The 55,682-nt window shown below is 29.7% G+C and overlaps 2 protein-coding genes and 2 pseudogenes across 2 annotated transcripts; 2 read left to right on the top strand and 2 right to left on the bottom strand.

Moving 5' to 3' along the window:
* Positions 1–207: 207 nt before the first annotated feature.
* LOC126553683 (uncharacterized) lies at positions 208–1,284 on the bottom strand (annotated as a pseudogene).
* Positions 1,285–19,579: 18,295 nt separating this feature from the next.
* LOC126553682 (THAP domain-containing protein 8-like) lies at positions 19,580–20,226 on the bottom strand. Its single transcript, XM_050208820.1, has 3 exons — positions 20,107–20,226; positions 19,830–20,032; positions 19,580–19,746 (listed from the first exon to the last, which is right to left on the bottom strand). The coding sequence occupies exons 1-3, from the start codon at positions 20,175–20,177 to the stop codon at positions 19,580–19,582; spliced, it is 441 nt and encodes a 146-aa protein (XP_050064777.1). The 5' UTR covers positions 20,178–20,226.
* A 9,429-nt stretch (positions 20,227–29,655) lies between these two features.
* LOC126553681 (uncharacterized) lies at positions 29,656–30,178 on the top strand. The gene has a single exon (XM_050208819.1). The coding sequence runs from the start codon at positions 29,662–29,664 to the stop codon at positions 30,169–30,171; it is 510 nt and encodes a 169-aa protein (XP_050064776.1). The 5' UTR covers positions 29,656–29,661; the 3' UTR covers positions 30,172–30,178.
* A 13,601-nt stretch (positions 30,179–43,779) lies between these two features.
* Positions 43,780–44,774, top strand: LOC126553687 (THAP domain-containing protein 2-like; annotated as a pseudogene).
* Positions 44,775–55,682: the final 10,908 nt, after the last annotated feature.

Genomic DNA, 55,682 nt, shown 5'->3' with positions numbered 1-55,682 from the left:
TGTTTCCACATTTTTCATCTGATTTTTTTAGTAGTGCTTCAAAATCTGCATAAATAACTATCGGATGTCGTTGAGTTTTTTTCCATGCGCCGAATTCTAACGTCGATCCAGGAGCAGGCATTCGAGGTAAAATTGGTTTATGTGTTCCGCATATTAACTTGTGTTCTTCAAATCGTATGCGCTCATTTAATTCGTATTTATTAATATTTAGAGGTTCGAACGATGTAAAGCATCGTTTACAAAATACAGCACGTCATTATTGTGGGTTTTCTGTGATCGCACAAGTCGGGAAAAATTAGAGATGTAGGTAAAATGAGAATTTTCATCATCGGTTATTAGTAACAAGTCGAAATGATCTGTTTTTTCTTCATCTACCACCTTCAGTGGAAACACTTCATATTTTGGAAATTTTTGCGGTGGTTGGAAATGTTTTTCGAGTCCGTAAACATTGACAGTTACATTAGGATTATTTTTTTCGAAAATGTTAACCTGATGTAATTTTGTCGGGAACGTGATACCAAAAGTTATATTTTTCTTCGTGCGTTGTATAATTTTCTATACGTTGTTTATTTGAACCTGTAACGTGTTTTGCTAATATAGCCCACTTGAAGCACTGTTGGTCTGAGTTTTGCGGGTTGATTACAGCTTTTTTTCTTTCAATGAAATCAGGTAACGGAATATAAGACGATGCGCTCATAGGCGTATATTGATAAACACCTAATAATATTCCGTCAATACACTGTAGCGTATAACCACTTCCCTTGCTAGAATATTCGTCTTGTTCAGCCATTAATTTTATAATGCCTTCTTCAACAATTTCCCGTACACCAGTTTCGGCAAAAATCGGTCTAGTTGAGGTCTTAAATGAACGGTTCTCTGATGAATTATCAACATTCGGAATATTGTATGTAGCTTCCAGCTTTAAATTAAACTTGATCGGATGTTTAGACGCTTGTGATTTTAGTAACTCGACTAATTCAGATTTAATCGAATTAAAAAATTCAATATAGTTTTGAATATTTTCGATATTTTTTGCGTAATACCATACGACTTTTCTATTTGCAGAAGACGAAATTTCGATAAAGCCGGGAGACTGTACAAGAAGTAAACGTGCTTTTTTAGCTTTGATAGCAGACGTAGTGTTTGCGGAAGAAGCACGTTTCCCGTTATCGGTTGTAGTGTAAGAATCTTTAAAAAAATAATAAACCTAATTAATATCTAAAATGTGTCGTCGAAAATATCGCGAGTGATAAAATATAAATACCTGTATTAGCGTCTAGCATTTCATATGCGTCCATTGCAAGCATACAAATATCGTCATCAGATAACATGTTTGAACCACCAGTCGGTATATCTGGAACAGTTATTTGTGGTGTTATCTGTATATCTTCACGTGCGGCGGGCTGACGATGGGCTGGCACGTTAATGATACCTTGAAAAAAATTATTTTAAATTAATATCATGAATGATGAAAAATAATATTATATAAATACATACCATGAAGATTTTTTTGGTGTCTATTAAGATCTGACTTGTATTTAAATGTCGTTGGGCAAATAGTGCATGGAAATCGAATTCCGAGATGAGTTTTTTTATGAGTCAACAAATTACAAAAAAACCGATGGACACTTATCGCATTTAAACATGTTTAAATAAAGTGTTTAAACACTTGGAAAAATTGTTAATACTGTTGTGTGAAAACGCGGAGATAATACGTACGAAATGGTTATCTAGAACAGACTGAACGTACATCGACGGGTAACGGAGCAAGTGTCTTAGCATTTGCGCTGGTGAAGATAAATTAAGCCAGGGTTAGGTAAAATATTATTTGGGAATTAGGTATATCACTATAGATTTTTAACTATTTTGGGTATCATTGTATTGAACAGAGCATCGATAAAATTCCTGAAACTGACCTGCATGTGTCGAGAATAGACCGGTTGGGACAGGACATTTTCGATAACAATAGAATACACTAGTGTTTTTCGATCAAATAGTCTCGTAAAACCCAACGACGTATTATTTAATTTGTAACACATTTTATATATGATTTATATAACTTAGCTAATATAAAAAAACTATTAGGTACTTACGTACCATGAGATCCATATTTAAAAGAAAAAAATGTACAGAAAATGTATGTAGAAATGTGATGTTGTTTGTTGATCGATAAAAATACAACTAATTTCGAAAACTCTGGTTTTCGAAATCTTAGGATACATTTGACTTAAAGGACCCAGAGTATATTATATGAATTAAATAGAGTCTAGACAGACAGATACTTACCTGTACTATTGTTTGTTAGGGATTTCTTTTTTTTTTTAGTGAGCTGTGTATTTAGACATGAACATTTTAATTTAAATGTGGGAGAATACGCGGTGACGATCTATGGTGGTCATCGAGGGATGAGGTAGATGAAATATACATTTTGTTTTGATTATACAGATATATTTATTGAAAGGAAATAACTGTTGAATATATATTAATATGTGTACGGTAATATAGTACGGTAATATGTGATAACAACAGGGATAGATAGCGTATGATAATTCGTCTGACTATTGTTCACAGAATTTATATTTATTTTGGAATTTATACTTTTTATTTTCACTTACAAATATTTTGCTTACACAGGGTGCTTTGCATAAAAAATATAATATTCTGGGATAGAATCGAACCGGGATATGTACAAACGTAACCAAACATATATTCCCCCGCTACTATTCTACTCCATTGACATGTATCATCAAAACTGATACATTTAAAGAAAAATTAGACGGCCATATGAAAAACTTACTAGCCAAGCATTTACATGATGTGAGTATAATAATATGATAAAATAGTTCTGTGTATGATAACTGTTGAATATACATTAATATGTGTACGGTAATATAGTATGGTAATATAGTATGGTAATATAGTACGTGTACAATAATATGATAATCATGGTAGCGGCGGGGACGGGGACGACGGCGGTGGCGTGGACGGCGGCGGGGGCGGCTCAGCTACGGCGGCGGCTCAGCTACGGCGGCAGCTCAGCTACGGCGGCGGCTGGTTAGACGGCTCAGCAAGGCTCAGCGGCTCAGAAGCTCAGGTTCCAGAACTCTCATTTTACACCTACTTTTTCTATTTTCTTATTTTTATTATTTCGTATAACTAAAAAAAAATATAACGGAAATCTACTATAGTTAGTTACCTATATATTATATTATATTAAATATCTCTTAGATCGTATATGATCTAAGACATATTTATCGCTATGATATGTGGCTGTATGTCTACATGTTATCTACCATAAAATTATATTATGTACAAGGAATAATCAATATTACCACGATTATTATATAAAAGAACAAACATTATATAGATCTAGATTCTAGATAAATACATGTATCTAGTTCCCTATTAAAATTGATTAAAATGAATAATAAATTATATAATTATCTCGATAATTATAAATGAAATTTTTATAGAATTATTTGTATTTTGACACTAAAAATGTGTTCGGACTTTTTTTCCATAGACTTTTTGACCGATTACCAATTAAAAAGAAGGTACTCGTATATTCTGATTTTGATGTTGAACAATAATAAATAGGTACCTATAATAGTTTAATATAAATAAAGCTCTTTAGTTTTAGATTCTGAACGTTTTTTGTTTCCATAAAATATTTAGCATTTGTTTATTGAATACTATTGTAATAATTATTTATATTAAACATTTAGATCGGTCAATTTTGCTGGGTACCTAATTGAATGGATAATATTATTGTCATATATATGTGTTTAAATTTGTATATCAATAGGTTAGTGTAATCTTGGTTAAGTCACAAATCTGAATAGAGGGATTGATAGTTGTCTAACAACTTATATTATATCATAATATGTATTTTTTTTTATAAAAATAATTAAATTAAAAATATTTATATATCGTTTAATGAAGTGATAAAATAGATTTGACAGTAATGAACTTATATTAATTAAGTGAATTTATAACAATTACTCATAATACTAAAATATGATACTAGTTTTTATTAAAAACATAAGAACATGTGTAGAATACAAAACAGTTTAGTTTTTTTGTCTTACTAAGTCATGTTTGAAAAAAATATTAACACATTTTTTATCATAATCAAATAACAATAAATTACAAAATTACATTATTGAATTTATCATTCATTAACTAAAATAACTAAATCAATATTCTAATTACTTTTCTTTTTAGTAAAATAACATCAATTTGTTTAATAACGATTTATTCATAAGAAATGTAAACAAAACATAATTAATTTAAAGTTTATTTGTCCATGTTCTTTTTACATATTTTACTTATTAGATACTACGAGTAGGAAAATTTATTTTATTTTAATTAATTTTACCTAATTTTTAAAATATTAGATATATTTATTATTTATTAAATACAACTACTTTGTTTAATAAAGGAGAATGAATAAATTAGGAATTTGGTATAAATTTGTATACCAACATGTAGTCAAAGTTTCAAGGTTGTGGCCTTACACTACTATAAGTGGTGCTACTAACATTCAAATGTTTTTATTACCTATATATTTCTTTTTGGTAACATTCATAATTTTGTTTTAGATCATTATCGATTCTGTTTTTATTATATGGATTCTGTGATTGCGACTTGTGTTAAGGTAATTTTCAAATTAATTCTTTTATAATATTATATACTCATATTATCAGTTAATTTTGTATTTTTTTTTGGTTGACAGAGGTAGCAGTTGTTGTTGTTGCTGTTTTTTTTTTTTAAACTTTTAGTATTAAGGTTTTTTTTTAGCTGTAAGTTTATTTTTAATTATTATTTTTGTCTTATATATAAATATTTTTTTTTTTCATAAAATGGGACGTCCGAGTAAACGTACACAAAATAAAAAAGAAGCAATACAAATATCACGCGAAAACATTGTTCTTCATTTGCAAGAACTTGAAAAGGGTAAATTGAGAAAACAATTAAGCCGTGCGTCTGATGATATTGTTGCTACAAATCAAAGAAAATTGTTAAATTTAAAAAGTACAATAAAACGATTGAGAGACCCAGTTTTAAAGAAAGTTAATCAGATCGCCAGTCGTAAGAGCATGTTGAAACGATTGCAAGATCCGAATGTAAAAAAAGCCAACCAGATCGCCAGTCGTAAGAACAGGTCGAAGCGACTGCAAAATCCGTATATTAAAAAAGCCAACCAGATCGCCAGTCGTAAGAGCATGTTGAAACGACTGCAAGATCCGGATATTAAAAAAGCCAACCAGATCGCCAGTGTGAAGAACAGATTGAAAGGAATGGAAAATACAGTTTTCAAAAAAACATATCAAATTCAAAATGTTCGAAACATTAGAAAGCGAAGATTACCATCAGATAGTAGCCTATGTCAAAATGTATCTACTAAAAATAAAACACAAAATTCAATCTTATAAAAAACGAGAACGGCAAAAATTAAACGAAACCAGGCAGAAGAAAGATGTTTTGATATCTGAATATATTTTTAAAAGGTCTCAAGATTTATCAGAAAAATGTTATTCCTATTATATATTACGTTTCCCATCCAGTGTCAATAACTCTGATATCTTCAATCGATTGGGGATGTCAATTTCAAGTGATGCCAAGAGTACTGTGACGATATGTACAAGTTGTCATCCGCATATAAAAAATCCAAAGTTCCTCCGTTGTACATAGGAAATGGTATGAGTTAAACAGTGTTCCGTCTTAAGTTACGCAATTAAATCAAATAAAAAAGCAAATGGTTTCCCTTAGATTACCGTTTATGAAAATATTCAAATGTCTTCGCAGTGAAGGACAGCTAAAAATCAAAGGTAACGTTATCAATATTCCAATAGATCTGACTAAGACTACATCTATTTTGCCAAGGTGTGCCGAAAATTTAGCTGCAGTTAATGATGAAGGTAAAATTAAAAAGAAATTATTAATTAAACAACATTATCTTCATCAAATATCATCAGACCATCATTAGTAGTATCAGCATTGAATGATTTGATTAAAAAACCTATATAAAAGATGCTGAAATAGACAAAGATTGGCTGGCGCATGTGTCAAAAAAAACAAAAAGTTTGGAAAACAGCTCAGATCACGAAAGTGAAGAAACAGACGATGAAGACACAAATATTGAACCAATCAATCCGGGATCAATGGCCGATGATTGAAAACTGTGATTTTGTTTCTTTTGTACCAGGTGAAGGCATGAAACCGTTATCTATTCTTATTGATGACCATGCAGAGGAAAAAGCTTTTCCTGATTTATTTGGTTGGCATCCACGTACAAATAAATCACCTTTAAAAAATTACTCAAAAGTAGTAAGGTCTGAACTGCTAAACGTAGATCGAAGGTTTGCATCAGACTCATCTAACTTGTTTTTTAAATGCAAAGTATTAGTTCAAAAACTAATTGCAAGCAATGTGCAAATTGTTTTACGAAAAAACAAAAAAGGAAACACAACTGCGAATGACATAGCAAATCCAGCTGTTCTAAACAAAATTATAGATACGATCAAGGATACCGAATGTTACACAACGTACAAAATTCGCCTTCATATCTTGCAGCGATGAGAAAGAATGTTTTTGCCATGGTGCGTCAAGAAGTCAACCGACATTATTCTTAACATTTAGCCCTAGTGAATCAACTTGGACTGATCTGTTAAAGATTTTGTATAAACTGCGTTACTCCAAAACGTTGTCTGATGATACTGTCCTAACTTATGCACAAAAATCAGATTTAATTCGACGAGACCCAGTTGTTTGTGCTACTTATTTTGATCATAGGTTTAGAGAACTTTTTAAATTGATCAAGTCCAAAAATGTTATTTTCAAAGAACACAGTGTGAAACATTTCTTTTATCGTGTCGAATATCAGCATAGGGGCAGTCCACGTGTACACATGTTATTGTAGTTAGACAATGCACCTGTTTTCGATCCAGCCAAACCAGAAACTTTTGGTGCATGTGTAACACTTATCAACAAATACATTACGTGTATGGTAGCCTGTGAGTATTTGCATAAAAATACTCATAGCCATACACACACTTGTTACAGAACTGACAAAGACAAACAAATGAAAAAGTGTCGCTTCAACATACCATATCCGCCAATAAATGAAACCTGTATATTGACTCCGCTAACAGAAGACATAAGTAATCCGATCACAAGAAAAATTCGTACACTATAATATGAAAAACTTCTGCAATACCTCAGGGACTTCAAGGACAGTGATTCATCTTCAGATCCATCATTAGAAGACATTTTACAAAAATTGTCAATTAAAGATGTTAATGAATATAAATCCATTATTCGAACTGTTATCAGACGGCAACAGTTTTTCTAAAACGTACAATAAAAAAAATGGTTTCTGGATTCAATGAAGAATTATTTCCGTTATGGCAATCTAACATGGATATACAGTTCATATTGGACGTTTATTCTTGTGTTAGATATGTAATCGAGTATATTGGAAAAAGCCAACGTGGAATAATCAAAACTAATGAGAGACATTGTCGAAAATTTTAAGTCTTCTACTGATTTATCGGTTAAAGAACAACTGAAAAAGATAGCGTCAACTTTTTCAGGGAGTCAGGAAATTTTTGCACAGGAAGCAGTGTACACTTGCTTAGGTATGAAGCAATGCAATACTTCAACTGGGTATATATTTATAAACACTAGCCATCCTGATAAAAGAACTCGAATGTTGAAACCAATGGCAGTTAGAGGAGAAATGGATCCGAAATCTGATGACATTTTTTTTTATGGTCTCAATGAATACTATTCATGTAGACCACACAGTCTTGAAGATGTAACTTTAGCAGAATTTGGCTCCAATTACGAAGTTCGTGGTAAAAAAAAAACCGGCTAAAAACAGTTCTGATTCTGACACTGATAATGAACCTGATACCACTTATCCGATTGACTCCACTCTAATCGGAAAACCAAACAAGTATTTAGTATATACATAAATGTAAAATCAGAAAAATCATACGGTATGTTAGGTTTAATGTGGATAAAAATGAACAAGACTTTTACAGAGAAAATATTATGTTATTTTTACCATGGCGCAATGAAAAAACCGATTTGTTCGATATTAACTGTAAACAAGTGTATGAAACAAACATTGATCAAATAAAAAAGTTGTACCAACAGTTTAATAAAGTAGAAGAAACCCAATTAGACGATAATGAAATCCAAATAGAAGGAGAACAAGGCCGTAACAACAATCAGCTTGTAGACGATGTAGATTGGGTACCAGACGATGTACTAATAAACGATGTTGGAAATTATGATGAAAATACCAATACATCAGATGTAGATGATCACCTAAAGATGGTGGTAAGATAATAGTGCACCTGATAGACAATGAACAGTTTAAAGACTTAATCGGATGTCTAAACGACGGTCAACGGCAACTCTTATACCATACAACTAATGTTATAAGAAGTCAATTGTGGGGAAAAGGTCATCCTGCGATGAAGGTATTTGTCACTGGACCAGCGGGAGCTGGAAAGTCAATGCTTATACGAGCATTAGCACAATCTGTAATTCGAATAGCAAATCTTAGACCAGATATAGATGATCTGTCACTTCCTCCCGTATTGCTGACAGCACCAACAGGTAAAGCTGCATATGGAATAAAAGGATTAATACTTCATTCTGCGTTCAAACTACCATTGAATCAATTTGCCGGATTGTTACCAAAGTTAAGTTCAGATATTTCAAATACACTACGTTGTCAGTTTGCCAATGTAAAACTTTTGATAATTGATGAAATTTCCATGGTTGGCATAAAACACGGGATACATTGATCAACGATTGAGGTCTATATTAAGAATAAATAAACCATTTGGTGACATGAATGTAATAGTGTTTGGCGGTTTCTTTCAATTAACACCGGTATTAGCAACATCATTGTACGATAGTTTTGAAGAAATATTGTCTAAATTTCCAAGTGCTGTAGAAATTTTATCGATTAAATCTATTTGGGAAACATTCAAGTTTTATGAGTTGACTGAAATAATGCGCCAAAAAGATGACAAACAATTTGCAATAATGTTAACAAAGTTGGCCAGAGGACAGTTGAAGGAAGCTGATGTAAAATATTTCCAAAATCTTATAACCCACCTAGACATTACTTTTCAACCACAAGTAATAGATCTTTGGGCTACTAATTACGAAGTCGACGAAATGAACAGGAGAGTGCTTAACTCTATGAATCAAGTTAGTTTCATATCCGAAGCTATTGATACGTCTGCGAAACGATCGGATATTGAATCTGCCAAGAAACTGCCACGACAAAAGACTATGGGTTTAGCTTTAAGGTTAGTTTTAAAAGAAACAGTTAAATACATGGTGATAGCAAACATTTCAACCGTAGACGGCATAGTGAACGGTGCAATAGGAGAACTCATGCAAATAAACAAAGGACAGACTGCAGGAGGTAAAGAAGTTGCAAAAAGAGTTTGGATCAAGTTTGATGAGCCAGATGTGGGGTCACTAACTAGACAGAAGATAAAAAATAAACTAAAACCTGAAGGCGAACACACAGATGATATGTGCAAGTGGACACCAATTGAAATTATAAAATTAGAATTTCAACTCGGTAATGCAGAGCACCATAAAGTAACTAGAATGCAATTGCCCTTAGTGGAAGCTTTGGCATTGACGGTACACAAAAGTCAAGTTGCCACATATCAATCTGTAGAATTTCATATACCTCAAAAACTCTTGAAGTGCAATATGTTATATGTAGGATGTAGTCGAGCAACTTCGGCTCAAGGTTTACGTATAGACTACTTTCCTGCAAAGCCACCAAAACCTTCTGCAAAAGTTGAACATGGAATGTGCAGACTCAGGACACCAAGTAGTGTTCTTATTCCGCGTTTTTCTAGAATTATGACACACAACATGCCACTATCCTGCATGTCACACAATATAAGGTCTTTAAAAAAATATGAAGCTCATATTAATGCGGATATCGTTCTTTTACAATCTAAAATAATGTTCTTCCAAGAAACTGGTTCAAAATCAACTGACACATACACCATTAAGAACCATACTGAATGCTGTAGAATAGACAGTATACATGCAAATGGTAAAATTGGTTCAATTTGTTTTGTTGGAGAATCCATTAATCATAAAGAAATAACCTGCAGCACAACATTGCTTCAAGATCAAAAGAAAAACACACACTTACAAGCAATTGAAGTTATCATTGAAAATATTACCCATATTGGGATTTATTCATCGCCAAATTTTCCTTTACAGAAGCTTTATGATTTCATTGAAACGGTAGCTTCCGCCAAAAACAATGTTATCTTTATTGGTGATTTCAATATAAACTTCAACAAACCGCCAAAACAACTAGTTCAAATATTAAAACATTTCAATTACAAAATATTGGTTGACGGTATTACTACAGATCACGGAAAAACCATTGACAATGTCATTACAAATGTTGACATTGCGGCTTTGGTGTACGAGTCCCTCATAAGTGATCACAGACCTATTTTGGTTATGGACATAGATACTTTCAAGGAAATAGAAAAATATTCTGAGACTGTTGATGACCAAATTGTACAAGAAGAAGTCAAAAACAATTTTATTAAACCAAACGTTCCTGCAATCGATGGATTTCCTGTGGAAAAATCTAAAAAATCGATTAAATCAACTAAGGTCCTGAATAATAATAATAACTTGGACGATATTGAGTTCATACAGGTTGATAGTGACACTATTTTGGTTCCAGAAACTAAAACTAAATCAACCAAAATAGTTGATTATAATATCATAATTAATGATATTCAATTTATTCAGGTCAATAGTAATACTCTCAAAGTTCTAGAAAATTGCAACATAAGGTCAGATTCATTATTAGAAACAATAAGTGATAATGCAACTGTGTCAAAAAATCCAAAAACAATAAAAATATCAAGTATTAAGAATAAAGTTGACATAACATCAAGTAGTATATTTTGTGGCTTTACTTACATTGGTGGTGTATCATGTTATGCTAATTCTGTCATACAGGTTCTTTTTAATTGTCAATCTCTTGTAAATGAAATTCGCAATAATCAACTCGGACCAACACTTCAACATAGCCTACACGAATATACAAGTAACAGTGGATCATGTGATACTCGAACAATCAGAGAATTTTTGGACAACGAGACAATATTATATACTCTGCAACAGCAACAAGATTATATAGAATTTTTAGAAGCACTTATGGACCGTAGTAGACCTACATTTGAATCTTTATTTGGATTTCAAGAATTGTATACCATTCGTTGCAATACTTGTAAACACACAACGGCTAACAATGCACCTACAAGTTTGATTCTACATTTTGAGATTCCACAGCACAGATCACAAACTTTGCAAACATTATTTTCAACAAATCAAACTGTTTGGAATACATTATATGACTACAAGTGCAATAATTGTAATAACATCGGAAGTTCTGAAGATAAACATCAGATAATAGTGGCAAATGAGTATATAGTAATTCAACTAAAACTATTTTTTCCAACATTTGTAAATGGTCAATTTGTTCCCAACAAGATAACAGATCTAAAACTTAGTGGTGTACCCACCTCTATTTTGGAAATTGCTGGAGCACAATACAAAACTCAAGCTGCAATATTACATATGGGAGGAAAACACAAGTTCTGGCCATTACATTGCATACCTGAGACAAGGAACTTCCAATTGGGTTTGCGCCAATGACACAATAGTTGCAGAAAAAAGAGGGCCAAACAACAGCAAAGATGTATATGTTATCATTCTAAAAAGAATGTAAAAATATTTTCCAATTGGAAAAAAAAAACAAAACATAACACAGCTAAAAATAAATTGTAAACTTAACCTGTAAGTATACAATCTGACTGTTATTGGATTCAAAAAGGAACGTATAAACCGCCAACTATTCACTTACATAATATTATGTATGAGTTGCCAGTCCCAAGCCTGGATAAAAAGTGTGAGGGCGCTAACCTTATAATAATTGTTATTTTTTAACAAAAGCAGAAACCTAGATTTTATTTTTATTTAAATAATATCGAACTATATATTATTATCCACACTTCTGACCTTAATACCTTATACTATGTATGTTTGTAATCAATCCTCCAAATACAAACTACAATTTTAATTGTGCGGTCTTAAAATTATCAACATTCATTATATGTATTCGCCTAGGATCATAACATATTTTAATAACTTATATAATATCAGTTATACAGCAAAGCCTATCTTCCAGTGTTAAGTATTTAGATGACTAGCCTGTATAATAGATGTTATTTTCCATACATAATTTAAATTTTTTTAGGACATTTTATTTTGTAATTTTGTGCCAAGTATATAATAATAATATACAGTGACTAAAAATAAATAATCAGAGTTTATTTAAATTTATTTATTCATAATACTTCATATTTTAAATTGTACATTTAACTATGATACAACTCGAATACTAACAATTTATTGAATATATTATAATACATATAATACATTAAAGGTAAAAAGTAAATACTTAAAAAGCCACTTATTATATATGTTTATACTAATTTATTACATTAAATTTGTTATTTTTTACAGATTCAAAATATTTAATCAATTTAAGGGTTGAAAGTATATGAATCTTTCAATGGCCTTCATTGGGTTTAACAGTTGTTGTATTAGGATTTAACGAACTTCAATAATTATTAAGCAATAATAAAACAAAACATTTAAATATGTTAAGATAACAATAAATTGTGAAATATGGTGTTGATAAACTTTTATATTTTAGCTAGCATAAGTAATCTAGTACCTAATCAAAACATAGTAGTAAGAAATGTAAATGAAAATTGTTATTAATCGGGTTAAAATAGTAATTATGTAAGCTAAGGTGTATGAATTGTAAATTTAGTATATAAGAGATATGGTTAAGGCAGCAAAGGGGTCAGTGGTGGTGATCGTGTGACTCGATCACCACCGGACGTCGTGTTCAAATAAAGTACTTTGCGTTATTTTGTGTTTAACTTTATTTTGGTATACGTCCGAGTAATCGGCGTATACGACACAGTGCAAACATTTTTATTAGTTGATATCGTTGATGTACTGTGAACTATGTATCTTATAAACAATTTGTCATTACTCAATGTGCTGTGTGATACAAAATTCTTACAAAATTCTGTATCTATTGAACTTAGAATTTAAGAAATGTATTAATCCACTGTTATTTTTATAAAATATAAAAATAAAATCCTTTATTTAATGGTTTAATTTGAATTATTAGTATTGTAAATAGTCCATAGTAATCTGGTCAAATTTATTTGGAATACCTCTGTACTAAAGTCTACCAGTTGAGAAACTAATAACTATTTGTATTATAGTACACTGAGTATAACATCAGCTGAGCTTGGTTACACTATAATATGCATATTTGATGATAAAATTCAGCCATTAGTAATATCTAAACAATAAACAAAATACATAATTATAAGTAAATATTAAGTAATTAATGTGATAGGTACTTATTAAACTTACATAATGAAATCTTTAAGAAATGGCTCGTCTTGATGTTAATATGTAATTGTTACACAAGGAATCATACGACGTAGAATCATATTAATTTAAAATGATTACAATTAATACATGGTTAATTCATATAGAAATAAAATTTTAAAACCGTAATCAACCAACAACGTCAACATACGGAATGTAAACAAAACATAAAATATCACAGATATAGATAAAGTGTATTATCTATATCAGCAGCTGCAGCATTGCTGTGCAAGGTTTATAGATTATAATCTAAGAACCTTGGCTGTGTACAATATTATATGTGATTATATGGTATACCAGGTATATCTATGATAATATAAGGTATTATGAATTATCATAGATATTATCTATGTGAATTATAATACTACATGCAATGTTTTTGGAAAAATTGATTAACCATGCCAAATGCAAATGCGTCCTGATTGAAAAATAAAATATTTGTTTCAAAATAGAATATATGACAATATTTAATTATAATATATTCTAGACTGACAAATCATCTCCGTTCAGAATCGTTTTTCGTATACAATGATACCTATCATTGCATTCAAATTTAATCTACCCTAGTCCGAGGCCCACCCCACCCCCTAATGTACAGCATAGCGGTACCCACTTGCCGACTTTTTTTGTCTGAATCCGGTAGAGTTTTTTTTACAGATATTTGAAGAAAAACTTATGGAGAACCTTGTACCAAATTTTCAAAACTTAGTTATAAAAGAAAAAAATTTTACGATTTTCCAACCACAAAATTACTTGCAAATTTTCGCAATTTTGACATATTTCGTATAAATTCAAACTTTAAGAACTTATAAAAAAAAATTGTGACTAACGATTTCGGATTTTTTTTTATCACTTTAAGAATAACTTATAAGAAACCTTGTATTCAATTTTCAAGGTTTTCTGGTCAGCCAAAAAATTTTTATCGTTATTTAAAAAAAAAATACTTAGAAAATTGAAAATTTCAATTGTCTACAAATAGTTCAAAAAAAACTCAAAATTTATTTGAAAATTTAACTGTGTACGGAGAGCGCTAATATAAACATTTGGTGAAAATTTAAAGTATTTTCATCGATTAGTTTTTGAGTTATAGCAAAATAAAAAATTAGATTTTGACGTAAACAGGTTTTGCGTAAAAAATCCCGTTTTTCCCTAATTTTTTTGGGGTTTTTCTCGACTCATTTCAAAAATATTGAAAATGTTTAACTTTTGACCCCCCAAAGTACCAACTAGATTCAATTTCCTTTTTAAAGAGGGGCTGAAGTCAAAAATCGAAGCATTTTTACTGCTCCAAATGTTGTCGACAGACACAAACACACATCATTGTAAAATCAATACATTCATCACTCCGTTCAGAATCTAAAAATTATAATATCAGAAAAATTTAGCTGTGGTATTTTCACATAAATTAGTTTAATAAGATAACGCAACGACAGATTGTTAAAACGGTTATGTTTTAAAAAAACGTGTTATGTACTCATTTTAGTTGATGTCAATAAATCCAAGTTAAAGGTTAATACTGTAATTGGCAAAGACAATCATGAAGAAATGACAGTTCAGAATATTGAACTTCAAGTTCTCAGAGAAAATTGCAAACGAACATTCAGCGATTCAATTTCAATTTTATCAATTAAAACTATACGAAAAGAATTATAACAATTTAGGTACTAGTAAAAATATTATAGGTACATAATACCGGATATTTTTTCTATTTGAAAAGTTAAGGCGGAAAAGCTTTCCTACGTATTTAAAATCTATGAATGAATCCATCGATTCAATTTGGGACCAAATCAATAATATTATTTTATTATATTTAATAAAATTATCCAATGTACCTAATATTGATACTTTTTCAGTTAAATCCTCTTTTATTACCATAATAAACATAAACCAAAATATTAATCAATATTAAAATTGTATAACTTACTATTTTGGTCTAGTATAATTTCATTTCTAAATTTCATTATTTCAGTTTCTATAACATCATTAATAGCTTTAGGTTTTCTTCCTCTATTTTCTTCCGCCATTTTTTATAAAATCTATTATTTTGACACAAAACACATTTTACAACATAAAAATATGATTATAAGTTAATAAAATAAATAAATACATTACAATTTAAATAATGCTTACCTTATTATATCCAATATAAATTATTAAATTAAACAACACAGTTATCACTCTCCGTTTGAATCAATTGATTCGACTGTCAAAAATAATATTCGTTTAATCATTTTTATGTTTGTAACAAACTTAATGACCATCTATAAACATCTGTTAAAATAACATGGTTTACATTCGTCGTGTACACGCTTTTTGGGGTTTTTCTATTTTTTTTTTTTTTTTTTTTTTTATGTTGATATATACATTTAGTTACTATTAATCTAAGACCGTGCTATAGACTATGGATCGGTATAGTGCGGGGAAGAGTTATTTTAATCACCAATAGCTATAAACTTGGTTTACTGATATCATTCGGTTATTATTAACTTTTGTCTCTTTATTTTGGTTATACAATACAGGAGTATAGAATATTGAGAAAAGACACATAATAAACTGTGATGACCTTGCATAAACGCAAAGTCCGCATTACATTTTGCATGGTGTAATAAAGTGCTTTTGATGGTCCAGTAGGAGGTGGTCTGAGACAAACACATGGGCATTACATTGCATATTGCTTAAGAATTAAGATCTTACTAATATTAACATTATTTCTGTTAGGGTTGCGACCACAGATATATACTAATACTAGATAGCCGTCTTCGTATACACCGCCGCAAAATAATTGAAACCGACGCCATTTGCAAAGAATACAACTCGGTAAACAAACGTTATCAATATTAGACTTTTATCAGTATAATACATATTATTATATTATAGACATTTATTTATATCATTGTATTACTTAGTACTTACCTATATTTTATTATTTCTCACTTTTTCAGTTCTCTGTTTTATAGTATTAGACAAAACTGTTAATTAACCTATGCAGTATGTATTTATACTAATCTACATAAATTTGGGATATAACTAAATTATAATGTTTTATGAATTATGAATATGAAATAAGGAAACATTGTCAAAAATACTAGGATATAAATTACAGGTACTACCTTATTATAATTACTTATATTATTAACAAAAATAACAATTAGTAAACAGTAGGTAATACAAATATAAGTAGGTAGGCACATACAACATTATTATAAATATATTATTAAACAAACTTAGTTGTGTATTAAAAAAAGGTAGTTACATGACATTATTATTATTTAAAAAAACAACGAATTTATACACTTAGCAAAAAAACGTAGAGTTAGTGAACATATAATTATTGATTATAAAAAAGAATAGTTTTTGTTAATTTTTGGCGTTTGCTCACAGGGTTTAATAAGTCTGATGAAAACTGTTTGCCATAAGAATGTAAACGAACACTTAAAAATTTTTTTACAAGCAATGTTATTAAAACTAGTTTATGTGGTCTTTCTAAAATTTCAACATTTTCACAATTTAAATTTTTAAGTATAGAATGGTCTAAAACAAATTTATTAACAACATGACTAATAATTTTTTTGTCCAAATTTTTAATATTAATATTTGACAGATGGTTTGTATGATACAAGAAACTAATTTCAGATTCTTTAATTATTCTATAAACACAATTAGATGTTATGACTAAACCACCTTGATTTTTTTGGAGAACAAACTGTTTGTGTCGGAATGGTAAACTATAATCATGTTCATTTATATTTTCTGTCAGTGATGTTATGCAGGAATTGCAGTCTATGATTTTACAAACCTTTTTAACAATATACCCTGTAATATAATATAAAATATTTTCTTTTGCCTCGATCATTGTTTTATTTGAGCTATTTAACAATGTCATTCTATTGATAATGTCTTCATCAATTTTATTATCAATTTCATCTAAATCATTTAAATTTTCCTTTTTTCTGTTCCATTTAAACTCCAACAAATCTCCAAACACATCATTATCAAAAGTATTACAATTCCCATTTGTTTTGCAAGTAATAGCATTTTTCATTAATATTTGTTTTAGTGCCGTTTTGAACTGTAATATATTGGGATTATTGTTCGAACCAAATTTCTGTCTGAATCTTGAGAAGAGTATTTCAATGTGATCCTGAGAAAATTTATAGGACAAAACATATTTAAAATGAGGTGTTTCATGAAATAAAGCCTTGGCAATTGACAAAATGGATTTAGTAGCAATTGCAAAACCAATAACAAAAGATTTTTTATTTGTTGTATGTACAAATTGCAAATTCTTGGATTGGTTTTGAATTTTTAAACTAAATAAATATTGTACAATAGGAACTACAACTGATTCCAAAAATCAACATTCGAGGGAAATATTGGAGATTTAAATCCTTTTCCAAATGGATTTCTGGTGTTTAAAAAAATCGAATAACCGGTCAATGTTTCTACAGAAAGTAACTGTGGCATCTACATTATGAAAATTGTCCATTTGCATATTTTTCAAAAAAGTTAACGCATCAGCTGTTGATGCACTTAACGTTTGTGCTGCAAGCTTCACCTTCATTTTGTTATTTTGCCACTTAACATGGGCCTGGCTCAATTTATTTGCAAATTTAAGTGATAATTGATTTTGAACTTCAAACAACTGATCAATATAACTCCATTTAACAGCGCCTTCATTAGAAATCAGTGTTTTGTTGTTACCTAGTGTATTCCGAGCAAGTTTAACCATATGACATGGATCTGGTATGAAAAATACTTTTTCCGTTGTAACAGGATGGTCAAACCAACACTTCAAGTCATCATAATTATCTATATTGTCAAATAAACAGCCCAATATTTTCATACTTGAAAAATTTGTAAAAGCCCCATCACATGTGACACCCCAAACTTTTAGTCCAGCATTATGTGAGATGGTCAGTGCTGAGTTAATAAGTTCAGCTTGAGTTGATGCACTGATTTTGTTTTGAAAAACATATCCAACAGGAACTTTCCACTTACCATTCAACTAACTAACATAAAGACTAAAACTTCAGTGGCAGGTGTATTTGTTCCTTCTAAATCCAATTCATTTCCATAATCACTAAATCCAACATATTTACTATTTTTTTTGTCCCATACTATTTGCTTTTTAATTGCCATTGCATCTAAGATCAAATTACAATGTTTATCTGCTGGAGACAATGTTTTTAAAGCATCAAAAACTTCAGTAAGAAACCCTGGCTCTGCATTAACTGAAGACGTCCAATTTCGTATAGCTGATATATTAGGCAAACTAAGAATGGATCTATTTAAAATGAAATAAGCAAAAAAAAAAAATTGTTCAAGAAAATAGCAACAGTATTATGATTAAATTATGCACAATGAAATAAACAAAAAAATAAGCAGATACATAAGCAGACAAGCAATTTACCGGCAGTAATCATAAGCTTTTGGTGAGTAATAGTGTAATGTTAGGGCAAACTGCTTTATTTCCGGGGAATAGCGACGACCTTTGGCTACACGTGCTGCATTTTTAATTTGGTTTTTAAAAATATCACTAGAAATGCCTTCAAACATACCAAGTAGCATATCCTCTGAATCATCATTTAACATTCCTGCTTATTTAATAGTGTGTGTAAATAAATAAATAAATATACATATGTGAGAAATGCTGTTACATTATTTATTAATTAGTTATTCTATAGAATACACTTATAAAAAATACATTTTATGATTTTACATGTTATCTTTTGGTTGGGTATAGTTATAAAGAACAACATTATTAAATCATTTTATCACAAGTCATTACTCATATACTTTAAAAATTAAGTAGTTATTTTAAGAAAACATTTTTTTTTTATACCTATGTTTTTTAAATTATCTAAGAGCCCTTTCATATTCTTTATTGTGGCTTCTCGTCTTCTTAATTTTTGTTTTAAAAGCCGGATTTGTTTTTTGTACTTAGTTGGAGTACTAGTTGGAATTTTTGGTGACACAGGGAAACTAATTTCTGAACGCATTTTTTTTGATGGAGTAATTAGTACAGGGGAACTTGTTGCTTTTGGCATCTTAGTTTCTGTCCATGACCAACCCATGACTTGTCTTTATTATCATCATCACTTGACGATAATAATGGTCGCTTTCTTGTTGGTGTCGTAATTAAGATATCTGACTGCTGCATAGGTGATTCACTGGATATTGAAGCTGTAGATAGTATACAATTTTTTAAAATTAACTAAATATACATAAAACATGTTATTAAATGTTGATAATGATTAATGATTTACTTGATGCTACAGGTCTGCCAGGAAAAACTGATGGCACACTATTGGGCTTAAGTTTTAACTTGTAACTGCCTCCTGGACTATCAACAAAATCTGTTTTTAAAAAATGGATGTTACATATTCGGCTCGACTTCTTTGGTATAAATCCTTGACGATTTATAGCCAACATCCATTTTTCCAAACGAATTCCATCATTAATTGGAAACCTAGATATAATATTTAAAATTGTATTTAGATCTACTCTTGTTTCAAAACATAAAAAATTTTGAATTGTACATACGTAAAAAAGTGGAAATCGCTATCAGTACTTCCTCGAGATTTGCAATTTGGAACAACGCAACAAGTAGGCATTATGAAATGGTAAAAAAAAATGTATAATAGCTATAAATTATAATTTAATTTACCATTTACCAACGATAGGTAATTTATTCAACTAGAATACTGAACGACTGAACAGAATATCATAATATTATTGTTGTTGTTTACTAAGTGATAACGTTTGTTTACCGAGAGTATTCTTTGCATATGGCGGCGTGTTTCACTGATAACAAGAAGACGGCTATCTAGTATTAGTATATATCTGTGGTTGCGACACACTACAACGGTTTTGACGCGCGTTTTTCCATCAAGATCAGAAAGATCATTTTGGATTCATCCGTTTAATGCAGTACGGGAAACTAATAATCGTTTTTTTCTTTTTATGGAGAAATTCGAAAGTATCCGAGCAAATTTTCTGATTATTATCGAATGTCAATTTCTTCATTTGACGAACTATTAGAAAAACTACGTCCCCACATAATCAAAAAAATCACCAAGTTCCGACGTCCGGTGTGTCCAGAAGAAAGATTGACTATTACAATCAGGTAATTAAATAATAATTAACTACCTAGTAAATATTATATTTGTATAGAATAAGTTTAGTTAAATAAATTAAACCTCTTTAATACATAGGACAGTATTCAATATTTCAGTAGGTATATGATTATCAATAAAACATAAAATAAAACGTAATTAACTTCAAAAACGTTTTATATATAGAAAAAAAAAAACAATAAAAATAACTTCTGTAACTTTAAATACCTACTTGAAGCAATACAATATACAACATATTGTTTTGTTCGTAAACAAAAAAACATAATAATAATAAATTATAAAATATAATATAAAACTTAAATATTAAACGTAATATGTATTAACTTAACTTCAAAAACTTTAAAAAAAATAATAAAAATAACTTCTGTAACTTTCAATACTTGTATAATACAATATAAAACAAAATATAATATTATTGTTCCATTCAAAATAAAATAATAATAGGTGTATTGGTCTATAATATTAAACACTATGGTTCATCCTAGGTACATCTTCTTGGCTGTAGTCTGGAGGTGAGATTGGTGAACTGTAGTTTTGTGGAACCGAGTACCTTGAAGAGGGGTGCACAGGTAGATACGGTTGTGAATAGCTGGGATAGGTGAGAGAAGTTTGTTGACCAAAATTGTTTGGATAATTATTGAATTGGTGAATGTTTGCGTTAAAATTCTGCAAGTGGTCAATAGGAGGGTTTAAAATATTTTTTACTGATTGCATGAATGCTATTTTAAAATCGAGTTTTGGTTGTCATTCTTTTTTTTGAATTTTGGGAGGAATGATAACTAGAAAGCTTTATCAGGATCCATGTCTTCCGAGCGTGATTGTGTGGGTGGGTGTTGCATAAGGTGCCGTAAATTTTGTTGGAATGGGGTAATCTTTTGTTTTTTATTCTGAGGCCCTGGTGTATTCATGCTGTTTGATGGTGGAGGTGAAACATAATCTTTTTCGGAAATGTCACCAGCGTCAACAATAATTTCTATTTCTGGATCATGAATTTTAATAATAATGTGAATGTTAAGAAAAGAAATTTGTTCCCAAAATGTATTTTACTTACTATCTTTTTTTTAAAACTGGGTGTAAAAATGATAGTACATCAGCATAAGCATATTTTTTGGTAGGATTTGCTCCACTACCACTTGGTGTACTATTTTTTTGTTTAATGTCTCGAGCAAAATTGTCTGATATTTTTCCATTTTTTTTTAATTTCATCGACTAAAAAGTATTTTTGTATAGAGATAAATAATTAAATTAAATTTTAATTAAATGAATTAAAATAATTTAACTATCTTGGCAGATAATTGTGTTAAATTTAGAATTTAATTATATAATTTTTATTATAGATAGTAATTTTTGTATTAATTAATTAAAATTAATATAAAAAAATAATTAATATAATAAAATAAATTATTAAATTATTAGGTATTATAAATATATTAATAAATTAAAATTATCTTCAAAAATAAATTTATTTTCATAATAAAAGTTTTATATATTAAAATATAGTTTAAAGTATAGAATAAATATATATTTAATGTAATTAATTTAAATAATATATTTTTATAATTTTTATTAATATTAAATTCATTAAAAGCAATTCTTGAAATATATAAAAAAATAATTATTAAACCTCCAATATGTTGAATAAAAATTATAAATGAAATTCATGCTGTTTTATTAATTATGTTAATTATAAGAGTTAAAATTATAGTTTGAATTAAAATAATTAAATTTGATCTAATGGGTGATTTTATTATAGTCAATAAAATTGCTATAATTAAATTATTTATTTTGGTATAGATATATTTTCTTATTTAATATTTATATTAGGTACTTGAATTATTAGATTAGTTCAGGGGCGGACTGGGAGATTGTCGGCCCAGGGGGAAATACAGCTTAGCGGCCCTAAATATTTTACTATATTATTACTATTTCAGTTGTGACTTTATAAATAATATGAATGTTTTATTACTATAATTTAAAATAAATGTAAATTTTACTTGTAGAACTATTTAAAAAAAAATATAAATACCTTTATAAAATTCAATTTCCTTTATTTATCGTATGAACATAATATTTTTTATTTTTTTTTACAATTGAATGTGTTTAGATGTTTAACTTAACATTTTTTTCATTAATGGTGAGCTTTGTTTCACATGTTCTAAAATATCATCAAATGATACTTCCTCCAATAACTCTTTCTCAACACTCATCATCATAAACGATTCTAATTTTTCCTGGCTTAGTGATGAACGTAATCTATTTTTTATAATTTTTAACTTACTAAAATACCGTTCACAGTTAACCTGTGTAAAAGACAATGTTAATAAATATTCATAAGCTAAAAATAAATTGGTAAAAGCCACTGAATGCATGTTATATTTGTACAGCAACTTATAACAACAAACTAAACAACCCGAACAGTTTGTATTTTTACAACTTGCAACTCCTGTAAAATTAAAAAAAAAAAACTTATATCAATTTATTGATTCATATATTATTTCTTTAGAATACTTTGCTTACCAGGTTTATTGTTAGAATTTCTACCAATCATATTTTCGTCACCATTCAGAACAATATTGTCAATGTATGTTTCGTCATCACTCACATCCTCATCATCAAATTCGTTTGATTCATTTTCATTGAAATAAATATTCGTTGTTCTTTCACAAATATTTCCAACTAAACCTTTGAATATTTTGGAAAAAGCTATAAGTTCTTCAACTAATTTTTTGTGATCAATACATGCTAATTCTGCTAATTTTTGTAAGCCATGTTTAGGAATTGATTGTATGAAATCTTCTTGAAAACAACTAGGGTGTAAAAACTGTGCATCAGCTATTAATTCTTTATTGTTGGAAAACCTTTCATTCAAGCTCATATTCAATTGATCAATTATATTCTGAAATGTTTGTACTCTATACTGGTCAAGACAGGTTGAAAAGGTGAAATCTTGGTTATTTTCATCAAAATATGTCTTTTTTCTCCTTATACGGTGTTCTGGAAATGTCTCTTCTATGACTATGTCATCTGAAATATTTAAGTTTGAAAGTTTGTCGTTCATATTTTTAGTAAACAGTTCAGCATTTTTTACAACATTATGAAATGAAATAGTTTTTTTATCATTTTTGGTTCTTTCAACCATTTTCCATGCTGATACAAAATCAAGATGTTTTGTCTGTAAGTAGTCAGATGTAGGTCTGATAAAATAAAATATATCTAAGAAAATATGTGCTGTTAATATAGTTTTAAATTCGATTAAATTTTTTAATAAGGAACTTGCCTCCGAGGTTGTAATATTATCAAAAGAGTCATCCACTGTAATATGTTGTAATGCACTTATAATAGTTGGAAATAAACAATCGTTACCTTTGAAAACCCATTCTAAAGCTTTATGTCTTGCCCACCATCTAGTATTTGTTTCGGCTACTTTTTGCAATTTTCTTAGTTTATGTGAACCAATATTAGTGTTATTATAACTTTCACGAGTCCAAATATTCATCCGTTTGTAAGAACTACCAAAAAAAGTAGCTAAACGATTTAAAAGACCAAAAAGACTTTTAGAGGCAATATTTTTACAAACATCTATTACACATAAATTTAAAATGTGGCTATAACACCAAATGTATATGGAATTTTTATTCTGAGATTTAATGAAAGACTGTAATCCATTAAATTGGCCACTCATATTACTTGCGCCGTCAAATGATTCCCCTACTATATTTTTAAATTCTAGTCCATGTTCTAAAAAACAACAATTTAGTAACTGATATAAATCTTTACCAGTAGAACTTCTAACTTCAACAATTGCAAAGAGCCTTTCTTTTATTTCACCATTTGCACAATAGCGGACACATATTGAGGCTTGATCAATGACGCCAATGTCTTGCGTACTATCTACTTGTATACTAAATTTTTGTTGGCCAATTTCATTTTTTATTTTGTTTCTTAAAGATAGCAAAATGCCTTGAATCACCTTGTCAACAGTAGTTTTAGAAAGAAATGTTACCAACGATCCTCGACCTTTTGAGTTTAATTTATTATCCTGTTCAAGTTTAACTTTTCTTAATTTACTCTTTTTTATAGATTTCTGTAAATGTTCATTCAATATTGAATCTCGTTGAGCTGCAAATTTTATCATTTCAAGAAAATTACCTTTATTTGATACTATATCATTAAAATTAGCTAATGTTTCGTTAGATGTTGGTCCTCTGTAGGGTAAATTTTGACGTCCAATGAACTTGACTATATCAAAAACTTGTTTTAGTATGTGGATATTATTTTCTACCTCTTTTTTTCTTGTAATTACAAGATTTCGGTTGATTGAATATTCAATTGACATTTCATTTGATGCTCGAAAATAGTGTTCAACTGCATTAGAGTGAATATGAGAGTTTTCATGACGTTCAATAGCCGAGTAAACATGTTTGAAATTTGTACAACCTTCAGAAGAAGAAAAATTACTACTTGCTTTATTCAGTCCAAATGCAATACAAATAGAACAAAACATAGCATCTATGCCATTAGAATTTTTTAAAATTGATAACCACTTTCTGTGAATTTGTTTACCAAGAACAGATCTATAATAAACTTTATTGAAATCAATAACAACACTTTTTAATACTGTTGGTTGAATTGTATTTTTCTTTACAAAATCTATTTTATCGGAAATCGATGAGCTGATAGGTAATTTAAAGTTAGTAAAATTAGTTTCAATAACTGAATCTTGATCGAAAGACCCATCAGAGACACCAGAGTTTGCATCAGTAAGTAAGCCATTTACATCATCATCAGGAATATCAAAAACATTGTCATTAGTGATAGGTAATTTAAAGTTAGTAACATTAGTTTCAATAATTGAATCTTGATCGAAAGACCCATCTATTACACCAGAGTTCGCATCAGTAGGTAAGCCATTTACATCATCATCAGGAATATCAAAAACATTGTCATTACCATCATTGCAATCAAGTTCTCTCTAGAAAATTTTTTTCCTAATTATTATTACTATTTACTGACAACTGACATTTATAATAATATAAATAATTTTAATATAAGAAATATTTTATAATAAGAAATCAATAAAAAATAAGCTGATGCACAAAAGAGATACAGTAATGGTGACTCATATTATTGAATAAATTGTAATTTGTAACCAACATTTTTTAATTCTACCACAACAACTGAAATTATTCCAAATACTTGAACTAAGTGTCTTATATATCATTGATTCATTCATATGCAAATCACACACCAAACATAATAAGTTAAGTTATTTTACTTTCTAAATTAAAGTAATCAACTATTAAAATACTTATTACTTACCTAATTACTTTTAATTAAAATAATTTTATTTATAAATAAGAAATGGAAAATGAACTCAGTAAAATGTATTAAAAAAATTTATAAATAAATTTATCAATAAATAATATATAATATATATATTAATATTTTGTATGTTAAATGTATTTATTATAAATTTTATAATTTTAAAAATAACAATTATATTATATAATAGTCTGATTTAAAGTCAAAATTAAACGTTATAATTGAAAAAAACATAAAAAGTCGGCTAGTGGATTTTGACGAATTTTTGTCGAAATTTGAACTTCAAATGCTAATAAAAAAATTTGTGCCTATGGATTCTTATAATTTTTTAATCACTATAAAAAAAACATATGAAGAATATATATATTTATACATCATTGTAAAATCAATACATTTATCACTCCATTCAGAATCTAAAAGTATAACATATATAAAATAAGTATGCATTTATATAGTCAAACAGAGAAAATATAAAAACAATTGCATGAACTTTGAACATCCATCTACTCTTTAATAATTATATTTATTATCAATAGACAGTAAATTTTCCTTTATCTTTACCGTACATAAAAGCTTTAAAATTTATTGTTTATAAAATAAATCATAAAACGATAAATTTCTGTAGTTATGACTTAAAATATAGTCCAAAATATTCCAAAACATGTTGTTTTTAGTGAATAAAAATCAGAAGCACACAAAAGAAAGTTATGTGTTCAAAAATTTAACTGACTATATTTATTATGTCACTAATTTCAACAATTAAGGTTGATACTAAGATTCTGGTTACAAACATAATATATAACTAACCTTTTCTTTTACAGCAATAGAATTTGTAGCATTAGATTGGCTAATATTGCTAAAACAAATTTTTGTCTGCTTCGGATCTGAAGCTGCAGACTTTAATTCTGCCGCTCGTTTTAAACGTTTTTTTTCTGCGCCACCTTTTACTTTATTAGAGCTGTTCATATTAAATTTGTATATTTTATACGAAAAACTTAAACAAACTATACACAATAGTACAATACACTGAAATAGTCTGACTATTATAGACTATAGTCACCAATTACAATTTACAATATCGAAAACGTAAATGTCTCGTGTTCAACCCGCGTCCCGCACTGCCACAGTCCACAGTCGCTCAGTCGCAGATAGTGTTTTAAGGATAAAAATAAACATTTTCTGGGAAATAAGAATTAGATATTTAGACACGTTTATCTAATGATAAAAAATAAAAATAACCCATATAAAAGACAACCAACAATATTATGTTAGTTTCATCGATAACAAAAATAATGAATGATTTTTAATTACATATATTTATATTACATAAAATATAGTAATAGAGTAAACGAGTAAAGAATAGATCCGCAATTATTTATTAAGTCTAAATACAAACCAGTTGGAAATTGATCGCATGTCAATGACTAATAGAAATATATTGTTAAATATTATTTATTAGTTGACTACTTGACTAAATATATTACAAGTTTATTGTTGGACGACCGGCCCAAATTTCACAATTTAGACTGGCCCAGGGGGATATTTCCCCCTAGCCCCCCTGGCCAGTCCGCCCCTGGATTAGTTTATATTTCTAGATTTAATTTAAAGAATATTTACAATAACATCTCTCGTTAGTCTTGGATAATCCATTTTTACGTAAAAAGTTACTTAAAAAAAAGGGTTGCTGTTCATCCCATAAATCGCCGAAGAAAAATGTATGGAGAGTATCATCATTTGTATAATGACTTAAGGAAATCACCAGAGAGATTTTTCGAGTACTTACGAATGTCAGTTGAGACGTATGATTTTATTTTATGTAAAATCAGTCATCGTATTAAAAAGAAAACCACAAACTTCAAAAAACCAATATCACCTGCTGAAAGATTATACGTAACTATAAGGTAAGTAAATATTTAAATAATAAAACAAGGATCCAATGTAACACCACAAATATGTTATTATTATAATTCAACCTTTATAAATAGTTATGACTCATAACTTCTTAACTTATAAATAGGTATACAACATTTTAAAAAGTAACTTATAACATTATATACCATGTATTGCTAATAACAATAAAAAAAAAACAGTCTTTTGTTTCATAATGCACTAAATATGATATAATATGTGTTAGGTTATATTAGGTTTATATTAGGTTATATATAGGTTGTATTTAAAATGTTAATCTAGTGTGTTATTAACATTGTACAAATGTTGATTAGTTTCTAATGGCTAGGCTTAGGGACTTCTAGCATTTACATACTTTTGTTAATTATTGTTAAATACAGCAGAGTGCGAAATAAATTCGTTTCTAGGTGCCATGATATCAGATCTAAAATTTGAATGTGCATATTTTTGCATATTTGATAGATTTTGCAGGAGAGTGCATATTTTAAAAATGTTATGCTTATTTTGCATATTTTGTCAAAAATTTCAAATTTCGAATTAAAATATAATTTTTGTGTAAGTATAAACTATAAATAATACTATAAACCCGTATCGATCGTCGTAAAACCCGCTGGATATCGACCGGATGTCGATAAAGATAATATTCGATATAGAATAATAAATTATTAATTGTTTAGTGTTCAGTCAGTCAATTATTATCCGTCGTTGTTTTTGCTTCTCGCCGTCTCGCAACCACGCAACATCGAATCATAAGTAAAATGTCGTGCGAGTATATTTTGGAATATTGTATAATGCCGAAAGTACAACAGTCTACGAGTAGCCGACTACAAAGTTTTGTTTCGGAGTTTAAAGATACATTTACATCCGATGGACACGTTTTATTTTGTGTACTATGTGAAAAAAAAGTGGGAAGTGATAAACGATTCAATGTGGTCCAACACCTAAATACTGAAAAGCATTGCAGAGCAGTAAAACGGAATGAAAATAAAAAAAATAAGGTAATACAACAATTAGTTTCAAACTCAGACTTGGGTAACAAGAGTTCTTTCAACAAAGATTTGTGTAAAGCTTTGCTTTTATCAAATATTCCATTAAATAAATTATCGAACAACGAGTTCAAAAGCTTTTTAGAAAAATATACAAATGAAAGCATACCTAGTGAAACCACTTTACTTAAAGGGTACGTAGACGACATTTATCAAGAAACTCTGTTGAAAATTAGGAACTATGTTGACAAAAAAAAAAATTTGGGTATCTGTTGATGAGACTACGGATGTCACCGGGCGTTTTGTGGCAAATGTTGTAATAGGAACACTGGAAATTGATAGGGCAGGGGAAATTTTTTTATTGCATTCCGAAGAATTAGAAAAAAATAACCATTCAACTATATTTAAGTTATTTGACAAAGCTATGGGAATATTATGGCCCGAGGGAGTTCAGCATGATAATGTTTTATTGTTTTTAAGCGATACTGCCCCGTATATGGTGAAGGCGGGTAAATGTATAAATACTCTTTACTCTAAATGCATACATTTAACTTGCCTCGCTCATGCATTTCATAGAATTGCCGAAAAAATTCGTGGCGAATTTTCAGATGTTGATAAAGTAGTAGCCTCAGTTAAAAAAGTGTTTCGAAAATCACCTGTACGCATTAAAACATTTTTAAATATGACAAACAATGAAATTCCGTTGCCACCAGAACCCATATTAACAAGATGGGGGACTTGGATAAATGCCACTAATTAAAACCGCTAAAAAGTATTTAAAAAAAAGTAATCTTCCATGTCAACTAATATTTATCAAAGCAAATTTTGAATTTTTACCTCGAGCGATAACATTTTTAGAAAAAAGAGGTACTAAGCTGTCGGATTCGTTAAAAATAATTGAAGATACAAAAAATAAAATCAGTCACTTGAAATGTACAAAGGCTATACCATTTGTAAATAAAATGAATGATGTTTTAGATAAAAATTCTGGTTATAATATTGTGTTGAAAATTTATAAAATATTAAGTGGTGTAGTGGAAAATTTGGAAGGTTTGCCTGAAGATATGACAAATGATGATTTGGCATACTTTAATTATGCTCCAATTACTTCTGTAGACGTTGAACGGAGTTTCTCAATTTACAAAAATTTATTGTCCCGTAATCGTCGGAGATTTACATTCGAAAACATAAGAAAGTATTTAATCGTACAATGTTATTTTCAAGAAACTCAAAATGATTCAGAATTAATGATGTAATTTTTACAGAGAATATATATATTTTTTATACAAAACAATTGTTTTATTTAAGTAGAAAAATTATGCCATTTAAAAATATTGTAATATTATAATATTTTATTGTATTTTATTTTGTTTTTATTTTATTTTTCAACATTTTATATTAATATTTATTTTTTCAAATTTAGTTGATGCATATTCAATAATAAAACTTGTATCTTTGATTAATAATTTTTAGTTTTTAGTTATTGTTTATTAATTAGGTATTAGATATAAATTTGAACTAATAATTTTTTTTTAAGTTAAAAGTGAAATTAACCTAGATTTAGTGGACATATTTTAATGATTTTAGAAGCATATTTGTGTATTTTTTAGAACTATAAGTCCTTAAGCCTTCTAATGACATATTTCCACTCAGTATGTCAACACCTACGGTTGTGTTCATGTTCGGCACATTCCATTGGGTTTTCTCACTTCTTTGTAAAGATGCATTTTCTTCATTATTATATGGCCGATAAATTTGTCTTTGGACTGGTTGCTGAGATGATGTGGTTTGTATGAGTGATACTTCTGGATTACATGCATAACTATTAGATGAATAGCTTTTTCTTTTTTAAACGTTGAGCACAGCATTTTGTATTTCACTTCTAAGTTCCAGTTTTTCTAGTGCTTGCAATTCATTGAAATAAGGCAAAAGAGTTAATAGAAATTGAGCGTTTGGATTTTCAGGTTTTTTTTCACTATCTTGTGCTTTTTGTAAAATGGCAATTTTTTGTTCTTCAAGTTCTATTTTTTTTGAGTATTGTCTCTTTCAATACGTCTTTTTTTAATATTTGGATTATTGAGTGTTTGGGTATAATATTTGAAGTAGAAGTGGTTTGAGAAATAGACGTGGAGGGTGATAAAGCCTCAGAGTCAGCATTAATTGCGTATCCACTATTTCTATAAAACTTTTCATATTGAGCTCCAGAAAATGATTTTTGAGAATTTTCTTCAATGCTTAAGTTCCTACATACTGCTAGGTATAATAGTGTCTTTAACAAACATCATCAAATTAAAAAAATGGCCATTTGCTCTGTATTCGCTACCACAAAACCGTCCACCCGAACAAAAAAACGACTTTTTGGTTTTTTTGCATTCTTTCCTGAACTTATCCTTTAATATTTTTTCCATTTATCTTTTGCATCATGTCCTAAAAAATAATGGGTTTGTTATGGGCTACGAGATATCTATAAGATATCTACGAGACTACAAGGCTAAGTTAGTATGACCATGCCTCATGTCAAGGGTAATGCGGATGCTACTATGACCATGACACGTGTCGGGATAGTAAGCGCACCAATAATTACAGTGCACTAATGATGCATTTGAGATGTTATTACACATTCTCAAATTCGTGTCCGAATTTGCAACAACAACAACAAGGACACCTGGTTTTACCCAGAAGGCGAAAACACGACGTAAACAAGAGACGCACCACAATATATAAGGGAGCCCGAAGACCAGCAACGGCAGATGTACCAAAGCTATCAACAACAGAGCACTTTCACGTCACTCAGCCACTTATTTAATTTGTTACATGTATTTTGTTTGTATGCAATAAAACATATTACGTTATTAAGTTTAACTTTCATTCAAATTAACTATTTGGATTCAAATCTGATACTGGCACGCAACAATTTGGCGCAGTCGGTAGGATTCACTTTTCAAGGAGGCAAACCGTCAAAGGCTACCATCAACAAGGAAGATTGCGCAGTCTACCTCGTTGATAACTTCAGAAGAGAAGACCATTCAATTCAACGTTGCAGAAAGTATCAGACAGGATGACAACATCAACGAACGTCGCATTATTGTGAGTGAATAGTTAATTAATTATATATACACGGATATATGTTCAAAATATAAAACCTAAGAAATATCATTTAAGTAACTGAATATATTTAAGTAGGTCGTAAAAAAACTATTTAGGAATTTTTTTTTGATTATTAAAGGGCAATTGATTTATTTGAATTATTATTGAGAAATATTGAGTTATTATATTATTATTGAGGGCATATTGAGTTATTTGAGTTATTATTGAAATTATTTTTTGAGGGCATATTGTTGAATTATTGAGATTATTATTGAGAATTATTATTGAGGGCATATTTTTGAATTATTGAGAATTATTAAAGGCATATATTATTGAGATTATTATTGAGTTATATTATTATAGTTGTTTGTAAAACGTATCAAATGAGTGTGAAAGCAATTTATGGAGAACACAGGTACATCTCCTTTGGAAGTAGCTAATCCATCGAATAAGACGTCTTTAGAAACTCCAGATTTGAGTTTAGAAGTATTAAATAAAACCCAACAGTTGATTGATTTGGGAGCCCTAGTAGAAGCCCTAGCCCTAGTAAAAGCCCTAGCCCTATTGAAAGCCCGAAAGAACGCCCTAGTTTATTTAGAAACCAAAGTGAACGCCAGAGCGCGAAAATAAAACACAGCTTAGAGAGAAGTTTAAGTTTAGACAATAAAAAGGTTACACGTAGCAAGGTTACGGACGATTTTGAACATATTGAGTTAACGTTCGGGAGAAAACCGCGTGTAAAGAAAATGGTTACCATAAAATTAGAGGAAGCATTTAAGCTTATACCTATGTGTACGGGAGAAGACGATATCTATCCGTTCATGAATGCATGTGATATGGCAGTAAATTTAGTTGAAGAAAAATGCGCACCGACTTTAGTTAAATATATAACAACTAGGTTATCCGGTAGAGCATTAGAAATGATAAAATATAAAAATTTGCTAAATGGGTATACATTAAGAGTTATTTATCGGATGCTTTTGAAGATACGACAACTGCTTCAAGTTTGCAGATACAATTAAATTCCATTAAGATGCGTCATGGTGAAGACGTCAATGATTATTGTCATAGAGTAGAAAAATTGTATTATAAATTATGTAATGCGTGTACACTTAATAAAGAAGAATCAGAAGCAAAAGTAATTCACGAAACTTTAAAAGAACAAACACTGAATATTTTTATAAAAGGATTAATAAGTCCTATAAGAACAATTGTAAAGGCACGAAATCCTAAAACATTAGAGGTAGCTAAGCAATTGGCAAAAGCAGAAGAAGTAGAATATAATTCAGAAAGAGAAAATAACGGATACAGGAACGATTTTAATAAAGGCAATTATAATGCTTCACGACAAAATAATAATAATTTCCAACGTGAGAATAATACAAGAAATAATAATACGAATAGTCGTAATAGGAATTTCCAACCAAATAACTTTAGTAAACCGAGTTATCAAGGACGGACAAATAATTACACTCAGCAAAATATTTTAATAGACCACCTATTAAATGCTATAACTGTAATGGTAATCACTATGCAGCTCAATGTAGAAAAAACCTGCAAGTAATAATAATCGTCCATCTAATCGGAATAGTTTTACTCAACCACCAACAAATTATAACGCACGCGCAACCACATGTGCATATTGTAAACGAAGTGGCCATGATATAAGTGCATGTTATAAAAAACGTAATAATGAAAGTAGGAACCACAATTCGGGAAACGTGAACGTGTCGGGCGAGGACCGTGGTACTCGTTCGATAAACCAAATAATCGCGGAGGAAATGCACAATGTTACCACATCGTCGCTGCTTTAGAAAACAATCACATAACATGTATATCACCTGCGAGCAAAACAAACGAGTTAAATTTATTAATAGATACAGGTAGTCAGGTGAATATACTTAAAATAAATTGTTTACAAGGACAATTAAATATAGATGAAACACAAAAAATTAATTTAAGAGGCATTCATAAGGAGTTAATACAAACAATAGGCAAGATAAAAATACCAGTTATAATAAATAACAAGAATATAGACATAGAATTTTATGTAGTGGGAATGTTATTTCCTATACCCAAGGACGGTATATTAGGACATGAATTTTTACTAAAAAACAAAGTAATGGTGGACGTAGCCAAAAATAGGTTAATTATTCAAGATGATGAAGCAACCTTGCACGAAGAACATTGCGGTTCTGTTGTTTTTAAATTGCAACCACGTACGGAAACCGTCGTAGAAATAGCAATAGCTGATCCAGTCGTGGAAAGTAAAAGTATATACATACACAAACAACAAATTACAAATGACGTATATTGCAGTAGTACGGTGTCTACTGTGAATAAAGGGAAAGCAATAGTTAGTATGTTGAATATATCTGAGGAGATAAAAGACATAGACGTAACCGATATAAATAAGATATTATGAGTGAATATGAGATATATACGGTAGAAACAAAAAATAGTTATAATGAACGTATAACGCGTTTGAGACAAATAATAAGAACTGATCATATGGATGAGAATGAGAAAAAATCTATTTATAAAATATGCGAGAAGTATAATAACATATTTCATATGGAAGGGGACATGCTAACCTTCACCAACGCGGGAACTCATATAATAAGATTAAAAAACGACCAACCGCCTATATACCGAAGACCTTATAGACTTCCTCATGCACAACAAGATGAGATAAATACGCAAATTAAGAAACTTGAGGATAACGATATTATTGAAAGTTCAAGGAGTCCTTGGAACTCTCCTCTTTTACTAGTGCGAAAGAAAATTGACAATTCAGGTAAACAAAAGTTTAGAATAGTGGTAGACTTTAGAGCATTAAATGAAGTCACCATAAATGAATTCCATCCTCTGCCTAATATTACAGAAATATTGGACCAGTTAGGACAATGTCAATTATTTTCTGTTCTCGATCTTTCTAGTGGGTTTTATCAAATCAAATTAGAAAAAGAATCACGAGAATTAACAGCCTTTTCAACCAATCAAGGTCATTGGCATTTTAAACGCATGATTCAAGGCATGAAAACTAGTCCTGGAACTTTTCAAAGAGTTATGAACTCAGCTTTAGCTGGTTTAATAGGAATAAAATGTTTAGTTTATTTAGACGACATAATTGTTTACGGGAAAAATTTGTATGATCATAATGAGAAGTTAGTAGAAGTATTTGAGCGATTACAAATTAACAATTTGAAGTTACAACCAGATAAATGTGAATTTTTAAAACGTGAATGTGTATATTTGGGACACGTAATATCAGAAAATGGAATTAAACCTGATGAAAAAAAAGTGAAATCTGTGTTAGAATTTCCAAAACCAACTAATGTAAAAGATATAAAATCATTTTTAGGCTTAAGTGGGTATTATAGGAAATTTATAAATTCATATAGTGCAATTGCGAAACCTTTAACAAATCTTTTAAAGAAAGACATTAAATTTTTATGGAGTGATGAATGTCAAAAATCATTCGATAAATTGAAATCAGCTTTATGTTCTGAACCAATACTTAAATATCCAGACTTCACTAAGACTTTCATATTAACTACGGACGCGAGTAATAAAGCACTAGGGGCAATATTATCTCAGGGAGAAATAGGTCAAGACTTACCAATCTCTTATGCGTCACGGACGTTGAATAAAAGTGAAAATAATTATTCCACAACCGAGTTAGAATGTCTAGCTATAATTTTTGGGGTAAAACAGTTTAGACCATATTTATATGGAAGGAAATTTATAATACTTAGTGATCATCGCCCTTTGACGTGGCTTTTCAACTTAAAAAATCCATTATCGAAGTTAGCACGTTGGCGAATACAACTTGAAGAATATGATTATGAGATACGATATAAACCTGGGGTGCAAAATTCTAACGTAGATGCGTTAAGTCGTATGTATTCGATACAAGAAATTAAAAACGAGTCGTACGAGGAATTTCTTGGGAAAATGGAAACACAGTTAATTACTAATAGCAATGTAAAAGAAGCTATAGGTACACTTTTGGAGTCGCCAGTAGAGTATCATATAGTGACAGAAATAGCGAAACAATATAATTTAACATCAGGAATAAATTACGAAATAAAACGTAAGTTTGGAATTACTTCATTTTTACCAGTTAGTAAAGTGATAGGCGATACGCCGTATGTAGTACAGAATGACCGGTATATAATATTTCTAGTAACGAAAAATAAAGATCGTCAGAGGTCAACGTACGAGAATATGTATATAGCGTTAGTGAACTTGAAACAGTTTTGTGAGGAAAATAATTTAGATAAAATAGCAATGAATAAACTAGGTATGAATGATGATCTACAGTGGGAAAAAGTAAGGTCAATGTTAAGATACATATTTCGTAATACTAAGATCGAAATTATGGTATGTGCGAACGTAGAATATACGGAAGAAGAGAAAGTAACTATATTAAAGCAGTTTCACGATTCTAAACTAGGAGGTCATTTAGGTGTTAATAAAACTATTAAACGCATACAGAAGCAATTTAGATGGAAGGGTATGAAAGATGATGTTAAAAAGTACGTAAAAAATTGTACATCGTGTCAAGTAAATAAAATTTCAAATCGGCATGTAAAGCAACCAATGGCTATTACATCAACAAGTTCAAAACCATTTGAAAAAATATTTTTAGATATTGTAGGTCCATTACCAACGACCTTGTCTAGTAATAATTATATTTTAACAATGCAAGATGACTTATCTAAATACACGCTAGGAGTACCAATACCTAATCATCAGGCAAACACGGTCGCGGAAGCTTTTGTTATACATTTCGTGTGTGTACATGGAATACCGGGAACGATATTGACAGATCAGGGAACGGATTTCCTTAGCAAAACATTTACGGAAGTTTGCAAACTGTTAAAAATAAATAAAGTTAATACTAGTCCTTTTAGACCACAGACAAATGGAGGTCTCGAAAGATCACATAGAACTTTGGCCGAGTACTTAAGACATTATGTGGATAAGAATTTAAATAATTGGGATCATTTGTTACCATATGCATTTTTTGTATATAATTCAACGGTACATACATCAACTAATTTTCAACCATACGCGTTAGTGTATGGGCGTACGTTAGAAATACCAATTAAATTAAAATCCGAGCCAGAGCCACAATATAATTATGATGATTATTTATATGATTTGAAACAGAGTATGCAAGTGTCGCATAAATTAGCGAGAGAGAAGTTAATAGAACACAAAGTAAAAAGTAAGGACCGATATGACAAAAATGAGAATCCTGTAAATATACACGTGAAAGATTTAGTACTTTTAAAAGATAACGCACATAAAAACAAACTTAATTCACTATGGTTAGGACCATATGAAGTAATTGAAGTAATAGGAGATGAAAATATAGTTATACAACGTGGCCGACGAGGCATTACCGTACATAAAAATAATGTAAAACGGTATTATAATGATAAAGCAAATGATTAATTAAAATATATAGTATAAATGAATAGATTAAGGGAGTTTGTAAAAAAAAAAAAAAATAATATTAATGATATGTAATAAACTAACAAACCATATAACTAATGTTATTAAGTAGTACTATAATGAAGATATAATTTTACTTTTAGATTGGTGATGATGGTTGGACTTAACAGTGCTAATGAAATAAATTCATCGGAATATTATACATATGTACCCTATGAACAATCCAAGGTTTTTATTATGAAAATTTAGGCCCCACTAAGGTGATAGGAGCAGAGTATAAACTGGTTACGTATTTTTCACTTAAGGAATATAATACAAAGTACGACTTATTAGGTTTGAAAATGAAAAATATAACAAATATATGCACTGACAAACGTCATATAGATTTGTGTGGGAAATATCAAATAGTAATAACTGATTTATATGATGAAATAACTAATCAAAAAGAACGATTGTATATGTCATTAGGAGGTAGAGTTAATCAAACCGATGTATATCAAGAAAATAAACGAAACAAAAGGGGATTAATAAACTTTGTGGGTACGCAATGTATACATTATTTGGTGTATGTGATGATAAATGTGCAAAGAAAACTAGAGAAGCAATCAAACAAACAGAAGAAACAGGAGCTAATATTTTACATATAGTGAAATCGCAAACAACGGTAGTGAAAACAGCAGTTAAAAAGATTGCTAGTTCACTAAATCAAACAGAGGCACTATATAAAGAAATATCAACTAAAGAACAAAAATTACATGAGAGAATGATGCAATTACAGAATGTAACTGATGACGTATTAGATTTATTAATGGCTGACGAAGTCCATAATCTATACACTATAATAACTAATCAGTATGCGTATGAAACCTCAACGTTGGAACAGATAATAACAGCTGCAAGAGAGGGGTTAATACATCCAAGTCTTATGACACCACAAGAACTTGCATCAACATTGAAAACAGCAGAACGAACAATTAAAAAACAATATGCCATACCTATGGGAACAGAAGCGTCAGAATTAAGTGAATTTTTAAAAATAACAAAAATAAGCGTATACTATGAAAATGAACAATTGGTATTTATTACAAGAATACCATTGGTTGTCGACATAGAACTTTCATTATATAATATAATACCTTTACCAATAAAATTTGTTGAAGATGGAGTTGACTCATGGTATATGTCCACAAATACATATACTTACGTTGCAATAACTAAGGATAGAAAACAATTTACTACCTACACGGAAAAAGAGATGAAAGATTGCATTGAAACAGCAATATACAGAATATGCAAGGCTACACAGCCAATGTTAGATAACAATGATAATACACCATGTGAAATGCAAATATTTAAAGCACCGGATGCATTTCAAACGGGATGTACTATCAACAAATTTTCATTACTTAGAAACATTTACCACAGAATTCTTAATAAAAACACATGGATACATGCTGGAGATGATACTTTGACAATAAGTTGCACAGATTTACCCGAATCTTTTGTTCAAGAAGTTAAGGTTTCAGGTGCAATAACTATATTAGACATAAATTGTCAAGTATTCACACGTGACGCAGTGTTGACTCCTATAGAGGATATTTCGAGTACAAATTATAAAGATTTTGTACCTAATACTAAAATACAAAATATATTTAATAAAATACCTGAACATATACATAAATATAAATTGAGCGATGTATGGAATAATACATCAAAAATACAATTAACAGATCTGCACAGTGTGTCAAAATCACTTGATGAGATTCAGCAAATGATAGACGAAGAAGTTATTAGAGAACAAAGTCAAAAACACCAGTTCATACATTCAAATCTTTTGTATGTTACAATAATTTTGGCTATACTATCTATTATATTAATAATAGCCATATACATACTATTAAAATGTAGATACGTTAGCAATCGCCAAGTAATTGATATACCAAGAAGATTGGCTAACTATAGATCACAAATACGAAATGTAAGAAGGGGAAATTTTGCTTCAGAAATATATGATGAAGTACCATTTAGCGCACCATCATCACCACGTTAATTTTAAAATATTAATATTAATAATTCATTATTATTCGTAAAAAAAAAAAATAATAATAATAAATAATAACAAATAATATAAAAATAAGTATAATATAATAATCAATAATATAATATATTTAATCATATTATCATAAAAAAAAAACGATATGAAAACTTAATAAAGCATTTTAAAATATTAATATTAATTTTATACCTATGTGTAGATTCAGTTATTCAGTTATTTAATTTGGTATATGGGTAGAACGTAACGTTCGTGTGTAATGTTAATTAATTATTCACAAATTTATTTTATTATTTTTGTATTATTCAAGGTGAAGGAGATTCAAATATTTAAATATATATATTAATAATATATACTGTACTAACATACTTTATATTGTATTCTTGATTTATTTAAAATTTGATATAACTAATATTATTATTAAGTTACCAATGTAAACTGAATTTGTAAGTGTAACTGAGTGCATTTAAGAAAATTGTAAAGATTTCTGTCTTGCAGACATAAACCTTTTTTTTTGTGGGGAGGTGTTATGGGCTACGAGATATCTATAAGATATCTACGAGACTACAAGGCTAAGTTAGTATGACCATGCCTCATGTCAAGGGTAATGCGGATGCTACTATGACCATGACACGTGTCGGGATAGTAAGCGCACCAATAATTACAGTGCACTAATGATGCATTTGAGATGTTATTACACATTCTCAAATTCGTGTCCGAATTTGCAACAACAACAACAAGGACACCTGGTTTTACCCAGAAGGCGAAAACACGACGTAAACAAGAGACGCACCACAATATATAAGGGAGCCCGAAGACCAGCAACGGCAGATGTACCAAAGCTATCAACAACAGAGCACTTTCACGTCACTCAGCCACTTATTTAATTTGTTACATGTATTTTGTTTGTATGCAATAAAACATATTACGTTATTAAGTTTAACTTTCATTCAAATTAACTATTTGGATTCAAATCTGATACTGGCACGCAACAGGTTACTGAGTGGTTTTATCATAAAAACACCTATTAACATAATTGTAGAGGAGAGGTATATCTGGTTCCATAAGAAATAAGAAGCCTGATTTTTAAAATTTTAATTTTAAGTCCTTAAAATCATTGTTTTAAAAACATATTATTCATTATTTACTAATACCTAGGTAAATTGTAAAATTGTAAACGAGACTGAGTAAAATACCTACATTAAACTATACACTTATTTTAGAACTATGTACTAAAAGTATACAGTAGGGGTGGGGTGGACCTCAGTTATAGAGTAGGTCAGTATAATGTGTGGGTTAAAATTCGTTTGATAGACGATAGTTATTACGGTAGGTTATTTTGCGTGAAAATGTAAACACTCGTAAAATTTTTTTATGCAATAATCCTTAAATTTTCTTAACAATTGAGCTTAACTTATGGACAACCTAGTGTTAAATTTAAATTCTTAGCTTTTTATAATAAAATTTGTAGGTATACATTTTTAACTACAAAATAGTTAGCAAATATTCATCATGATTTTGACGAATTTTGTAAATATTTGCACTTCAAACGCTTATAAAAAAAAATTGTACCTATATTTTTTAATAATTTTTGAGTGACAGTAAGAAAACTGAACAACTCTGGTGGAGTCTTCTATTAAATTCTCAAGTATTTTATCGATACGGAATTTTTTTTTCAACATTTAAAAATCGAATATTTCAAATGGCTATCAATAGAGTAGAAATTATTGTAATATTTTGAAAATAAATTATATAAAGATAATCTAATTTGACTGGGCTATAAGTAACGTGACTTTTAAATAATTTAACTCGTTACTTTAAAAAAAAAAAGTATTTATTATTTAGATATTATAACATATCAATTTATGTTTTTATATAGATATTTATCAACGGGTCTTTCATTTCGAAATTTGGCTTTTTCGATGCGAATGGGTGCTTGCACAATAGCTAAAATTATTCATGAGACTTGTCAAGCTATATGGGAAGAACTTGTTAATGAATTTATGACAGTACCAACAAAAGAACACCTGGAAAAAGTGGCTATTGATTATTATAAACGTTGGGGATTTCCAAATTGCGTTGGGTCAATAGACGGAAAACATTGCCAAATTAAATGTCCTTCCCATTCTGGATCAAGTCACTTCAACTATCTTAAATATTTTTCTTTGGTTTTGCAAGGAGTTGCTGATGCTGATAAAAAAATTTTAACAATTGAAGTTGGCGCAAGAGGAAAACAGTGATGCTGGAACTTTTGCATCTTCAGAATTACTTTATTTGATAGACAACGATAAATTTAATATGCCTCCAGAAAAAAATTTGCCGGGGACAAATATTAAAGTTCCTCGTGTGTTAATTGGCGACGAAGCATATCCGTTAAAGCCATACTTAATGAGTCCATTTCCTTCTCGAGGTTTAAATGCAGCTACAGAAAATTTTAAAGATCATTTATCGAGAGCACGCAAATGCATTGAGTGCACTTTTGGTATACTTCGGGCTTAATGGTGACTACTTGGAAAAGACATAGAAGTCAGCTCAAAGAAAGCTATTATCATTATAAAATGTATGTGTATATTACACAATATTATCAGGGAAAAAGATGGAAATAGTGATTTAGATTACTGCAATATTATGCTTGGCACAGAAAATACTTGGGAAAATGAAACAATGGTTCAACGAGGGAGAGGCGCAAATGCTCTTCAAAGAGCCAAAGACATAAGAAATGCGTTCGTAGATTATTTTTTAAATAATTAATAAAATATATTATATTTAATATTTCTTTTTATATCTTATCTAAGGTTTTGGTGTTAGTACTATTCTAAAAATATAATAATTCTTGTCGTACACCACACCGCACACTTGTACGTACAGTATAATATAGTGTTATAGTGCATAGAATACGTTCGAATATCCGCCAAGTACCAACTACTACCTATTAAACCTACTATAAATATTATTATAGAATTAATAGAATTAAAATAATTAATATTATTTTTTTCTGCCCCCTTGAGCTTCGACATAACGGGAGTTAATTGTAATTTGTAATATTATACATATTATTTAAAGAAAATGAATATTAGTTTATTATATTATAATATATTATAAAATGTATAATACCAGTCAATCCAGCGATTTTTCCAATTGCTGCCCATATTTTTTTTTATTCTTTTCACAATTTTTATATCCCGGATGTGTGTCATCCCAAAGACTTGGTTTTGTCTGCACCTCGGAAATTAAAATTTTCCGTGTATTTTGACTTGTCTTTTTCGACATGAGCGATGTTGCTTGTTAACAAGTAAAATAACAACTGTAAACTGATTTCAGTATTCTATATTATTTTCAAGAGCAACGCGCGTCAAAATTCGAACATGTTCGATCTGTGATGCGACGCGACGTGACCCGTCGCTACCGCTCACAACTGCCGCTCGCCGCTAGTAATCAATGTACACACTCCGGTTTAATTACATGGGCTTAAATTTTTTTCCTAACGCGCCGCTCGCCGCTCGCCAATGTACACGCGGCCTTATGGTTCCAAGCGTCAACGCGTTCAAAACGCAAAACCGCGACAGGCAGCGGTGTCACGCGGCAACGCGCGTCAAAACCGCGCTAGTCTGTCGCACTTCATTTACACATGTATGCATTTCCATCCCGCGTTTTCGACGCGCGGTGCTCGCGCGTTTTCACCACGCGTCAAAACCGCTGTAGTGTGTCGCGGCCCTTAAGAGGACGCCACAACCGCATGTGTTGTCTCCGTCTTACATACATACAACATAGCAAATTTACGTTCAACGGAATCAATTTAATGCTATTATATTATTAACTGTTCTTACTAGTTAAGTATATGATATACTTATATCTACCACAGATTTCTATAAAGAACTAGATAGCGAACTCCTGCTATCAATTGAAGTCAGATTTTTCAGTTGGCATTATATGGTATTGTGTATGTAAATATTAATTATGTTGTATTGTATTTTATGATGCCTAAACTTGTTGTTTAAAAAAAATAAGAATATTTTATAGAAATCATTTTTCATTTATTTCTATACTTTACCATTAAAAACGATATTATTCCAAATACTATATACGACAATACGGGACACTTACTACTGTAAAACCTGGCGACCGGTCTTATCAATTCCCCCCGAGATTGATATTAAATTGTCTAACTTTACTCCTTAAAATATGATAATACTTCCCACCATTTTAGAAGATTGAATATCAATAATTGTCATCAATTAACAAGATTCATAAGTTAATAACAGGCGTAGTAATTACTTATATTACTTTTAACTGCTTAAAAAATAAAAATGGTGTCCAAAAAAGTATGCGCTATAAATCATTGTAAAAATGATTTAAGTGGTCAACAGAGATTGTCTTTTCACTCATTTCCAAAAGACGTTCATATGTAACTACCTATTTGTTTATTATAAAAATCATTCGTAAATCATAATACACTAGAATTATTATTGTTTATAATATTACAAATTTCAGTTCTCAAGAATGGGTTAAGTTTGCAAAAAATTCAAAAATAAATGAAGTTATGAGAACTTTTGGACATTTACATCTGAGTCTAAATTATAGTATTTGTTCAAACCATTTTAAACCAGAAGATTTTGTACCGAACAGGGGTTCTAGTAGAAGATTGTAAATTATACATATCTATAGTATTAGTATTATATTATACATTTTTTGTTTATGAATATTTTTTTAGATTGAAATATGGTGAAATACCTTCATTAAATTTACCAGTTACATCTCCTCCTTTAACTAAACCATTGTTGAAAAGTAAGGGTTTGATACATTTGATTATAAAATATATATACCAACTTATACCTAACTACTATAATAACAAACAATTGTTTTTTAGGTTTAAAATTAAATTTCAATAATATTTTTGAAAATAAAATGAAAAAAAATCAAATACACAGTCCATTGTTTTGTATGTATAAAAATTTGATCGTTTAACAACTCCTAAAAAACTCACAAGTTCAAAAAAAAACATTACCACAAAAGTTTCCGAGGAAAATAATGTTTTAACTGAAGAATGGAAGATACATAAGAATCCAGTAAAACGATCACTTTTTGGATCAGACCTAGATGCATCAACATCAAATTTAGCAAATATGTTACCAAAAAATGAACATAATATTATGGATGAATCTAAAGCAGGTTTGAATATTTATAAGATGTTTCATTTCCGGTCTGGGAGTTGGGACATGGTTTGTGTTGTATTTTTTTGTAATATTGTATTAAAATGTATGTACTACTAATTGTAAGAATAAGTACTAGAATTTAGATTTACAAGAGTAAAAAATTATTTACTTAGACATTTGTAAATTGCTATTAAAATAATAATCATTTAAATTATTATTTATAAATGTGTATTGTGAATGTTTGGTGGATAAATGTTACATAATTGCATAAATATAATTGTTATATAATTATATATTAGTTTTGTTCACGATCTTGGTTTTCTGTAATGGTATATTGGTATGTTATGTTATGTATTATGTTGGTTTAAGTGCTTTTTTTCCTTGGTCAACTTTTGATTTTATCTTGTAATTTACTATTATGTTTTTTTTTTCATCTTGTTGATGTCACCATTTTTAAAAAAAGTATCTTATGATTTAACCATAACCGAGTAATGAATACATATACACATTTTTTGTTTTAGAAGTACTTTATTCTATGTCGGTTAAAGCAAAAAATATTGTAGAAAATCAAGAAAGTATGATCCAATCACTGAAGGTTAAGTTAAGAAATGCTCAGAAATTAATATGCAAGGGTAAAAAAACAATATTAAAACTGAAACAAAAAAATAAAAAAGAAGTGTATGACAAAAAATCTAAAATGGATAAATTTTTAAGATCTAACATGATAGCTAGGTCTGAATTTCGGTTAAGTCAATTGAAAATAAGTGCAAAACGATACAAAGAAACAGAAAAGTCATTTGCGCTGGGTCTATATTACCACTCACCTGTAGGTTATAAATTTATGAAATCATACCTTAATCTACCTGCTGTAAGATCACTGAGGAGATGGTTGCAGGGCTTAGATGTATCATGTGGTATAAATGAAAACATTCTGAATATCTTAAGTTTAAAATTTAAAACAGCTCCAATAAAAGAAAGATTAGTTTCAATAATTATGGATGAAATGTCATTAAAAAAATTAATATCATACAATTCACAGAATGACATATTTACTATTTGCTCTTGTCGACGCGTCAGCAAAACCGTGTATTTGTGTGACTAAGACGTTAGAACAACCAATTATCCATCTTGGAATGTGGATTTCTTCAAGTTCTGGCAACGTTTGTTGATAGTTTTGCCATTTTTCGTTTAGTTCTGTACTTACAAGATCATCCCAATTTATACGTGCTAACCATAATTTTTGCATAAATATTTTTGCGACGACGACAACGGGTCCGACGAGACCAAGTGGGTCGAATATAGTCGCTATCGTTGATAACACTATACGTTTTGTAATTCGTTCTGTATTGTTTTTGCAATTATCGTCTACTTTATATTGATAAACGTCGTCAAACGGATTCCAAAACAGACCTAATGTTTTTATAGTGCTATCGTCTAAATTTAGAACGCGCAGTGGGTCATTGTCCTCGTTTGATATATTTTCTAATAATCGATGATCATTAGCAATCCATTTACGTAATTTGAAACCGGCGGTGTTTAAAATATTGATAACGTCGTCGCGCAATTTTTCGGCGGCCGTTATATCGTTAGCGCCGCCCAGATAATCGTCCATGTAGAAGTCATTAGTGATTGCTTTATGAGCAACCGGAAATAACTCTTGCATTTCTTCTGCCAATTCATTAAACATCCCGTAGCTAAATAGGAAGCTGGCGTTGTTCCGTATGTAATTGTTTTTAATTTGAATTCGGTGATCGGCTCGTCCGTTTTGAGCGCCATAGGATTCGTTGAAGATTTGCATCGGTGTTCGACACCCAAATTTGGCGATACATTTTTTCTATGTCTGACGACATGACGTATTTATATGATCGGAAACGTGCAATAATGCATATTAATTCATCTTGAATGTTTGGCCCCTTTAGTAGCAAATCATTTAAACTTTTTCCGGAATCGGTTGCACACGACGCGTCAAATACGACGCGTAGTTTGGTGGTAGCGCTACTATCGCGTAAAACCGCGTGATGAGGTATATAATACGACTTTTCTTCTTTTTCACCTGGGTTTACCCTTTCCATATGACCGAGGTTCGCGTATTCTTCCATAAACTCGACGTATTTTTGTTTTAATTTGGGATTCGACCTAATATTAAAATATTTAACAAAATAAACTCAAATATTTTTACCATTTGAAAAAGCATTAAATAATTTTAATTTATTTATTTTGTGAATGATTCATTACGATTTATGAATAATACAAATATTTATGTAGGTATTAAATTTATTGAAATTATGACAGTGGAAATATATAATAATTGTATTTAACTCAATACAAATTACAGAGTGTGGTATATTAACTAAGTGCTAATGTAGCTTGATTTTGTTGTTTTTTTTTTTTGTTTTTAATTGATATATTTGTAATAACTAATAAGAATATGTTGGATTAATAGTCAGTATTTTAACGAAACACATGTTCAACAATGAGTCATTCTTCAGGAGGCAATACTATACGCAAAATAGTGTCCTCTTTTTTAAGTATGGTCCGGTTAGGATAACACTGATAACAAATTGAACAATGATCAAATTAAAGTTGATTTTTAATTAAATAAATTATTACAACTTCATATAATTATAGATAAATATGTATTTCAACACTAAGGCGGCATAATCATTTATTTAAACCAAAATCGTAAAAAAACATATTTTGTATAGGTATACAATATACATATTATACCTAATATATAAATATATTTAATTTAAATTCATTTACTAGTGTTATTCTAATGGTATGACATAAAAACAATTTCATCATCTTTTAATTCGGATGATATAATTTTTGAATTGTGATTAAAAATTTGTACAAATTGTATAACATTTATTATGATATGGTTTTTGTGTTGAATTTCAAACTTGTGGGAGACAGTGTATTAGTAGGTAATTGACATGATATGGACGTTCTATAATCGCCCAGTGTATCGTACTGCCTATTTATATTATTCCACCCGGCATAGGCGTGCGCACGGGTGTTGCAAGGTTTGGTATAGCAACACCTGCGGGCTACAAACACTCACAATTTTTATTTTTTCTAACTAAAAATAGTTAGTAACGTAGTAGTTAAAATGTACAAAATAAGAAACATTACAAAAGACGTCTAGCATTGTAATAATAATAATAATATGTAATAACGTATTGTATAAAATAAATGACATTTTTGTATTAATAAAATAAATAATATGTATTGACTTATTAAATATAATTTTTAGCAACACCTACCACTAAGTCCTGCACACGCCTATGCCACCCGGTGCATATAGGAAAAACGGTTTTGATCGGGTTTGGGGTGTTGTACAAAATTGTACAAAAAAAGTACATAAGACTATATCATTTAAAATTGAAATTTTTAAATATTTGGTAATGGCAGTGCTGGAGTAACGTTATTCCAACACGCGCATAGGAAAAACGGTTTTGATCGGGTTTGGGGTGTTGTACATAATTGTACAAAAAAAAGTACATAATACTGTCAAGGTTTGGTATTAAAATTCAAAAGTGGCAGTGCTGGCGTAACGGGCCTCGATATTGTGACGAGTCTCTTGATGAGGCGCTCAATCTACGCATGCGCAATTCAACTCCTCGCATATTTATCCATGGTATCCATTGTAACCTATGGATAAATATTAAATCTTAATATTAATTAATATTTAATCAAGAGACTCGTCACAATATCGGCAACATTTTTTTGTTCTGATATAATACGCTGTGGCTCCATCCATAGTATATGATCTAAGATCGCAACCGACGCCTTAGAACGCTTTGCCACTCGTCCCCCAAAGTACGTAATATACTACTAACTGGTTAAAACAGAAATGTACATTATATTGTATAATATCAACGATTGCATACATTTCACATTTTATCTTATCTTATAACTATAAAACCTAATTTTTAAGTAAATACTATAATAAAAGTCATTACTAAGGGTAGTTATGTCAATTATTTACACCATATAAGCGACTAATTGTCTACTTCTAACTGAATTTTGTATATTATTTTTTTTTTTATTCTATACATTATATATGGAAACATTTTTTGCGAATAAAATAAAAGTTTAAATTAATTTAGTGCGTGATTTATTTTATTTTTGCATATAAAGTAGTGTTATGTGCAATTGAATAAAATGAGCGCATTATTGATTGCAATTGGTCTGTCAAAACCCATAAAACACCAAGCTAACTTTACCAATTGATCTACAATTAAACCTTCCTATATTGGATCACTTAAATAGGCTAACCATTATAATAATACAAAAACCACATAATCGATGAGTAGAGGTTACCAATATTTAATAAAAACATATAGTGTAGTCTGTATATTAGCTATTTGAAACAAATAATCTCATATTGGTTACTATCGAAACAAATAGATCGAAAACGAATAATAATTTTATTAAATTTTTATGATCAGATCCAAAATCACTGGAAGTTTTAATTTATTTTAATCTTTTTACACTACAACCACAATGACTAATAATAATCAATTCGAAAAACTTTTGCTAGAGGCGTGGGAACGGTGCACCGATGACAAAACTTTACGCGAGTCAGATACATACAAATGTGCCAGACAGACGTTGGCAAAATTGACGTGCTCTAATCGACGAAACAATGACGAACTATGTCAATTAAAGTCTTTAATCAGTGCATTGAGAGCTGGCGAAAAGGTCTGTTGTCCTAAAGAGAAATCCGACGATAAAAAAGCGTGTTGTCAGAAAGAACGTTTGAATGATGAACACTTGTGTTGTCCGAAAACACAGATGCCAAACGAAACTTGTCCCCAAGATGAGAATCCAAATAAAGAAGTTATGTGTGGGTTATTCTTTTCCAAGGATATAGAAAAACCAGAACAGATTATCTACCCTCAGTTTCCTATTCCAGATACTAAAGCCGATTGCATACTTAAATCAGCATTAGTCACAATAGAAGATAATGTCAGTATGCAACAGTTCTTTCGGGACGTGGCTGTGAACACTTGTGACCGTGGTGATTTGCTGATGCGTGTCACCAACGACGTGTTAACAGATTTTCGGGTTTTTGTAGACAGCGTTTTCAGTAACCGCGTAACACAGATTGGCATGGTGCTGGCTCGTGAGCATATGTCCATACGTGATCGATATGCGGAACTTGAGTCCCGGACGTTGAATCGGGCCCAATTATCGGTGTTTCATGTCAAGGAAGTAATGCCCATGTTTGACTGGCTGCGGTATTCATCGGAACCAGGCTATATCAAGTCTGTGGTAGTGTCAGGATGTCTGCAAAATGCCCGGGCGGAGGATACAGATGGCGAAGATGCCCGAGGAAAGGGGTTACTCTACCAGCTTAACTGGCTTCGTTCCGAAAATGACAGGGCTGACGGCGAAAATCACTGTCTGCATGAACGCCATGCTAAGCTTACGGCTGAACTTTCCACAATAAATGGAAATATATCATCAGTTCAGTGTCAGGCAGCCAACGACATAGCCTGTTTATCAGATCAGCTGGAAAAACTTCGAACAAAGTCATGTGAACAGATGGCCATTATTGACAAGCTTATGGAGGACATACAAATATCTATTCAAAATACAAAAAAAGGATCAAAAGTTATAACAGTATCGACACGACGTTGTATTTAATTTATTTATGGCTCTATCGATGCGGTGATTCAACTGGAGTAGTTTAACGCCCCTGGTTCATCTAAAGCTTTTCAGAATGTATCTATCAATACTTTATTTTCACAAAAACTATAAAATTTGTACAATATTATAGCTTTTTTTTACATAATATACGTAAATTCAATAGTAAAAATAATCTGTATCATTTTACACATGCCATCCACTAAGTGTTCTAAAAGTACAGTAATATCACTCTGATTTAAACTCTAGACTTTCGCGAACCATACAATGCATTTATGCATTAATCTGTATCAAACAGTATCTGAATACGCCTGTTGCATTATCAACATCTCAGGTCACAATAACTATTGAAGAAGTAATGTATGCTGGACACCAGTGTTGTTTTTAGTACGCAGATATAGATCTATGGTTTATTTTATTTTTAAGGATTATTATCTTCTCTGCTCGTGGAATTTTGGTGAGTTTTGTGGTCTATTCACTTTTCCCATCACAATTAAATAATAAATAATCAATAATAAAGCATGAAACAATTATTTAATTCAAACAAAATTGAATTATTGAACAATTTTTAATTCTTCCAACAAACTTAATCTCCCACATTACGAGTTATCGTATACTATAGACCAGTGCCGCTACTAGGTTTTGTGGGGCCCTAATGCTAAACAATATTATGGGGCCCTTATACTAGTACAATATATTATATATAATATATAAAAATTTTGTTTTCACTATTGTAAGTTGTTTCTATAGGTCCCATAGGAATCAGCCTTTATAACCGAATTTGTTTATGTTACCTTGTAATTTGAATAGTATATATATTCAGATTAGTTTATTTACATTATTTAAAAAGTCGTAATTTATTATACACTTTAAAAATTAAATACAAACATAATAATATAATAATAATAATAATAATACCTAAAATTATAAATGTGAACAAGAGTAAATGAAGTAAAATACAAAGAATCATAAAGCCAATATACATAACTAAATACTTGTGTAGATGAAATTTAAAATATGTTCTACAAAATAACTTTTTCTTATCTTAAGTATATCAATGATATACTGGAAATTTGTAGACAAAATTACTTACAAAATTTTTTTTTTCTTGCCTTTTTAAAGCAAAATCATTAATAATTTTAATTATATTCAATTCATGAGTTTTTGAGCGTTCTATACTTAATATACTAATATTTGATAGCCTTTCTTGTTCCATTGGGTTTCTTAAGTAGTTTTTTATAATTTTTAATTTGGAAAATGAACTTTCAGCTGACGCAACAGTGACCGGTAATGCTATAAAAATGATACAAGCAGTTAATAACTCTTTAAAAAGAGAAACCATATCATTTTCTAAATCTTTTGTAGTTTTAATAGTTAACAGTGAATCAATCATAACTTCCACTAATGATAAAATCTGTCTTGAAAAATCTGAACTTATATCTTTCTCATAGTAGAAAATAATGTCATAAGTAGCCTAGAGAAGGTCATTTTCACTAGATGGTAGAATTACTTGTAGTTGTAAAAAGTTGACTTTATCAACTACTTTCTGTAAACCTATAAAGCGATTATTTAGCTGAACTAAAGCTGTATCAATCATTGGAAATAATACTTTTACTCGGAGGATTTCTTCCATAACATCTTGTCTTCAGTCTCCATCTAAATCAGCAAAAAAATTGTTTGAATATATTTGACGCCGATGATTAATGTTCACAGATCTTCCTTAACTACTACACAAATGTGTTGCTGAAGTAACCAGTTCTTCGCAATTCTCCCTCAAATTTTGAATTATCGTAATAGCTGATTGTAAACATTCATAAGCATTGTGAAGGTTAGAATCAACTGATTGAAATTTTTTAGATACCACATAAAATGGTCTTATAATTTGTTCTCATATATTAAGTATTAGCACAAACTCAAAAGATTCTAACTTATTTTTTAGACTTTAAGCTCTATTAATTTCTTCTTTCTTGTTACTTGTTAGCATTATACTTGTTAAAGATTTTAAAACATCCTTGTAACGATACTTTAAGGCAAAAACTGTGCTATGTCGAGATTCCCACCTAGTTGTATATATTTTTTTTAAGGTCCGTCAGCCTGGCACCCCGAATTTAAAATTTTGAACTCAGACAACTCTAGAAAATTAGCAACCAATTCGTAATAATTTGTAACCGCAAAATCAAAATTTGTAACTTAAGTCTTAACCCCCAAATTATATTTTTTCTATAAAGGGTTCTAAGCTGGCACCCTGAATTATAAATAGTAAGTAACTTAAGTTGCAGGTAAAACATACTTTGTAGACTGTAGTATCAGACTACTATTCTAAGTGGTTTGAATCAATTAAAGTAAATTCTAAAAATGTAGGCACAGTTGTTAACGAACAGAAGAAATTATTTTCTAGATATGGAATACCGAATGAGATTATATCTGATAATGTACCATTTGATTCTTTAGAATTCAAAACGTTTTTTTTAGACAATGATATTAAATGTTTTTTTATGAGTCAAAATCATAGTCAAAGTGACGGGATAATTGAGAAAAATCAGTGGGTATTTTTAAAAAGATGTTTAAAAATATTAAGTATGATGAGAATAAGTTGTGGTATAGCTTACTGGGATATAGAAACAGTCCACTTTAAAGCATCAAATTATCTCCAGCTTAGTTATTACTGAATCGTGGATTATAAACTAACATACCAGTTAGTGCAGTGTTATTAGAACCTGAGATATTTGATAAAAAAAAATTATTGAATCAATTTGTGTTGAACAGAGAAAGACAAGAGAAACAATATAATGTAAACTCCAGAGAAAGAGATCAGAATAAATTAAGTAATGCTAAATATCTATAAGTGTGGTACAATGGGACCAAGGCTGTAACTGAGGGGGATGTCCAGGGATGCGGACCCCTCTCCCCCCCCCCCCCCCGAATTTTTAAAAGTAGAAACATTTTAGCGGTGAATATAGTTTATAAACTATAAATTGTATTAAATAATAATTGTATATTTTTGTTAAAGTAGTAATTTAAAATAAGATAAAATTTATCATTTTATTTTATTTCAATGCCGTAATAAAAATAAGGATCATATATAGATACGATTAGGTACTAGCATTTATAATCAATGATACTAGTTACAATAAAATGTGATTGTCACAACTCACAGATGATATAAACATCAAACTTATATATGAAAGACGGTCGCTGAAAATCCAAATTATTTAATATTATAAAACAAGTATTTAACATTATTGTGTGTATTGTAAAACATTCATTTTACTGCTGTTCGTGCTCACATAAACTGTATAAAATGAGTAAAAGAAACCAAATTCAAAATTATTTTACAAAAAGACAAAAGGTATGTTAAAAATTTACTATTGTATTTGATTATAATTATATAAAATGGTTATAATTCAAATGTATTTTATTATGTATTAATAATTATTATTACGTTCAATGCCGAGGTCGACACATAGATTGACTTTAATGTCTCATTATTTTTGCTGGTGTTGTTTGATTGTATTATTATTATTTTTTTTTTAATAATTGAACATGTTAATTACCATACTATAGAGTATAGATCAATAAAAAAATACCTTCTATTTTATTTATTTTAGACTGATGATATCCCCACTGTCCAAACACAAGTAGATATTAATTTATCATCTGATCAGGAAAGTTATAGTATTGTGCAAACTAAAAGTTTAGAATCGGAAACAAAACAAAATAATGAGTTAAATTCAAATTATAACGAAACAATTGAGGTTGAAAACAACGATATTAGTTACTGTTTAAATAAAAATGTGTGTGATGAACTAGAATTAAAATTTTTAACTTCTCCTTGGATGCCAGATAAAAATTATGTATTTCCAACATCCACAACTTCAAAAAAAAATAAAATTAAAATTTTAATTTCACTGGTTTGAACGTTTCCCGTGGCTTGTTTACTCTAGAATTGATATTGGTGGTGTCTTATGTAAATATTGTGTAATATTTGGTTAAAATTTGGAGGCAAAGGCAATAATCAAAACATTCCTCTTTAGTATTCAAAATTGTTAATAATTGGAAACATGTAATTGAAGTATTTAATCAATATTCTAAAAAAGATTTTCATAAATCAACGTTTTACGAGGTGATAATTTTATAGCTATCTATTCAAACAATCAGCAAAATATTGCAGAAAAATTAAATTCAGCGCGTGCTGCACAAATAAGTTTAAATCGAAAAAGATTAATACCGATAATTGCAACTATAATTTTATGTGGCCGGCAAGAAATAGCTTTACGTGGTACTAATGATTCTGGACCACTTTCATCAAAAGATGTTGAACCCAAACAAAATGATGGAAATTTTTGTGCTTTATTGCGAATGCGTGTTTCGTGTGACGATAAAAACTTAATTGACCACTTTGAAAATAATAAATTAAATGCTTTTTATTTAAGTCCTCTAATGCAAAATAATTTTATTGAAATTTACGGAAAAATTATACAGGAACAAATAGTAGAAAAAATAAACAAATCAAAGTGTTTTTCCGTATTGGTTGATGAGACGACTGATATATCTTGCTTTGAACAGTTACCTATTCATTATATGTGGGATATTTGGAGCAAAGTATAGATGCTAAAAATGATATTACATATGTACTAAAAGAAGATTTTTTACAATTTATACCAGTATATTCTACAACAGGACAAAATTTGGCAACAGTAATTTTAAAAAATTTAAAAAGGCTCGGTATTAATAGTCGATACATGTTAGGACAAGGGTATGAGGGTGCAGCATCTATGAGTGAAAATTTCAAAATCATAGTCAAAGTGACGGGATAATTGAGAAAATCAATGGGTATTTTTAAAAAGATGTTTAAAAATATTAAGTATGATGAGAATAAGTTGTGGTATAGCTTACTGGAATATAGAAACAGTCCACTTTAAAGCATCAAATTATCTCCAGCTTAGTTATTACTGAATCGTGGATTATAAACTAACATACCAGTTAGTGCAGTGTTATTAGAACCTGAGATATTTGATAAAAAAAAAATATTGAATCAATTTGTGTTGAACAGAGAAAGATTAGAGAAACAATATAATGTAAACTCAAGAGAAAGAGATCAGAATAAATTATACTACAGGGGTACTACACTCAGCTATTAATATACTGATTCCTTATACATATCATTAATCAGAGGATCTATGTACATTGTACGTGTACAATGTGTACATACTTCATCAATTGTATTAATATACATTTATATATATACATATATATATATATATATATATATTTATTTATTTATTCAAATATACGGACGTAAGTCCTATTACAATTTCGAATATGTGCACATAAGAGTGTAAGATATTAACAA

This window comes from Aphis gossypii, unplaced genomic scaffold (assembly GCF_020184175.1).
Source record: "Aphis gossypii isolate Hap1 unplaced genomic scaffold, ASM2018417v2 Contig00302, whole genome shotgun sequence".
Lineage (NCBI taxonomy): Eukaryota > Metazoa > Arthropoda > Insecta > Hemiptera > Aphididae > Aphis > Aphis gossypii.
This window is presented reverse-complemented; position numbering and strand designations above follow the sequence as displayed.

Coding starts and splice junctions, on each gene's coding strand:
- LOC126553682 (XM_050208820.1), bottom strand. CDS start 20,177: ATGCCTACTTGTTGCGTTGTTCCAAATTGCAAATCTCGAGGAAGTACT. Junction 20,033..20,106: donor AGCGATTTCCACTTTTTTAC/GTATGTACAATT, acceptor TATTATATCTAG/GTTTCCAATTAATGATGGAA. Junction 19,747..19,829: donor TGGCAGACCTGTAGCATCAA/GTAAATCATTAA, acceptor TACTATCTACAG/CTTCAATATCCAGTGAATCA.
- LOC126553681 (XM_050208819.1), top strand. CDS start 29,662: ATGCCACTAATTAAAACCGCTAAAAAGTATTTAAAAAAAAGTAATCTT.